Consider the following 72,089-nt stretch of genomic DNA (forward strand, 5'->3'; position numbering starts at 1 on the left):
CCCAGTTTGCTTAAATAGTTACCCATCGTAAAACAATTTGGCTGCTTCCAGTTTGAGGCTACTATAATTAAAGCTGCTGTGGAGAGCCATGTACAGGTTTTTTGTGTGAACCTAAGTTTTCATTTCTCTGAGGTAAATGCCTAGGAATGTGACTGCTGGGTCATATTTATTATTTTTAAAAAACTCTTACACCATCTTTCAGAGTGTCTATACATTTCCACAAACAATATATGAGAGATTTCATTCTGTGCATCCTTGTCAGCATTTGGTGTTTTTGATATTCTTTATTTTAGCTGTTCTCATGTGTATGTAGTGATAGCTCATTGTGATCTTAATTTGTATTTCCATAATAACTAGTGATGTTGAACACCTCTCTGTGTACTTATTTGCCATCTATATATCCTCTTCGGTGAAATGTTTCTTCACACCTTTTGCCCATTTTCTAGTTCGATTGTTTTGTTTTTAGTGTGGAGTTTTTAGAATTCTTTATATATTCTAAATATGAGTCCTTTGTCAGATATGTGACTTGCAAATATTTTCACCCAGTGTGTAGTTTGTCTTTTCATCCTTTTAAGAATGTCTTTTGCAGAGTAAAGGTTTATAATTTTGATGGTTTATAATTTACGAGTTTTTTCTTTTATGGATTGTTCTTTTAATGTCATTCCTGTGTACTCTTTACCAAGCCCTAGTTTCTGAAGATTTTCTCCTGTTTTTCTACCAAAGGATATATAGGTTATTTTTTTACCCTGTCATTCTTCTTTTATCTTGTGGTTTAAAAAAAATACGTAAATTCACCACCTTAACCATTTTTAAGTGTACAGCTTAGTGGTATTAGATATATTCACATTGTTGTTAAACAGATCTTCTGAACTTCTTCATCTTGCAGGACTAAAACTCTATACCCTCTAAATAACTCCTTTTTTCCCCTCCTCCCCAGGCCCTGGTAACCACCATTCTTCTTTGTTTCTGTGGATTTGACAACTTTAGATACCTCACAGAAGTGAAATCATACAGTGTTTGTCTTTTTTGTGATTGGTTTATTTCACTTAGCATAATTCCTCAAGGTTCATCTATGTTGTAGCAGGTAACAGGATTTCCTTCTCTTTTAAAGCTGAATAAATTCCATTGTATGACTCTACTGCATTTTGTTTATCCATTCATCTCAACAGATGTTTGCTTTGCTTCCACCTCTTGGCTGTTGTGAATAGTGCTGTATGAACATGGATGTGGAAGATTTAGCTTTAAGCCTTGTAATGAAACTTGTGATCCATTTTGAGATATTTTTTGCATAACATGTGACATTTAAGATGAGGGTCATCTTTTTGGATAACCAATTCCTCCAGCAACATTTGTTGAAAAGACTCTTTGGCAGTACTTGTGTGGGAGTATTTCTGAATTCTTTATTCTGTTCCATTGTTCTGTATGTCTGTCCTTCTGTCAGTACCACACAGTCTTGTGTAACAGTTGTATAATAAATCTTGAAATTGAATGAAGTGATTCCTCCTTTATTCTGATTTTTCAAAACTGTTTCAGCTATTCTATTTCTTTTTTCCTTTACAAATAAATTTTAGAATAATTTTGCTTTATTTATTTATTATTTAATAATTATCTTCAGGAAAAAACCTTACTGGATTATGATAATTAAATCTGTATATCACTCTGGGGAAAATTGACATCTCTACTTTGTTGAGTCTTCCAATTTACAAACACCAAATGTCTATTCATTTAGATCTTCTTTGGTTCCTTTCTGTTTTGTGGATTTCAGCATAGGAGTCCTGCGCATGTCTTGTTAGATTTATACATGTGTTTAATCTTTTTGATTTCTAGAGATTATACATGGTATCATATTCTTAACTTCAGTTTGAGTGGTCATTGCTTTTATATAGAAATATAATTAATCTTTGTATGTTTTACTTGGATCTTAAGACATTACTGAACTGTAAACTGTTAAATATCAGTTCTAGGAGTTTTTGGTATATTTCTTAGGATTTTTTATGTAGACCATCATGTCATCCGAAAATATGTACAGATTTATATCTTCCTTTCCTATCTGTGTGTCTTTTATTTCTTTTTCTTACCTTATTGAGCTTCCTGGAACTTCCTGTAATATGTAGACTAGCAGTGGGGATAGGAGACACCACTGCATTGTTCCCAAACTTAAAAAGAAAGCATTCCACTTTCACCATTAAGTATAATGTTAGTTATTGGATTGTGTAGATGTTCTTCATCAAGTTGAGGATGTTCCCCCTCTTCCTCGTTTTCTGAGTTTTTATAATGATTGGGTGTTGAATTTTGTCAAAGGCTTATTTTGCACCAATTGTTGATAATTGTGATTTATCTCCTTTACATTGATAATATGGTGGATTACAATGATTGATTTTAAAATATTGAGCCAGTTTACATCCCTGGAATAAATTTCACTCAGTCATGGTATATAACTCTTTTTATATATTGCTAAGTTCCATTTGGTAATATATTTTTAAGGATTTTTGCTCTATATTCACAAGGGGTATTGGTCTGTAGTTTTCTTTTGTACTATCTTTGGTTTTAGTGTAAGGGTAACACTGATTTCATAAAAATTATTGGGAAATGTTTGTTCCTCTTTTATTTTCTGAAACAAATTATGAAGAATTGGTGTTATTTTCTCTTTAAATGTTTGGTAGTATTCACCAGTAAAATCATCTGGGCCTGGAGATTTCCTTTTTGATAGTTTTTAAATTATCAGTTTAATTTCCCTAATAATTGTAGAGCTATTCTATTAACTTTTGTACATTGTGTGATTTGTGGTAGTTTGTGCGGTAATTATGTAGTTTGTTCCATCTAAATTGTCAAAATTTATGTAGGCAGAGTTGTTCATGCTATATCTTTATTATCTTTTTAATGTCTGCAGGTTCTCTAATGATATTGCCTTGTTTCCTTCCTGATATTGGTAATTTCTGTCTTTTTGCTTTGTCAGTCTTGCTGGAGGTTTGTCAATTTTATTGACCTTTTCAAAGAACCAGATTTTTGTTTCATTGATTTTGTCTATTATTTGAACTTTCAATTTCATTGATTTATGTTCTTATATATATTATTCTTTTCCTTCTGCTTGCTTTGGATTTATTTTTTCTTTTTCTAGTTTCTTGGGGTGAGAGCTTAGATTGATTTGAGACTTTTCCTCTTTTCTAATGTAAGAATTTAATGTTATAAATGTCCCTGTCAGCATTGCAATAGCTGTATCCCATAAATTTGATGTTGTGTTTTCATTTTCTTTCAGTTCAATGTATTTTTAAAATTTCCCTTGAGATTTCCTCTTTGAGGCATAAGTTATTTACAAATGTATTGTTTAACTTCCAAGTTTAGAGATTTCCTGTTTGCTTTCTGTTACTGATTTCTAGTTTGATTCCATTTGGATGAAAAAATACTGATATTAGTTTTTTTTTTTATTTTGTTGATGTTTGGGTTATGATCTAAGATATGATCTATCTTGGTATGTGTTCCATGGGCACATGTTCTGCTGTTTTGGGTTAGTGTTCCATATATGTAAATTAGATACTATTTGTTGATGGTGTTGTAATAGGAAAGAACAAATCTGACTCCATATTGGATCTGTTCCTTTTACTTTGACCTTGTGCTTTGTTGCCTGTGGTTAGTCATGCTGGCTCTGCAGCTTTTGTAAAAGAACGTTGCCTAAAAAAAACAAAACAAAAGATGTTTCCTATAGCCTGAAATATATAGGAGCCCTATTCACAGGGCTCAGACCTGTAAGAGTCCATTCATATAGAGATAAAAAGTTGCAAAACAGAGTATAGCATGTGTTGGAGCTTTACAGGAACATTTTGACCTGACCTTCCTGGACAGCTGCAAGAACAAAGGGTTTCAACACCAAGAAGTTTGTAGCAGCTAACCACTCTCCCCCCTTTCCCCCCACCTTGCCTTTAAAAGTGCTTTGCTGCAACCATTCAAGGAGTTCTGGGCTTTTTGGACGCAAGCCACCTGTCTCCTTGTATGGCTCTGTAATAAACATTTCTCTGCTCCAAACTCTAACGTTTTGTTTCAGTTTGTTTGTCCTCGCTGTGTGTGGGGAACAAGAACTTGTATTTGGAGACAATGTTGTTATTTTACATACTTGCTCTTTTTTCAGTCTAGTTGTTCTATCAGTTGAGGGAAGGATGTTGCAGTCTCCAACTGTAATTGTGGGTTTGTCTATTTCTTCTTTCAGTTCTATTAGTTTTGCATCACATATTTTGCAACTCTGTTGTTTGGTCTACATTTGCTTGGTAGGTTGATTCTTTTACCATTATGAATTGTCCTTTTCTGTTAATAGTAATTATCTTTGCTCTGACAACCACTTCATTGGATAGTAATAGTCTCCACTCTTATTTCCTTTAGATTAAAGTTTACATGGCATATATTTCCATCCTTTTACTTTACTGTTTTATCATTGTTTTCTTTTTCTTGCATTCCTGTGTTACTAGAACATTTTTTTACATTCCATTTTGATTTATCTATAATGGCTTTGTATATCTTTGTTAGTGGTTTCTCTAGGTATCATAATGCATAACTTACTACAATTTACTGATGTAGACATTTTACCAGTTTGAGTGTAGAAACTTTATCTTCTTTTATATCCCTTTACACTCCCATTTATTATGTAAGTATATTAAATATTTCCTTTATATTTACATTATATTGACAACCAGATCAATGTTGTAATTTTTGCTTTAACAGTCAAAAATAATAGAGAAAACCAAGAGAAGAAAGTCTATTGTATTCACTGATATTTTTATTCTTTTCCATTGTTATTTCTCTCTTCATGATGTTCCCAAATTTCTTCTTTTATAATTGCTTTCTCTCCAGAGAACTTTTTTTTTTTTTTTTTTGGTAATAAAACACTGAACCTTATAGAGAAGTTTCAAGCATCAAGAACTGAGGAAGTATTTTTTAGTTCAGTTTATCAAAATACTTCAGTTTTCCAGCTGGATCTGGGATTACTGTTTCACCACCAGGTTTCCAACCACCAGGTTTCCAACCACCAGGTTTCCAACCACCAGGGCAGACTTCTCCATGTTTATTGGTGTACAGGAATGCTTGAACCAAATGCAGTGTCTCATCCACAAATCTACTCCCAGGAAGGTCATTCAGAGTAATCTGTTTTAGGATTCCTTTGTCATCAGTAATGAAGAGACCTCTAAGAGTGTGGCCTGAGTATTCCAGATATACACTCTAGTCCTTTGAGATCTGATGGTTCAAATCTAAACAAGTGGAATCCTTATTGGCCCAAGTCCTCCTTGTCTTCGAGGGGTATTAATCCAGGCCAAATGGGTAAACTGTGAATCGACAGAGCATGCTACCACTTCAGTGTTTATGGATCTGAATTCCTCAATTCTATTACCAAAGAATAACTGATTTCAGTTGGACACACAAAGTGAAATCAAGTGGGTAGAAGAAAAAAACCAGGTATTTCCCACAATAATCAGTTAACTTCCAGCTGCTTAAATTCTCCATTTATCACAGCTGTTCCTTCCCAATAAGGTGCTGGCTTGGAAATCTTGGCTTTGCTGAGGTGCAGGCAACCGAAACCTGGGACACCTACCCACCAGGTACACTTGTCTACACACATAGAAGTGGCACTCCTCTTCGTGGGTTGGGGGCCTCTCCTCCACCTCCAAGCCCCACAGAGCTTTGGCCGGCAGCAGGAACAGCAGCAGCTGCAGCAGCAGTAGCTTTCGGCTCCAGCCAGGGGCCGGTAGCCACTGCAGCACCTCCATGACCACGTGAGGGCAGTTGCACGTCCCTTGGCTCGAGCGCCACTTCTCCCGCCACCAGGCAGCTACAACCATGCACCCAATGCCCATGTGAGCCGAAGCACGGTGTTGCGAGACCTGCCCCGCCTCCTCATTCCCCCATCCCCCGGGCTCCCCACCCGGCCACATAGGTGTGAGCCCCACCTGCTCACCCCCTGCAGAGAACTTTCTTTAGCCATTCTTTTAGGGTAGGTCTGATGGTGACAAAGTTCTTTAGTTGTCCCTCATTGAGAATGTCTTGATTTCTACTTCATTATTGAAGGATCATTTCACCAGATATAGAACTTTGGATTTACAGTACTTTGAGCATTTGAAAAATGCTGTGACTCTCCTTTCTGTCCTTCATCGTTTTTGATAAGAAACCCACTGTCATTCAGTTTGTTTTTGTCCCAACAGATAAGGTGTTTCTGTATTGCTGCTTTCAAGATTATTTATTTTAGTTTTGACAACATGGATTACAGTGTGTCTTGGCATAGATTTCTTTGGGTTTATGGTGTGTTATTTGCATAGCTTCTTGAATCTGTAGGTTTATGTCACTTGCCAAATTTGGGGAAAGTTTCAGCCATTACTTATTTCTCAGAGTACGTCTTCAGTGCTGCCATTTCCCTTCTCCTTCTGGGACTCCATTAACACAAATGTTTATCTTTTGTTGTTACCCCACAGGTCCCTAAGGCTCTGTCATGTTTTTTAGTCTAGATGATCTATGTTGTAGATTGGGCAATTTCTATTGTTGTCTTGAGTATGACTGATTTATTCTTCTATCATCTCCATCCTGCTGTTGAGCTTATCTACTGAGTTTTTTAAAAAATTTCAGTTATTGTATTTTTCAGTTCTAAAATTTCTATTTGGGTCTTCCTTATATCTTCTATTTATTTTCTGATACTTTCTATTTATTTGCTTTTTTTTTCATTTGTTCATAAAGCTCACTGAAGCATTTTGATAATGGTTGTTTTAAAATCATCATCAGATAATTCTGTTTTCATCATGGTATTGGCATCTGTTGATTGTTTTTTCTTATTCAGCGAGACATTTTCATGATTTATGGTAAAACGAGTGAGGTTTTTATTGAAACCTGGATACTTTAGGTATTGTGAGACACTTTGGTGGGAAAAGGGGTACTTCACCTGGTTACTGTCAGGTAGAGTTGGAAATCCAAGTTCTTTTGCCTCCATTGACATCCAGGGAAGGAGGGGTACCTTGTTCCTCTAGGATGGAAGTGGGAATTCAGCCTTCCACTAGGAGTGGGAGAGGCGCCTTACTACCACCAGGTGGGTTAAAAGTCTCAGCTCCCCAATCAACTTTTGCTGCTGGTCGTGCATGGGGGAGCCACAGTGGTGGTGTTTGGCTGGAGAAGAATAGTTATTATTTAAATGTCTTTCTGCCTCGCTAGATTTTTCCTTTCCTGGCTCTTTGGCTAAAGAGAGGGGGGCTTTCTGTACCTGAACCCATTGGTTTTTCCAGGCTGTTGGCTTCTCTAGCACCTAGAATCAGGAATCTCATTGGTGTGTCATAACTTGTTTCCCAAAGTTCCTAGTTGATCTGCATTCTTGTCCTCACTTTTCAGAATATTTTACTGTAAATATTAAATATTTACTTATTTAATAAGGCACAAGATTGTTAGCTATACTTGGATGGAGGAATAGAGGAAAATATGTCAACTTCATATTTCCAGACATGGATCTCCCCAATCATTTCTTTTTTTTTTAATCTAGTCACTGCCCAAATACAGTTACTCACTCCTTTTAAATTGGCTTCATATGCTTTACAACACAAACACTTCTTTATTAGCCATTCATCATTTTAATATATATATTTAATTATTTCAATTAAAGTAAGAGTCAAGTATAAATACATAGTGAAGTATGCTATTATTCTCCCTAATGTGTTTTTCTTTTTACCTTGACTGACTGGCAGGATCATTAAAATGCTCTGTTTGGAATATTGATTCTCTTTTGTAGCAGTAGACATAGAATACAAATTTTGAAATATTTTGTAACTGTTTTTGCTAAACCAATTGAAAATGACACTGCAATGTTGGGGAAAAAAATCACCCAGGACAACAAGCAAATATGTTCTATACATTAATTTCATTTTAAATGTCCATTTTTGTCAAGGCCACAGTTGTCTTTTAAATTTTCTAAATATATCTTGGTATGTTTTGAAAATTCCTTTCTAACTTCCTATTTGATGTGTCAAAATACAGAATCCCAGCTGTAGGCAGTTTTTTTTATTGGACTTGAGAAGCATGAATTGTTTTACAAAACTTGAATTTCCTGGGTGTATGATCAAAAATCAAAAATAAAAAAGTCAGTGTTTTCTATTATCTAGTGCCTTTAAATTCATATTTAAGTGATTATTAAAAATTTTAAATTTAAAATACATTTTATAATACTTAAATTTTTAATTCAGAGTACATTTTATTGAATTTAAATACATATTAGGCATATCCTTTGAGTTAATGAAACAAAGACATTTTTAAACATTCTAATACAGACATTTTCTGTGCTGTTTACATAATACAGAAAGGCATTAATGAGAATTTAGACACACATGCTAAAAAAGACATTATAACTACTAGGAAATATGTCATAATAAATCCATGGTCCTTGATTAAAAAAAAAAAAGTAAAGTTTATGGTCAAACTTCTATCTTAAGAGACACAAAAGCAGTTCATGTCATTGTATTTTGTGATATTTTTAAACCATTACATAGCATTATAGTTAATTATATATGTAATAAGTCTAATATTTTCATTTGTTTATCAAATAAACTAGAAAAATAAGAATTTGTGCTAATTATTTTCTGAAGTAAATTACAAATTAAATAGCAAAATCAATTTTTATAAGCAAAAGTTCTTAATAGATAACACACCAAAATAATATATAGACTTTAACCAATACCCTAAACAGGTTTCACTAGCATTCTCCCATTTGGGACATGAGAAATAATGAAATATAAATGTTACAGGTTAATCATGTGATTAAAAGTAATTTTGACAATGCTAGTCGTGAGTGATGTTCACTGATTTCATAAGTAAATTTTATTATAAGGGCATAATCAGGCATTCCTGATTTATTGAGAATTATATAGATATTATCATTATGACACATTAATCATGAAGGTAAGCAAGTCCAAAGAATTGTCTAGTTCATTTCACAGGCCATCAAAAACAGGACCTTCTTTCCCAGCTTCTCTTACAACTTGTGAATCACATTTTCAAATGCTGATACAGTTTAATCATACTACTTTTGAAAAGTAATAAATCTTTAAGCTTACTAAATTGTCTCATTATAGGCACATCTCTACAGTGAGACTTACCTGGCATTTGCTAAAGATAGGTCATTCCTTGGAGGTAAATTTCAAAGTGTTTATTACTCAAAATTGCAGATATTACTGCTGTGCCTAGGCTAGATCATCCATAAAGTACTTATCTCCTACGTACAGGCTAAAAATATGACTTACAGTCTGTTTTCTGTTTGTCCTGGTAAAATTACAAATAGCACTTTATTTCATTCTCAGTGTTTGGATGATACATTTTATGGTCACACTAGTTATTGAGAAAACAATGAAGAGTCTCAAACAGAAGTATACTGATTCCCCAGGACCACTGCAGGGACACAAGTATGCCACAGAATAGGTTCTATAAGCCTTAAGAATAAAATTATGGAACTTATTATTTAATTGACCATCGAAAGGAGTGAAATTTTTTTTAAAGAAAGACAGTTAATAGATAATAGCCTCATTTTTCTAAGAAGCACCTAAGTAGCAGGCCAAAGCTGTTCAACGTAGTTAAACCTAGACTCTTGAGGAGGACTCCTTGGATTTCAATCCCAGATCCAAATACCTAATCTCTCAAGCTTCAGTTTCCTCATCTATAAAAAAGTAGTTAATAGTTTCTATAGCATAAGGTGATGTGGAAATTAAATGAGATAACACATTTCAAAGTATTTAGCACAGTACCTGTCACATGCTAAGCACTCAACAAATGTGTTTATTACTATTTAATAATATGATATACCCTCAATAAAGAACTCAACTGATAAACTGAGCATGTAACTGACCTTTCAGGTATACTGCAAATACATTCCTAAATATCACGTGAAAGAAATGCACGTAGATAGTCCAGTTTTCTTTTTATCTATGCTAGAGAAGATAAATTCACAGTTAATTAATTAAAATCAAAGTAGATAGTATGTAAATATGTATAATTTAAGATTCCAAAATAATTGAGTCATTCATCTATTTTTCAGTCATTCAGTAAATATAAATTCAGAGAAAGCTATAATAGGTCAGTGTGCCTTTTAATTAATTCTGGAACACACACTTGAACTTGCTGCCACCTAAACATGCTAACGGGAAGTAAGTCCCTAATTCATTGCATAACTTGTTCAGTTAGAGAAGATTCATTTTCTATAAAGAAGTAGATATTCAGTAAATAATTTGCATAAATCTATTTAAATGCCTCAAAGATGAAAACCCAGGGAATAAGTGAGCAGAACTGACATTCTTTTTCTTTTGATGAATTTAATTAATGACAAACTTTCAGTGACCAAAACTAACCAACGAAAGCTTTCTAAAAAATATATTTAATACAGATTTTGAATTGGATTCTGAGATATTCTGAGGAACTCTTGAGGTACTCTGAGATATTCTTGAGGTATTGGCAGGGAGGAGGAAAGAGAAAGTTAGTGGAGTGGACACTAATATCTACAGTACCATGCAAAGAACTATAATTACTAAAATTCTTTATGTATATATAAAGTCAATACACTGTCTTATTAAAATAAAGGATAAAAATAAGGTTAACATTTGCACTGCCTATGAAAAATAAAGGACAATAGGAACTTTTTTTTTAAAGTTTTTTTGATGTGGACCATTTTTTAAGTCTTTATTGAATTTGTTATAATATTGCTTCTGTTTTATGTTTTGGTTTTTTGGCCGGGAGGCATATGGGATCTTAGCTTCCTGACCAGGGATCAAACCCGCACCCCCTCCATTGGAAGGTGAAGTCTTAACCACTGGACTGCCAGGGAAGTCCCAATAGGAATTTAGACAAGTTGAAAGCAACATACCCTGTATAATAGTTTAGGAATCAGAACTCCCTTTGCTCATTAGATTATTACACATTATTAAAATCTGACAGGACTTTTTGTTCTATTATTACTGTTTTTCAAAGAAGTAGAAGCAAACAATGAAGTTTTAAAGGCTTGTTTATCTCTGTTAAAATATTTTGTTTCAATTCTGATGTCATAATTTAGATTGTTCTTCTAAAAATAAGTATAAATGTATGAAATTTGATGTTTACCTATACATTTATCCATGCACCACACACTTCATGGCATCTCCAGTGTACCCTCTCTGTGGTAGGTACGGGATACAGAATTAAAAGCAGAATCCAGGAAGGAGACATATAAGTGCATATTTATAATACACGGTAATAAGCACAAAGAAACATGGAGTTATCTGAGCCCATAAGATGGCACATATTCAGCTGGGTATGAGGGATCTGCCAGGAAGTAACATCAGATTAAAGTCCTGAAAGCTGAACTTGAGTTCATCAAAAGGGGGGAGCACAGGGGGCAGCATTCTGGACAGACTCTCTCTATGTCAAGGCTAAATCAAGACAGTGGGAAAGGATTCACGGTTTGGAAAACTGCAATACTAAGATATGGCAAAGGTGAGCCTGTAGAGCTTTGTTATGGAAGCTGCCACATTAAGCTACATAGTGAGATTCATGGAAGCTGCCACATTAAGCTACATAGTGTTTCAGAAATATGGCCCAACAGCAATGCAAAAAATGATTAACTGAAGATGAGACTGAGGTAGGAAAATCAAGACCTTAGCTGTTGCAGCTGGCAAGCATGGAGTAGGGGAAGCAGTGGGTGGATTAATGAGCTATTAAAAAGGCCAAAGGAATAGAGATTCATGACTAATAAACATTAGTTAATAGAGAAGAAAATAGCACAATGAGCTCTAGGTTTTGGCCTGGGTAACTAGATGCTGAGAAAAAGGGGAAAGACTGCAAAGAGAAGATTTACATTACAGCATAAACTGAATATGAAAATATCTGGGAATTTTAAGACATCGTTAAATCTACTTATTATGCTGAAAAACTCTGTTAGCTAGAAAGATTGATAGAATTTCCCAAGGTGTCTAATATATAAACGTGGAGTAGTTTTCCTACTTCAGCCTTTCTGCTTGCTTAGTATTTTCAGTTGGTCATTTCAATTTACAATTGGTCATTTTTAGTTAATCCATTCATCTCCGTGAGGTTAGTTAATGGAAGTATTCCATTTTTAACCTAACAGTGGTGGAATAATTTTCTGGAAGTTCTCCAGAGAGACTCTGAAAAGCCAAAATTCAACTTTAATTTTCTGAGTACCTTTTCTGCTTAAAGTTACTGAAGTGAATTGTCTTTGCTAGGAAAATTAGCAAGCATTAACACTTAAAAATTCAATTTACTACATAAATATTTCATATTATTTTACATTGGGGCAGCAATTTTTCTTGCTTGAGAACCATTTTGTGGTGGCAAAAGAGAAGAATGCATACTGCATATGAGCTACAAATTGGGAATTTGTATATGTCCAGTCACAAATACATTGTTTTGAAATGGACTTAGTCAAATAGCAGGTCTGAATAATTTTTCACTGAATTCAACTTGTTTAGATTAATTAAGTGAACTGCTTGGTTGTCTGCCATCATATAGATACCACCCAAGATCATTTAATCAAATTAATAATTAATTAAACCAAAACAAATGCCTGGCTTATTGCTCTAAAACAAGAATAAGATGAAACCTCCCATTACTTAAATGATGTAGTCTAGTCAACAAAACTTGTGTCAACAGTTAACATGCTTTTACACAGAACACTGCTACAACAAAATGAGTAGCTTCCAAGTGACACTGTTTGTGTATTATTTATACTCGTAATATTTTCATCATTAGTTAAGATGCCATATAAAGTATAATTTTTCACTACCTGAATTTTATTATAATTTTCTCAGCCAGAACATCATATAAATGTCTAAAAAGTATTTTTTTCAAATAATTGAACACCTCTTTTTCAAGCTTTAATCCCCTAGTTACCAAGATCATGGGTTCTTTGCCCCCATCCCAAATCCTTCCCTCTTTGCCTATGATTGTTCTGAACCCTGCTGCACTGCGAGCAGGGGGACAGTGGACTCATCAGAACCAAGGGCCCCCCAGCAGGTTTCACATCACTGTCTTCAACCTAACCTAGTATCCTGCCATATGATGTTAATGTTACATTCAAAACCATTAACAACTTTTCATGTCTATTCAGATTTCATTGGACTTACATTGATTTTTATAAAATAGTTCAGTTATATATGAAATAGAAACAAAGTATTCTATTTTAAAGAAAAGTCTAAGTTACTGGCAGCAACACAGAACTGCTTTAGTACTTCTTGATTTCAGACAAAGGCATTAGTATTATAAACCAGTAATAATTCATTTTTAGATATTTAGCCAGCCATGGATACCAGGAAACCATGAAGCAAGGAAGCATGTCAGTAGCAGTGCTACATCCCGTCTGTGTGAACCTGTACCCTACAACATCAACACCAGCTGTCACTTAAGAAATCCAAAACCCATAGCTTTAAAAAACTGTTCTCCAGAAAGACTAAATATCACTTTAGCCTGGTGTGGGAAAACAGTGGCGATGAGTGGAATGAGATTGGGAAATCTGCTTCTGTGGTGATGGAGATTTGGGGCAAGTGTATGGTTTTATTTCCTTGCCTTAAACCAATATTTTTGTAGGAAAAGTATGTTTTTCTTACGGACATTGTACAGTAACCATCATTAACAAAGGTAGAAAGTGCTAATTTCCTCTTGAGGACACTTTTTTTCAATATGACTGAAGGATGAACTTTACATGAAAATTATTACAAATACCTCTACACCTAGTAAACATGATTGGGGAAAAAACCTTTTTAAGACAAATGGCAAAGAGTTTGTCTTTAATGAATTCTTTGGTTATAAACAGGTCTTGAGAGACATTTGCTCTGTGTACTATTTGGTTTTGCTGGTGTCTGTTCTGTGTGTCCCTTGAGGACTAGAATGAAATTAATTGTCCTGGGTTACAGCTCATAGAACATACTTAATACAATTTACCTTGCTTTAATGTAAAATAATAATAGAATGAAAATATATCTTTAGATCTGAAATAGCATGTATTATTTACAAAGCTACTGCTGAGCATCTTGCATAAACTTTTCATCCTTTTAAAAATAAAAATTCACATGTTCTTAACAGGAAGCAGAAACAAAGCTGAAATTCAAACTCTTTGACATCTTCCTGTCACTCTTGACATGATGTTTCTCATTCACTGGCCCACAGATTCCTGAGTTACATAAAGCATAATGAAACATAATTAGCATAACCTGGTTATTCTATAATAACTTACTATCACTTTAGCAAAGCAAAACTGTCTGGAAGAGGTGATCCAAACTACTGCCAAAACCAACAGTTCCTATTCTAAATACTCAAGGAAAAAAATGTTTATGAACTATGAAAATTTTGATTCTAATCAGTGAAGAAAATAAGCTAATATTGATTCATTCATAGCACCAAGTATATGGGAATATGTGACAATAAAATAGGAGAATCCAGAAAAACTGAGAAAGAAAAAAGACTACATAAAAAGTTGTAAAAGAAACTAGCCTGTAGTGACAAAAGAAACAATATATATCTGCAGTGTAATAGATTCACTTTTAGATTGGTTGTTATATGTTCTCTGGTGGAAAAAAGATGATTATTTTTGTGTAACTATGTATATTCTCCTATAATATTGTTTAAAAAAGCATATCCAAGCATATAGTGAATGACTAGGTCTTTTAAAAACTAAAAAATGTAGATGGATTAATAGCCTATGCATATTGAATTTTAGCTTTTATTTGGAATATCATTTTGAAGCAACTTACATTTTTTCTATGCCTGGGGGCATTATTTTCTATACCATTGCTATCATCTGATTTCCTGTAGAGAAAACAAGAAAGAAAGTTACTAGATGTTTACATTGCATAAAACTAAGGTCAGTACACCATCTATATCATGGCCATCGGGTTAAAATTTAAAAGGTCAATACAGACAGAATTTATTCTTCCTAAAAATGTTTTACTCATAGTGTTGATTTTATTTGTATGCCATTGCTTGGAGAGGAACTGTTGCCACAGATGACAGTGACAAAGGCCTGTTTCTTTTATGCAGAGGGAGAATTGCTTCTCCCCAAGCATGAGTGAAGGCTTGGGTATATAGCCTAACTTATATGTTGCTTTGACACATGCAAGATAATAGCCAATCAGGAGCTCAGCCAGTATGTGCAATACAGGTGCTGTAATTCAGTATGTCTATTACATTGAATTAGAGGTTAAACATGGTTCTTTATCTACCCAATGTGCATCAGAGTAAGACCACAATGTGGGCTCCAGATTCTTATGGAAAACTAAACTAGGTTACAAGGGTATATAATAAATACCCTTCTAGATGTTATTGGCAGGCTTGAGCTCATTAAACTAGTACCACCAGATAATAAATTCAACAACCTAATCAGCTGTCTAAAAATTGAGGGGATGGGGCAGGTAGGTTAAATATTGTGTGCGTTAAATATCTGGGTGGATCAGATAAATGCTGTTTGAAATGACTAGCTTGTTTTGATGTTATATGTTTATTTAGTAGTGTACTATTTTTAAAAGTCATTTTCACCAAGAAATTCTATGAATCACTGGTATCTAAACACACATATAAGCATCAAATATAAAATGTATTGATAAACAATATTCTCTGTAAAGAAAAATTTATCTGCTAAACTAAAAATTCTAAAAACAGCATTGGTGAAAAGTTGCTCTAAATGAGTACAAGTGCCCTTGATACTTAATTTAAATCTAAAGATACTGAAATAACCTAAAGATGAGAAATGTGACTGCAAGGGACTGGATAGAAACACCGGGGAGGCTGAGCTGGGAGAACAAAAGAATCCAGGCAAGACAGTAATTGTTTCAAATATCTGAATGACGGTCATGTTTTTTATATGACTCTGAGTATAAGAAAGGTAATCAATACATGGGAACCAGAAAGATAAAATGTTCAAATCAATACAAACAAGATGTCCAAGTTCTCCGGAAAGAGGTTCAGATTCCTTCCAACCATGAGAGTCTCTAAGACAACAGTTTTTTCCTATCTGGGGTTATGGACCTCCTGACCCATAAAATAATTATTTTATGCTCTTAATTATTATTTTATGCTCTTAATTTAGAAGTTCATATCCTGTCGATTTAAGTTACCTGCCATGTATGAACTGAGGAAAAAATAACTATTTAAATAATGTCGAATATCTGCATGACAGCTGTCCACCCCACTCCTGCTCTTTAACCGTGGCTATAGCACTCACACCTCAGAGTCCCTGTTGACTGAAAAAGATAAACTTCAGGTGTAATTTTGGGTTGGTAATGGTTGCTCAGCCCTCCCATTTCCTAGGTTTCTTTCGGCTCCTTTAATCTGGTCTCATTTTCTTGGTCCCCAGCCCTTGGCTGTGTTACTTGGACTTTAAGCACCTCTCTCACTGGACTCCACTGTCAGTTCTCTGGCTTGGTGGGTCCAGTAACTCCCACGTTCACCAAACCAAATGATATCCCTGGTAATTTTCTTCCTAGTTCTCCTCATGCTCAGCTCAACTCTAAACAAAGGAGACTGTAACAGAAATGTGGCACAATTTGTGTTCCTTCAAAAATAATGACACACAAGCCCAGTGATTTTCAACACTGAATTCTGAGAATCAGAATCAGTGATAGGCACTTTAAAGAAATACAGATGCCCAGGCACCAATTCCAGAGGTTCTGATCCGAGATATCCAGTTAGGTCTGAGTAGCTGTAATTTTAAGGAGCATCCTAAGTGATCAAAAATATAGCCAGGGTTGAGAATCATTGCTTTACACAAATAATACTTCCTTATGGTTCTTGAGTGCCTCCTGTGCATCAAAGCCTATGCTAAGGATTTTTACACATAGAAAGTCATTTAATCCAGAAACCTTATGTGGTAAGTAATATCATTAAACCCACTTTGTTGAAGAGAAAACTGAAGCACAGAGAGGTGAAAGTAAGTGGTGGAGGGGGATTCTATTGCATGCACGTAAATGCCAAATGCCATTCTTCACCACAACATGGACATCTACAGAAAATAACACACATTATATACTACGTTGTAAACTATGTTATATACTCTTGTACTTTTTTCCTCTAACTGCAAACATTTTATTTAATTTCATATTTATCTGTATTTTATGCATGTGAAAATTAATCTATAAAAAATAATACTTACAGCTGTTCAATTTGTTCAAATTCCTTCCCATCATCTGTGTAACAAAAGAAGAATTTAACTCTTAAGATTGGTTTATTAGTCTTACAAAGCATATATGCTCAATTCTACTTTCCCCTGAATTCAACATCTCTTGACTGCCTGTGCTGTTTTCCCTCTCTGGAATGAGAGAGATGGGCCCCATCAGACAGCTGCCCCTCCATCATGTCCACTCCTTCCCTGCTCTACCGACTTGCAAAATTGCCTGCAGTTTTGATCAAGCATAGTCTGGTGCCTGGGATCATCAAAAACAGAACTGACTGATTTGTAATTATTTAAGTTATGAAAAATTTAGTACAAAATCAGGAAAAAATACAGAATATAAGATAAATTTTCTTAGGGGACCATTGGTTTCTCAGTCTGTTATCCATCAGGCACAGGCTATGAAAACAGAAAGCTGGCAGGCAATGTCTTTTATGAGAATTTCAGAATGTTTGATTAAATGTTATAAAAAATGAGTTATCTAAATGAAATAATAATTGTTTGTCTTTGAGATCTTTTATATTAAGCTAATGCCGAATTTTCCAATATTCCAGTACCAATGCACATATCACTTAATTGGTGTGCTGGTCCCAGTAACACCAAAGAAAAGGGAAAAAAGGTATATTTTAACATTAAAATTTTATAGGAAGTTGATACAGAAGACCATCAATATAAGCTCATAGCTCACTGTCACCATTGTTATTAACATAAATACCACTACAAAAAACAAAAGTTAGATTTTTCTCTAAAGCCACCATAATGGATTGTCATAACATGAGAATTATCTAAAAAAAAGAAATCCTACCTGAGTGCTTCTTTTTCTTTTGGGTGTACATTTCACAAAGCAGAATAATAGCCACTAAAAGAACAACCTCAGCAGCTATTGCAAGAAATGCTTTGAGGGGCACCCAATAACTCAGCACGACAAGTTCAATGTGATCTTCACTCTCGCCTAATTGGAATATTGCATGGCACCAGTAAGATCCCTGATCTTCCTCTGAAAGTTGCATTATCTTGAGCCTTGTTTCATTAGCATTTTTTCCATTGATCACATACTTATTGTTCATTGGAACACCAACAGGAACCTAATAGAAGGAGACATTAAAATCCATTCCTATCATATTGCATAAAAGATACATGTCCTGAATGATCTAGTTTTGAGTGAAAGCTACAAGATAGTACCAAGAAAACTGCTTACCAGAAAAAGGGCATATTAGAGAATTCCCTGGTGGTGCAGTGGTTAAGAATCCGCCTGCCAATGCAGGGGACAGGGGTTCGGGCCCTGGGCCAGGGCAACTAAGCCTGTATGCCACAACTACTGAGCCTGTGCTCTAGAGCCCACTAGCCATACCTACTGAGCCCCCGTGCCACGACTGCTGAAGCCCGCGCACCTAGAGCCCATGCTCCACAACAAGAGAAGCCACCGCAATGAGAAGCCCGCGCACCTCAACGAAGAGTAGACCCCGCTTGCCGCAACTAGAGAAACCATGCGCGCAGCAACGAAGATCCAATGCAGCCAAAAATAAATAAATAAATTTATTAAAGAAGGGAGCACATTAAAGTATGTGAGAAGTTATACATACAGAGCTCAAGTCTTACCATAGTTTGATCTTTCAAAGGTAGCAAACAAAGGAAAAGTACACTTTGCTTTAACTACTTAGCACTGAATGTTTGAAACTACAGTGTGCAAGTCATTGTGGGTAAATATTCTATGAGAATTAGAAATACAGAAATTTTCCAGCCATCTGGGTTTCATGTTACAATCCCTGACTAGTTCAAAATACTTCCTCCTTCACAATTTCAGGCATACATTCATTAAATCAACTACTAAATTAATGAAGCTATTATATCTGATCATTCCTGTAAAGGAAGCTCACTGGCTCATGACATTGGGAGTTCCTCAAACTGGAACCGAAGACAAAATCTTCAGGCCTTTGAAGCTGATGTAGAAGAAATGGTAGAAATCCCTGTAAGCCTGGTATACATGGTGGTCTGCGCACCTTCTGTCTTCTCATAGCTGAATTTCTCTCTCTCTCTGACACGTTGGCTTCTGAGATTCACTGGGTTTTCCTCAGCCTTTTAAGATCCATACTAAGCTATTTGGTGGCTGATTTATTTAATCCATTAAATTAAATTTTATTCTCAGGCCATTTGATGCCTTCATTGCTCTATCACTCAACTGCACTGCTCAGTAAATGCTAATTTGCATACAAATATTCTTGGAGGTTATCTGATGAAGAACTGTCTGTGAGTTTATTATTTGCCAAAAAAATTATAGCAACCTGGCTCACTGTGTGCACAGCATTGCCTGTGATGCTTGTTACAAATGTACTCTCTCTAACTCAGAGCTGATAAATCAAAGTTCTGCATGTTTAATAGGTGCCCCAGGTGAGTCTGATGCAGATGGTTCGCCTACTTTTTGAAAAAACACTTGACCTAAAGTTTTGACTTGCACCATCTTCCCTGCACTTTTCTCATATCCTAATATAACCCATGCTTAGGGCCAAATTGAGAGAAACTTAGTATAGAAAATGGAGAGAAGCACAGACTACATTCTAAAAGTTTAATATAATTAGACAAGCTTTTTTTTGTCTATTATCACATATGCATAAATAAATTAGGCTATGTAATTCAAAAACTATGTCTGTTACTTGTTTTTACAAATTTACATGCTCTTTAAAAATATTTCCATACACAAAATGACTGCCTTTCCTAATCATCAATAACAAGATAGTACAAATAATGATAGTTTAAGTCTACTCCTAAGTGATTTGGAGCTATCTCTTTGACAACTCAAACCAATCACAGAATCAGTAACTCACCCTTTTAAGTCCTTCCCTCTGTCGTCGTCAGCAGTCTACAATAGCATCAGTATTGTCTAAGAAGGAATTTAATATTTCACTAAGATCTACACTGTCTCATACCGTTCCTTCTAGAATTGCCTTTACAAGACTTCAATTTCAATGCTCATTAGCAACAGGGCAATAAAAGGGTGTCCCCTAAAGGACAATGTCCTAAATTTCCCTGCTATTTGGGAGGAAGAAAACCAGAAATGATTTCTTAAGTACTCATGTTTTTCTTAATATCAGCTCTTTGAAAAGCCATTAATTCTTTTTTTTTTTTTTTTTTCTTTTTTTTGCCGTACGCGGGCCTCTCACTGTTGTGGCCTCTCCCGTTGAGGAGCACAGGCTCCAGACGCGCAGGCTCAGTGGCCACGGCTCACGTGCCCAGCCGCTCCGTGGCATGTGGGATCTTCCCAGACTGGGGCACGAACCCGTGTCCCCTGCATCAGCAGGCAGACTCTCAACCACTGCGCACCAGGGAAGCTCCATTAATTCTTTAATAGGAATTTAAAGTATTTGGTTTCCCTTAGGTCTCTGGAAGTCCAAAAGAGGTCAGTGACACTAAAAGAACCTAGAACCTGAGTTTAAGTTACCAAATTTTCATTCTTTTCTCAGATGCTGCCAGTGTATTGCATTCTATCACAAATGTTTCCAGAGACAGAAACAGGAAAAGAAAACTCCCTTTCTTTTTTCTAGTTACTCTCATGAAATGATAAGAAAAAAAAGATTCTTTTTTGTTGGGGTTATATCTAAACTTGTCAACTAAAAATGAATTGTAACTTCCTTTCATAGAATTTTAATAAATTCCTAAATCTAAAAAACAAAGTACCACTTAATGAAACATTAAGAGTATCTTCAGATGTATAATGTAATATGCTAAAAACACCAAATGACAGCTCCATTCATCACTGTTCTTTCTTCATGAACACATATTAAGGAACAAGATAACAGAAGTATAAAGTCCTAAGAACTGTGAGTGTATTATAATCTTATTATTTATCAAATAAAAGTTTTTATTTTGTTTTCTTCAAGTCAAAGAAATATGATCTTACCTGTACACTCCCATTACTACTGTACCAGGTCCAATTTAAAGGAAAACAGTTTTGACATTTACACATCAAGACAACTGAATCCCCTACATAAGTGATCAACGGTTTCTTTTTTTCATGAAGTTCAGGGACTAAGAAAAATGGAGAGAAATGTATGTTACTGAAAGAGTTTGAATAGGGGGAATGTATTCAAGTAGAATATAATTTCTCTTTTCATTTTTTCACTAATATATGATTTTATTTCTGTAGTTTTAGTTCTATATAAAATGAACTAATTTACAGTATAGTTATCTATAGTTAGGACATATAGTTGTAGTAGGTAGATGGTGCAATATAATTGTCAGTAATATAGAAACAGAAGGAAGGTCTTCTATTATTGGGCCAATAACAATTACAAGTATTGTAATAGACTGTTACATGCTTTGGATAAGAAAGAAACTTCATGTTTTCAAGACTATTCTTTCTTCCCACCTACTAAGTTACGTTAGAGCAAATATTTTTTCAAAGTTCACCCTTAAATGGCACTCGAGTGAGGAGACAAAATTTTCAGGATTTAAAATTTTTATTCGACACAGATTTATGAAAAGAGTTGGAGAAGATGGGAAGATGAGAAAGGAGCAAAGGAAATTTATGAGAAAGAGAAAAGAATAGGAAAGAAAATGAGATAAAAAATACTTTCATGCAGTTTTGTAGGAAAAAAATAAAAACTAATATTCATTGTGATAAATTTCTTAAAGTTTGAAGCAGATGCCATTAGTAACAATAAAAATGAGCATTGAATTTAGAAAAATTAAGTTTTAAGGCTATGGATAACTTGGTAAAGAAAATTAAAGCATAACAACATAAGCAAAGCAATAAAAAGCCAACCAGCAGCTTCCATGGTGAAATCAGTTCCTTCTGATTGACCTCAAAGGATGTATTATAAAATGTACACTTTTATGGGAGACAGACTTATCAACAAAGATGACTTTTGTTGATTTTTTTTTCTTTTACTAATTTTAGCAGGTTTTGTGTTTTGTTTTTCCTTTTTCTTTTTTTTTGGTTTTCTAGCAGAGAGACAATGTCTAAATTTTTAATACTGTGTTGACAAATTTTATAGACACTGTTTGCTACTCACTTGTTATCCTATTTTTAGATTTTATTTTGGGGAGGGTCAGGGTGGAAAATGGAAAGATCAATTTTAATTGCTAAAATTAAGTTTCCAGATTAAATACATTTTCTAAACACTCTTGGCTTTCTACTACCAGAAGAGTATTGGGCATTTGCTGGATGTATGAATTGTAAAGATGAGGAAGGGGGAAATAATTGGTAATAACTGGAAAAGAAATTCTGACTTCTATAACCACTTGTATAGGGGTAAAGATAGGGTTGGATTTCTTCACAGGTTCTGTCTTTAGGTGATAATGTTACAGTGATGAGTGTTGGAAGTCTTCAGTTTTCCTTATGGTTTAACGTGGGCCTAAATACAATTGCACATATCACCCCCTCCTTCAGCAGCAATGCTGACCAGCAGAGTGTTGAATGAGGCACTGCTAATAATAAAGAGATGCAAATAAGGAAGGTATATCACCACTGAAAGTGTAAATCATAAGATGACAGAGCAATCTATAAGTCAACGGTTCTCATACTTTTCATAACCAAGGAAGTATGTTTTGATAAAACTGAATGATCTACAATTTTACATTACCCAAAGATGTAAACTACCAATCAGAATTTATAATCACCCCACTAATAGTTTATGAGCACCTAGTAAGGTACCACTAGGGTACTCCTGAGGTAGGAGAGAAGTGAACACATGTGACTGGCATGACTGAAGTCATCCCAGCCAAAAGAAATTGGTGAGTTGATCTTGCCAGAGGATATTCTGAACACTCCTTTTGAATGGCTACTAGTGTCCCACACTCCTTATTGGTCACCATTAGGCTGAGGGACACTAAGGGAAATGTGGTTAATATGTGTCCATTTCAAAGATCAATGAGCGTTTGTAGTCAGCACAATGAGACAATGATGTGACAAACATATAAGATTTGGGTCCAGGAAATATTTGAATTAGAATTATAGCTTCAGTGTTACTAGTGTTGAGGACATAGGTTGGTCATACCCCTCTACAATGTTACTGTAAAGAATTAAGTACACAAACACAATATATGAAGGGCTGGTGTAGAGCAATACCACAAAATTCGAACTTCTGTTGTCATCATGTACTGGTACTGCTTTTCTTAATTGAGTTTTCGTACAATTTGTAATGCCCACGGCCTTCCTACATTAGCCAGCTTAATGGCATGGATTGTTGTCATGTGCAAGAATGATTTCTAGGCCAGTTGGCCATGTGGAACAGAGAAGAAATAAGACACAGAATAAAAGGAGAACTGGAAATTCACCCGAATTCATTCAGAACCATAGGAATGTATAAAAACACTCCCAAATGTGGAAAAGGGTCCAAACTGAGCCATTTACAGAACACTCAGCCCATCTGAGAAAGGCGATTAAAAGAGATTAAAATGATAAAAAATAAAAGATGAATTCACAGGAGACAAGGCCCAGAAGAATGAAGAAACGGTAGCTTTGAGATGCTGGAGGTGGCACCAATCCATCCTTTAATAACATATATTAAAAAACTTTTCAGTGAAGCTGTAAAACAAATTCTGCTGCTTGAAACACTTATGCAAGTCCTTGGCTAAAGCAGATGAATAAGAGTTTGTGGAGAGGAACCAAGATGGGAGAGTAGAAGGACGTGCTCTCACTCCCTCTTGCGAGAACACCAGAATCACAACTAGCTGCTGGACAATCATCAACAGGAAGACACTGGAACTCACCAAAAAAAGATACCCCACATCCAAAGACAAAGGAGAAGCCACAATGAGACGGTAGGAGGGACGCAAGGTTGCCCACTCTCACCACTCTTATTCAACATAGTTTTGGAAATTTTAGCCACAGCAGTCAGAGAAGAAAAGGAAATAAAAGGAATCCAAATCGGAAAAGAAGAAGTAAAGCTGTCACTGTTTGCAGATGACATGATACTATACATAGAGAATCCTAAAGATGCCACCAGAAAACTATTAGAGCTAATCAATGAATTTGGTAAAGTAGCAGGATACAAAATTAATGCACAGAAATCTCTGGCATTCCTATACACTAATGATGAAAAATCTGAAAGTGAAATTAAGAAAACACTCCCATTTATAATTGCAACAAAAAGAATAAAATATCTGGGAATAAACCTACCTAAGGAGACAAAAGACCTGTATGCAGAAAATTATAAGACACTGATGAAAGAAATTAAAGATGATACAAATAGATGTAGAGATATACCATGTTCTTGGATTGGAAGAATCAACATTGTGAAAATGACTCTACTACCCAAAGCAATCTACAGATTCAATGCAATCCCTATCAAACTACCACTGGCATTTTTCACAGAACCAGAACAAAAAATTTCACAATTTGTATGGAAACACAAAAGACCCCGAATAGCCAAAGCAATCTTGAGAACGAAAAACGGAGCTGGAGGAATCAGGCTCCCTGACTTCAGACTATACTACAAAGCTACAGTAATCAAGACAGTATGGTACGGGCACAAAAACAGAAATATAGATCAATGGAACAGGAGAGAAAGCCCAGAGATAAACCCACGCACATATGGTCACCTTATCTTTGTTAAAGGAGGCAGGAATGTACAGTGAAGAAAGGACAGCCTCTTCAATAACTGGTGCTGGGAAAACTGGACAGGGACATGTAAAAGTATGAGATTAGAACACTCCCCAACACCATACACAAAAATAAGCTCAAACTGGATTAAAGACCTAAATTTAAGGCCAGAAACTATCAAACTCTTAGAGGAAAACATAGGCAGAACACTCTATGACATAAATCACAGCAAGATCCTTTTTGACCCACCTCCTAGAGAAGTGGAAATAAAAACAAAAATAAACAAATGGGACCTAATGAAACTTAAAAGCTTTTGCACAGCAAAGGAAACCGTAAACAAGACGAAAAGACAACCCTCAGAATGGGAGAAAATATTTGCAAACAAATCAATGGACAAAGGATTAATCTCCAAAATATATAAACAGCTCATGCATCTCAATATTAAAGAAACAAACAACCCAATCCAAAAATGGGCAGAAGACCTAAATAGACATTTCTCCAAAGACATACAGATGGCCAAGAAGCACATGAAAAGCTGCTCAACATCTCTAGTGATTAGAGAAATGCAAATCAAAACTACAATGAGGTATCACCTCACATCAGTTAGAATGGGCATCATCAGAAAATCTACAAACAACAAATGCTGGAGAGGTTGTGGAGAAAAGGGAACCCTTTTGCACTGTTGGTGGGAATGTGAATTGATACAGCCACTGTGGAGAACAGTATGGAGGTTCCTTAACAAACTAAAAATAGAATTACCATATGATTCAGTAATCCCAATACTGGGCATATATCCAGAGAAAACCATAATTGAAAAAGACACATGCACTCCAATGTTCATTGCAGCACTGTTCCAGGTCATGGAAGCAACCGATGCCCATCAACAGACGAATGGATAAAGAAGTTGTGGTACATATATACAATGGAATATTACTCAGCCATAAAAAGGAACTAAATTGAGTCATTTGTTGAGACGTGGATGGATCTAGACACTGTCATACAGAGTGAAGTAAGTCAGAAAGAGAAAAACAAATATCGTATATTAACTCATATATGTGGAACCTAGAAAAATAGTACAGATGAACCAGTTTGCAGGACAGAAGTTGAGACACAGATGTAGAGAACAGACGTATGGACACCAAGTGGGGAAAACCACAGTGGGGTGGGGATGGTGGTGTGCTGAATTGGGCGATTGGGGTTGACATGTATACACTGATATGTATAAAATTGATGACTGATAACCTACAGTATAAAAAAACAAACAAAAAAACAACTAATACTAAACTTTCTTTGGGTTATTTGTATGGAAATATGTTAATATAAATGTTTCAGACATTACATGAAATTTCTAAAAATCTTATATGTTCTGGTATAATGTTATAAGTCATAATTCTAGTTATTACTTTAAAATGTATATCTCAGAAATAACTAAATTTCCTTGTCAATTGCATTATTATGAACTTTCATCAAATCTTTAACCGTGGTCATTTTTAAGTCTTTTGTCATTTACAGACAGTTCTGGGTGTACTCTGATGCTTTTCAAAAATGTTCCTATAAAAGGGTTTCATATTCAAGGAATTCATGGAAAAGACTGACAAGTACAGGTTTCTGGTAACTGACTATACTGCTGAACTGAATGAATAAGCATTTTCAGAACTCTAATGGAAAACTGATGAATTCATAAAAGTGCTAACAAAAGATCAAGATGAAAAAAAATTACATGGAACTGAGTGAACTGATGAGGATGATTATAATTTTTGTTACTTTCTGTTTGAATTAAAAAAAAATCCCACAAGGACTCAGAGGTAAAAAAAAATACAAATCAATTTTCACTGCAAAGTAAAGGAGCTGTTACAGTGGAGGATTACTGGACTGAATGTCAATATTATGACATAGTATTAGTGTGTTTCGTGTGTGATATTTGAAATCACTGTTGCTTTTGTGGTGGTCATCCATTTACAATGCTTGGTGTCAGTTTATTTATCTCTTGTAAAAATAAAATACAGTATGTATGTGTGAGTTGTGAGCAAAAAAAAAAAAGTTTGTATAAGGATTACAATTTAAGTATAAATTAGAACAATTTCAATCAGGGGACCTAATTACGGCTCCTTACCATAAAAAGAAATGAAATTGGTTAAAAGTTAAAAAGAAATTATTGTTTCCAGACCTATGTAGTATATGGAGCAGAAAGAACAAATGGAATAGTACTTTACATATTATTATAAAACCTAAGAATAAAAAGGAAACAGCCCATTCACCACATACTGGATTTAATAAGAAAAGGCAAGAATAAAGCAAGTAATAATTTGATACACCATGAGCTAAATTTTTAAATAATATACACATGTTTTTATGATAAAAGTTTTTTATAATAAAAATTAGTTTGGTTCAATTTCCTCAGTCTGCAGCTACCCCTTCAGGGCCATTTGTAGACCCAGACAGCACTCTAATGGAGGAACCAATATAAGAAAAGTGGAAGCAACTCTAGGATCAAAGAGAAAAGGTTGACCATACGTACTGAGATATTACCATAACAACTATATTTTAAGTTCCTGAAAAACAAGACAATAAGTTTAAATGTCAAAATGTTAAAGGCCTAAATTAGGCTGAGCCACAGAACATATTTTGTTTCATTTCTCTTATGGTAGAGCTAGTTTTCTCACTAGACACTGGAGGCAAAGGCAGCAGAAGTCTGGGCAGTGGTCTGGACAGAAGTCCTTGGTGATCTCGGTATTAAATTCCCTCCTCTCATTCAACCCTCCAGTTTTCCAGTCCTAGAGAGGAAGTTAGTCCTGGATTGGTCATATTCCAGGGCACAGATTGGGTCTTGTTTTCTAGGGCTGGGGATTTGGAGATATAAATAACTCAGCCTCATGCTCAGCATGTGTCTTCTGGTTCAGATGGGTATATCCTCCTATCTAGAGTAGTAAGTACCAAATTGAGCTTGGACTGTGAAAGAATAGATGACTCTGCTTTGGTTTAAGGTTAGTAAGACCTAACTGAGAAAAAAGGAAGCCATCTAAGGATTATAGCGAGGTTTGTGGCCAAGGCTGGCCAATAATAAGATGTTACTTTTCTTTGGTGTCTCTGTTTTGTGTATATTTACACATTTGAGATTTGTTGTGAAGAGGAATGATTGGACCAGGTGAGAATGGAGTTGTTCTTGGGTCTACTGACAAAACACTATTGGCTTAATAGCACTTTCTAATCATACTTCATTCCAATATTCCCAGCATCTGGTGTGGTTTTATTACTAAATGAAGTATGAGAACACAGAAGCACTTGAGGGATAAAGTCCCACTTGGAAAGATCAACCCTACTTTAGGAGAGGCCTCAACTAAAGGCCTGCAGATTAAGTAGAGATTTGAGCTTGGCTAAAACAGGGATTTTTTTCTGAAGCCACAAGTTTCCTTCCAAACCTCCAATGGAGCAGAGCCACCCTTCTTGAGTTCCACATGGAGAGATACAACATGTACATATTTGGCACTGCTTATTGATAGTGTGGCTCTGGTGCAGTACTTCTAGAGCCAGGCTAGGCTCACCTTAAAACAAACACTGCTTTGAAGGCAGACCGCAAAACTGGTTTTGTTGAGCACTAGTTAAGGGCAAGTTTCTGCTTTCCCAGCTTATGGATCTCCCAGATATCTATCCTGTTTCTCAATTTCAGCATGCTTCTTTCTGGAAATCATGCTTCAGCAGGGAAATATGTGTTGAAATATGATCAAAATATTGAAATCCACCCACAAGCTAAGAATCAAAAGTAGAAGAAAGGTAACATTTGAGGGGGGAAACATGCCAGAAGATACAATGGTCTGCAGTAAGCCTCTAAGAGGCACAGGCTTGGGAAGCATAACTGGTAGCTGAAGGGTGCTTTTCAAGAAAATCTTGGGTATTTTGAGGTTTGGGTGAGGAACACATGGGTATGCTATTAAACCATCCCAGTTAAATGTTAAGATTTGGGTACAGACAGCAGATAACTGACAGTGACTGAGGGATGCCACAGAGAAACAAAACCCACATTCTATTTTCTTTTCATCTCTTCTGTTTCCTTGACTATGCCGTAAACTAATGGCCAAGATGACATTAAACACTGCTCTATTATGCTTTATATGGCTGATAACAGTGGAACATTAATTTGTTCAAACTTCTCCAGAGGTAACAGTTGGTTCTGGGCTTCTGCTTATATTTAGAAATATTTATGAATAGGAGGACAGTGATAGAGCAGTCTAATGTGTCCTTTTGACCCTTTGGAACTCTGGATAAAGTAGGACACACAAAATCTTGGGGTTGAAAGAATTCAAGTTTAAAGATGGTGAAATTGCTAATTCAGACTCGTGTCTAGGAAGGTGAGGTTTAGGAACTACTCAGTGAAAGTGAAAACCCTATGGAGTTGTAAATCTTAGAGATTTATATTTGCATATTTATGGACTAGAAAACATTAGCCTGTGTCATTTTTGGCTCAAGGATGTTTAGGTGTTATCAAATTAGGAAAAAGATTCTTCCATATAGTCAAAGACAGCTAACTAGGTTTCAGCACTGGCGTTTGAAGCTTAAGTTCAAACTGATTCTATTACTATGCTCTTCCATTTGACTCCTTGGATGCTTCCCAGTGAGGACAGATGGCTGGGTCAAGGCAGGTTTCATAGCACTTGGTACTATCAGAATCTCACCATGTCTTCCAAGAAGTTCTACGTCCTATTCCTTATGCTTTACCAACTAAGTTTCTGCATCTTTTTACTAAGAGATTTTAACATTGATGGTTATTATAGAAATTTTCAGCATCTACCTCAGAATATTTGACCTACTACTAAAATACATTGCAGACCATCACCCATCTTTCTTGGTGAAAGGCAGTCAGTGACATTAGCAGTTGCAAGCTTCCAGTGTGACTTTTGCTTTCTCCCCTATACTGTCATCAACAGCCAAACACACAAAGTCAGCAGGGTTTTCCACACTGTACTAATCAGTGATGTTAAGGCCCTTTTATAATCTTGTAGTAATAAATCAACCAGTTCCCATAAAGGCAGAAGGAGGGACTTTGCTGATAAATTGTTCTGAGGACTCAGGCTCACGCACTTTAGTTGACTCGTGTGATCAATAGCAGAATTTTTTTTTTTTTGGCTCAATTTTAAAGGGAGGATAAAACAGGCTTTTCATCCACGCTCAGTTGAAAAGATAATCCTCTTCTTAGGAAAAGCCGTAAGCAATCCATGTGGAGAAAGAGTAAAATAGGATATTTGTAAAAAATATATATATACTATTCTAGAAGCCTTATAAGATCTAATTAAATAATAACTATAATATGAATTGTTCTGCAGATGCCTTTAAATTGTACTCAAATGAAATGATTCCTCCAAGCAATATTCAACTTAGATAAATTAAAGAGAATTATTATTTTACCAAAGAAAATCTGGAAGGGCCCAACTTATTAATTATATAAAAATCTTTAAGATATAGTACATACTTAAAAGTTACATTGTTAAGTGGGCATTTAAAACAAATAAACTGAACTAAACTGCTTTAAGAAAACTATAAAAAGCAAAAATGTAAATATTCAGTGGCTCTTTGCATTCCTCAAGCACTTGATTTCAAACCTAGACCTTGTGTAGGTGCTTCTGACACCAGCCAGCATCAACCTAGTTACTCAAAATAGATACAGATCAAGAGGCCTTCTTTAAGACTACTTGGCATTAAATTTATTAGTACACTGAAAACTAAAATGCTTCTGTTAATCTTCACATTAGAGACTAGAATGATGACTTCCAAGTAATAATTTAAGTAATTTATCATAACAGTGCTAATAAGAAAAAATGTAATATATTCGATATTTAAACTTTGAACTAGTACATATTTCTAGAAAACAGTGCTATTTAGAAGAGGGGAAAAAGCAATTTTTAAAGTTGAATCTCCTGGAGGCACTTTGAGCCTCAAGATTTGATGAGTATTTCCTCAAGACCTGTAGGCCTTCTTTACACATTTAAAGGAGACACATAAAATGCGTACTAGGATTGTGTGTTTGTGTGTGTGTATGTGTGTCCATGTGTTTAGTATCTGTTAGTTCATTAGGATGGCAAGGCGGGGGCAAGAGAAAAAGACTGAGGAAAGAAAAAGAAAAGGGAAGGTAAGAAAAGGAATAAGGGAAGGAAATGTATATGATATATCTATCCTTCACTAGGTTAAATTTGGCAAATGGAGGAAAGAAGGTTAAAAGAGAATGTACATGACCAAAATAATCAAAAGATGATAATAGTTTCTGCCTCTGCAGAGACCAAAGTGCATAAATACAAGGATTTATTATATTTACCCAGTAGGAATATTTATAAAACCACAGGAAGGAAATGAGTCTGAGTGCAGAGGGACTACAGGGAGGGATGAAGGAGGGGACCATCTGAAATCATGGCAACGATGAGTCAGGCCATTCTGCTATTGATGGGACTTTGGGGATAGAATTCGTATTTTGTCATAGCAGCTAGCTGGATTTCACAAATTTTAGGAAAAAGAACAATTTCTCATGTGTGCTGGTAAATTAATGTGAAGCAAAGCCCAAGATAGTTAATATGGCAACAGACTGCATTTCCCAAATACCAGCAGGGACAGTGATATTCACTTACCTATCAGAGAATATGGGTTTTTCATGAAGATAATTACCCAACTTGAACAACTAGTCTCTATTATGAGATTGAGACCTTTAAAGTTTTGGTTTAATGATGGTAAGAGTAAAATACTTTGAGTTTATTTTTTCCTGTGGGGGAGAACTGTGGATTACATTCTGGGGTTTGTCCTTACTTGATGAAATCAAAAGCAGGCAACCTCTGTGCATCTCCAAATTATTTTAAAATTTTATGGGTTCCTGAAATCCCAAGTCCTGGAGCCACGGATATGGAACACCAAAGCATATTCTCACAGTCTAGGAGTGCAATAACTCAGACACCTAGAGGAGTATTATAAAAGGTCTGAGTTTGGAGGGCTAAATAAATAAGTAAATTCAAGAGACTGCTACAAGAGAGGTACAAATAACGTGGCAGCCTGGTCTTTCAAACTAAAACCTGTGTTTTAAACTGGGGGAGGGAGCACTGGGAAGACACTGTGAAGCTCCATTTTCAAGGTCACCACTTATGATTCAATAGAAAGCACATGATTCCTTTTTTTTAGCTGTATTTTTAGTATTGTAATAATAATTTTAAAATTTGAGGATTTATTTGTTTATTTTTTACCACAACAATTATTTTGTGAACACAACAGGATTTTAGATGATGGCATAAGATCCAAGACCTTTACATAATGGTAAAGATTTATTTCAGCACAAAAACTAGATATTTTCTTCCCAACAAATTTGAGGATTTAGAATTCTAAGAATATAATGCTAAAGTTATTACTCTACAAATTATTAGTACTGACCTTTGAAATTAAATGTGCCCCTTTGTTCCTTTTTCTCCTCAAAGAAACAAGAATAACTTCCCATTTGTTCGCTATTAACGATGGTGAACCTAAAGATAATTTAAGTTATTAATACAGGCTTAGTTCTCAAAAAACTCTCCTTAATGAAAATGACTCAGCCATTAATCAAAATTTAAAGATGAAAAAAATTTTGTAAATGTGCAAATTAGAATATTAGCATAACATTCAAGTGACAGCAAAGGAAAGAATGCTCAGTCAGGAAAATATTTAGAATTTAATTTCATCTAGCCATACAGGTTAAAATTTTGTTTACTCACATGTATTGGGTATACAGGATGCTTCCTGTTGCATTGATGAGATAATTATTCTCAAGTAGTTCATCACCTTTTCTCCAAGTCACATTTACTGAATTCAAATCTCCAGATGTCATGAACTGGCATGTGAGTTCTATATTAGAAGGTCTTTCTAAAGTGATATTTTTTTCGACTGGCATATTGGAATGTTCTGTTAACCACAAAAGAAAACAAACAAACAAAAAGATGTTGTAAAAGTTACATTTAGGGGAAATCCAAGATATAAAGAAGTTTAAATAATCAACAATAGGGCTATATCAGCAGTTTCCTAATGTAACATTCCTTTGAAGAATTATTCCTCTGTAACATATATTTAGTTCCCTTTATTATTTTCTTTCATAGGCACAGCTGAAGAAAAGTTTTGTTACAATAGTAATGGACTCACAAAAGCCTAACGCTGTGATCTTAATCTGCTTAAACTCACTAGCTGACAAGGATATAGGGGGAAGAGTACTGTTTAAAGAAGTGCCATGTGCTCTGACAGTGTAGAAACAGTACAACTGTAGAAACAAACAGAAACTAGTAAGGAGAGATAGGAGTGACTGTTTCAACTCCTTTCAGTAATCATGTTATTGGTAGTTACTACAAGAAAGTGTGTAATGTGGGTTTGTGTGATATACTAATTCTATCATTCCCAGTCTTCTAACTCCTTAAGAATTTGTAGGGATGGGATAAAGATACAGTCGTGAGACAGAAGAATTTAAATAAACATCTTGCAGTTCTGAATTTTCACTGCATTTGAAATATCAGTACAAAGCCATTAGGTGATATATCTATATATAAATATGTAGATATAGATATTGATATATATATCCAACTTAGAGCCAGCTTTTTAAAATTTTGAACAGTGGTAAATAAAAAAATATCAAGTAAGCACACTGCTCTTCCTATACTAAATGTACAACTGGTAACCAAATAATAAAGGAAGATAACTTTCTCTTTATAGAATTGCAGCAAATAAATGAAGAAATCATAGAAATACAGTACAATGATGCAGGAAACCCCGGTGAATCATGAATCCAGTCATTTTGCATCAACTGCTGCAATCATCTCAAAAACAGAATTGTGTGTCTCCTGAGGAGGAACACCCCACTACCTAAGAAGTAATCTTGTCCAAAAAAAAAAAAAGTAAAGTGGAAGGGGGCAGAGCATGGGCTCTAGGCACTCAGGCTTCAGTAGTTGTGGCACGTGGGCTCAGTAGTTCTGGCTTGCGGGCTCTAGAGCACAGGCTCAGTAGTTGTGGCACACGGGCTTAGTTGCTCTGCAGCATGTGGGATCTTCCCAGACCAGGGCTCGAACCTGTGTCCCCTGCATTGGCAGGCGGATTCTTAACCACTGCGCCCCAGGAATGTACACCTATGTAATAAAACAATTTTAAAAAGCAAGGAAGTGACTATACAAAAATCAGAACAGTGATGGTTACTTTTAATGGGAAGGAAAGGGCTGTGTTTGGGAGAGGGCACTGCATTATATAAACACATTTCCCCATCTCACGCTCAACAGTATAGTATCATTAAAAGTAGAATGCAGAGCCAAAATGTAGAAAGAAAAAAAAATAGAACTTAAAATAGCATAACATCACTTTTAATTACATTTAAAACTTCACAAAAATGCTTCCTTAAGCAATGACTATGTGCAAAGTTTTGCCAACAGTGAAGTACAACTAGTGTGAAGTGCTTTGTGAGCACATGCTTGAAATAACTGCTCGTGTAATTCTAAAATTGCTGAATTGAATTTTATGCCCAAAAAGGAAAACAAAACAAAACAAAAACCCTAGCTATGGGAAGACCTTAACAAAATACAATTATACAGGGAAAAAAAATTGAGTCAGTAAAACTGAAGGGATTTATACATTTCAGCATATGTACATGCAGAAATTATACTAGGTACTAGTAATAGGAGAAAATGTTTCAAGATCTGCTGTATTTGGTTCTGAGCTTCTGTTTTCTATAAATTTTCCTCACTTCATCTTTAACTCTATGATAGCCTTAAAACTTCGTCCTGTCTGTCAAAGAAATTTACTTCGTTAGCCAATTTCTTAAGAGTTTTCTACACACAGTCTCTGTCCTCACCCATGTTCTCATTTCAATACAGCGTATTCTAGTATCTTACCACATTACAGAAAGTGCTTTCTCTTGGGTTAAAGATGGCGTATTTAACATGATGACCTCTTTTCAGAGCTCATGTTTTGTTTGATGTCTCTGAAATATCAGATGTTGCCAGAGACTACCTACTCCTAGAAATTCCCTTTATTTTGCTTCTATTTCATGATCCTAACATTCTGCTAGCCACACACCAATTCTTCCAACTACCCCTAAATGTTGGTCTCCCTTGGGACTTTGCTCTCTGGTCTCTTTACTTTTCTGTTTGACACTCCCATATTGGATTCAACTATTATTTCTAATATCCTTTATTTGTAAAACTCTTGGCTCCATTCAAGACTTCCTTCTTGATCCCCAGGCCCATAGCTCCAGTTGCCTACTGAGCATCTAAACCTCGATATCCCAGAGGTTCTTCAAACTCAAAATATCCGAGGGAGATGCATTAGCCTTCTCTTCTCCTGACCCCTAAGATTAAATCACATCCAGTAGAATTCAGTCGATTCTTACCTCTGAAATGTCAATCAGATTTGCTCAGTTGTCTCCAACTCTTCTCACTGTAGGGCTTTGATGGGGTTGAGAACATGCTACCCCCAAAATATGGCACCTTGGTATACTAAATGTCTTAAGCTGAAGGAGTTTGTGAAAATAGCAGAAGCAGAAAGGTCACTCTGACATTCCCCCTGCGCTTCTCCCCTGAAACAGGTCATAAAACCTTCATGGGAGAGGTGCCTTCCCTATACCTGGGGGAAAGGAGCATCCTTATCTCCACAGACAAAAGGGACACATAGAAGAATTCTAACAAATAGGATTTGCTAAATTTCCCCCAGTTTATTACACTTATCTCATACTCTCTGATCTATCATATTCTCCCACGACTCTCCACTCTTCATCAAGCCTAGCATAAAAATACTCAGATTTAACTGTTTCTTTGGGTCCTCCTCTCCTTATGAAGGATGCTGTGTCACATAAAACTTAAATTAATTTGTATGCTTTAATCCTGTTAAACTATGTTTGTCAGTTTAATTTTCAGACCCAGTTAGGGACCCTAAGAGGGTCAAGGAAAACTTTTTCCTCCCCTACACCTTCATTACCTTTCACCAGGATGAGAAAAATGACTTCCTAACTTCTCTTGGCTACAGTTTCTCCTCCTCTACATGTTTTTTTTAACACACCAAAGTTGTCCTTCTAAAGTAAAACTCAGATTATTATTCTACTCTGATTAGATACCTTTCATTTGCCAATAAAAAGGATACTTTTTTTGTTTTTAATTTGTGGTAGTAACACGAGACCTACCCTCTTATCTGTAGGCACAATGTTGTAGAGTAGATCTCTAGAACTTATTCACCTTGCTTAACTGAAACTTAGACATTTGACTAATACCTCCCCATTTCCCACCCCTCCCCAACCCCTGGCAACCACCACTCTATTCTTTGTTTCTGTGAATTTGACTGTTTTAGATACATCATGTTACAATAGCCAAGATGTGGAAACAACCCAAACGTCAATGGATGAATGGACAAAAACAATGTGGTATATACAAACAATGGAACATCCCTCATCCTTTAAAAAGGAGGAAATTCATTTGGCAATATGCCACAACATGGATGAACCCCAAGGACACCAGGCCCAATGAAATAAGGCAGCCAGAGAAGGACAAACACTGCACGATTCCATGCATGTGGAGGGGTCTGCATTTTTGCAGTCTCTGCTCATAGTAGTTAACAGCCTTTTTTTGGTACTGCATGGCTTCTTTGAAGACTGAACTGGTTTGGTTTATCTCCCTGCCTCGTGTATGAAAGGAAAGCTTAGCTTATAAAGAAAGAAGAGGCCTCAGGAGGTCAAAATGCCTAGGACACGTGGTAGATGGACCATCACTCAACTCTACAAAAGACTCTTTCACATCTGGCAAAACTCTGCTTCAGGAATAAAATCTTTGTAGACGTCTGTGAGTCTCCTCCCTAGGTCTGAGCTGCACTGATTCCTGCTGGATGCTGCTCAACCCAAGTCTAACTCGTGCAGGGTTCCCCTGCTCAGAATGAGAAGGCCCAGACCTCGTTCCAGGGCACGGAGCTGTAAGAGGCTCCAGCGGTCAGAGCACCCAGAAAAGGCTGTTTGACTCTGGCATTATTTCTTTGGCACCTCATGAGGCTGATGACAAACTTTCCTGGGGAGAACTGGCAGGGAGATGTAGCTGCATTATCACCCCTAGCAGGAAACAGTATAGAGATATTTACATTCCAGAAGGTGATTCCAGGGCACCGTGCTTTTCTTGGTGATGTGGTTCACTGGAGCCTCCTAAGTTAGAATATGAATTATTCCCCCATTTCACAAGAAAGCAGCCCAATGTCAGGGGCTCTGTGCCTGAGGTTACTTACAGGGCAAAACAAAGTATATTTATATTGGACATCTCAGTTTCCCCATTTATGAAATGGGACAATACATATTTCGTAAGATAGTAGAAAGGATTAAATGAACTATCATAAGAAAAGTATTAGTAATATAGTAATTGCTGAATAATTACACACTTCCTCCCTCACAATTTATCTCATTTGGGTAGTATAACAAAAGTTATCATGTATGTTGCTAAAAGTTATACATTGATTATATCATTTAATCTTCACAGCAGTTCTAAGGGGTAAGTACCATTATTCTCATCACTATTTCATAGATGAGAAAATTGAGGCAAAGAGAGGTCGACTATCTTGCCCAAAATCATGCATCAAGATAATAACAGCAGAGAATCTCAAATTTAGGTGTGACTGAGTCCAGATTCTCACAACCAACTCTCAAAGATATGAAACGCTCATGACAGTGAAATTAACTTCATCACTTTCAAACTACTGAACCAAGATTTTAAATGAAAGAAAACATTAAAAGAAGATGAAACAAATTTATAATTTAGCAATGTGATGATAGATGATGTGATCATTTTTTTAATTTAAATTTTTTTTCTCTTCCAGTTTAATTGAGATATAAGTGACATACAGCCCTATATAAGTTTAAGGTGTACAGAATAATGTTGTGATTTACATACCTTGTGAAATGATTACCACAGTAAGTTTAGGGACCATCCATCACTTCATAGAGATACAAAATAAATGAAAAAGAAAAAATATTTTTTCCTTGATCAACATATTTTAAACATTCATACTTTCAACTAAATGCTTCTATTAAAACTGCAATGTAACCTTTCCTCTTGCCAAGCCATCCTCCAAGCCCTAATTGTTATCTCACTGTTTTTTATACTTTGCTGGTGCTTCTGCAGCCTGATTTCCTTCCTGTCAGGAAATCACAAGCATCAAAAATACGTAGAAAGTTTTATCCCTAATACTAAAATATTTTTTGGTTAGCCAGAAAACTAAGGTGTCCATTTAACTCAATGGACAATGTTTCAACTTCCCCAAAACTCCACAACTGCAATGCATTTCTGCTGTTTTACAGTGTTAAAAAACATCCATGACATCTACATTTCCAAGACCATACCCATTTGCTCGGTTTCTGAACTATACTTCTAAAAAGAATGTTCTGGGCTTCCCTGGTGGCGCAGTGGTTGAGAATCTGCCTGCCAATGCAAGGGACACGGGTTCAAGCCCTAGTCCGGGAGGATCCCACATGCCGCGGAGCAACTGGGCCCGTGAGCCACAGCTACTGAGCCTGCGCGTCTGGAGCCTCTGCTCCGCAACAAGAGAGGCCGCGATAGTGAGAGGCCTGCACACTGCGATGAGGAGTGGCCCCCACTTGCCGCAACTAGAGAAAGCCCTCGCGCAGAAACGAAGACTCAACACAGCCATAAATTAATTAATTAATTAAAAAATATATATGCTACCTTGTGAGTAAGGAGGAAAAATAAGAATTTAAAAAAAAATGTTCTTTAAATCATACAGTAATTTACCTCTGTCTAAATACTCTCTTAAAACTTTAAGGGTAAGCTGGGACAAAGAGAGTGGCATGGACATATATACACTACCAAATGTAAAATAGATAGCTAGTGGGAAGCAGCCGCATAGCACAGGGAGATCAGCTCGGTGCTTTGTGACCACCTAGAGGGGTGGGGTAGGGAGGGTGGGAGGGAGGGAGATGCAAGGGGGAAGAGATATGGGGATATATGTATATGTATAACTGATTCACTTTGTTATAAAGCAGAAACTAACACAGCATCGTAAAGCAGTTATACTCCAATAAAGATGTTAAAAAAAAATGTATATGGACCTTTCTTAACATCAAAAACACAAACAGGGGCTTCCCTGGTGGTGCAGTGGTTGAGAATCTGCCTGCTAATGCAGGGGACACGGGTTCAAGCCCTGGTTGGTGAGGATCCCACATGCCGCGGAGCAACTAGGCCCGTGAGCCATAACTACGGAGCCTGTGCGTCTGGAGCCTGTGCTCGGCAACAAGAGAGGCCGCGATAGTGAGAGGCCCACGCACCGCTATGAAGAGTGGCCCCTGCTTGCCACAACTAGAGAAAGCTCTCGCACAGAAACGAAGACGCAACACAGCAAAAATAAATTAATTAATAAACTCCTACCCCCAGCATCTTCTAAAAAAAAAAAAAGAAAAAACACAAACAACCTGATTAAAAAATGGGCAGAGGATCTGAACAGACATTCTTCCAAAGAGACATACAGATGGCCAAAAAGCATGTGAAAAGATGCTCAACATCAGGGAAATGTAAATCAAAAGCACAATGAGATAGCACCTCACACCTGTCACAATGGCTATTGCCACAAAGACAATAAGTAGCAAGTACTGGTGAGGATGTGGAGAAAAGGGAACCCTTGTGCACTATTGGTGGGAATGTGAATTGGTGCACCCCTTAGAGAAAACACTATGGAAGTTTCTAAAAAAATTATATATAGAATTACCATATGATCCAGCAATTCCACTCCTGGGTATCTATCCGAAGAAAACAAAAACACTAATTCAAAAACATATGTGCACCCCTGTGTCCACTGCAGCATTATTTACAATTGCCAAGATATGGAAGTAACATAAGTGCCCATTAATAGATGAATGGATGAAGAAGATGTGGTGTATACACATACATACATACACACACACATACATACATACACACACACATACATACACATACACACACACACACACACACAAATGGAATATTACTCAGCCATAAAAAAAGAATGAAATCTTGCCATTTACAAGAACATGAATGACCTAGAGGGTATTATGCAAACTGAAATAAGTCAGACAGAGAAAGATAATTACTGTATGATTTCACTTATATGTGGAATCTAAAAAACAAATGAACAAACATAAGCAAACAGAAACAGAGTCACAGATACAGAGAACAAACAGGTGGCTGCCAGAGGGGAGGTGAGTATAGGGTTGAGAGAAATAGGTGAGGGAGATTAGGAGGTATAAACTTCTAGTTACAAAATGAATAAGTCACAAATATGAAATGTACAGCGTTGGGAATATAGCCAATAATAATGTAACATATTTGTCTGGTGACAGATGGTATAGATTTAACTATACTTATACTGGTGATCATTTTGAAATATATAGCAATATCTAATCACTATAATGTGCTCCAGGAACTAACATAGTGTTGTGGACTCAATTATACTTCAAAAACAAACAAACTCATAGAAAAAGAGATCAGATCTGTGGTTACCAGAGGCAGGGGTGAGGGGAAGGGAAACTGGATGGTGGCCAAAAGGTACAAACTTCCAGTTACAAGATAAATAAGTACTAGGGATGTAATGTACAATATGATAAATATGATTAACACCTGCTGTATGTTATGTTAATACTGTATTGAACACTGGAAATATGCTAAGACAGTAGATTTCAAGTGTTTTCTTCACATACAAAAAATGATAACTGTGAGAAGATATGTTAATTAGTTTGCTTGACTGTAGTAATATATATATATCCATATAGTCATGTTGTACATCTTAATTATATACAATGATTAAAAATTATATATATATGGAAAATTTTAACTATAATAGATACCCTAAGTCAAATGAGATCTAGATCATCACAGGTGACAATAGAGTATCATAAAAATACTAATTCTCCCCCAAATTAATCTATAGATTCAGTGAAAAATCAGTCAAAATCCAAAAAATATTTTTTATGGAACTTAATTACAAACAAAAAACCCACATGAAAGGGTAAAAGTCCAGGAAATAGGAAAAGTTACCTTTAAAAAAAGAAGAAAAGTATAAAGTATAATGTTTCAAAAATTAATATTAATTTGTTAGTGCTGCTAGAAAACACCTAGAAAATTAATGGAATAAATAAGCAGAATTTTTCAGAAGCAAGTTAGAAACTATTAGTGGATCAGGAAATAAATTTAGTAGTTACCACCAGATTTGTTTTTTAATGGGTTGTAAGAAAAGAGAAATTATCGAAGTGTAACACATCTATTAGGTGTGGGTGTTGCTTGACGTGTGGGTGCATGCATGGTAGTGCATCAGTTTACAAGGTAAGTTGTTCCTTACTTTGTGTAGCACTATAAAAAGTTTGAAAAACATTGAAACAGTAGAGAGACAGAATAGCATATGGGAATTTGGAATACGATTAGTGTGCTATTTCACAGCAGTAGGAAAAAGAACTGTTCAGTAAAGGATGTTGGGACATTAGCTATCTATGTAAAATAGTAATAAAGTTAGTGCTCTGTCGCACACAATACGTAAAACCGTATTTTAAATGGTTTAAAAACTGAAGGTTAAAAACTCCTATTAAGAACTCCTATGAAAATATTAGGAGAAATGTGTAAATGAAATTTCTACACAATAAAAAACACCATGTAAAATTTTAAAGACAAGAAAGAACATTTGCAACTTTTATAAAAAGTACAGATTAGTACTCAAAATGTATAGCTGTCTCATTTACATAAATTGAAGAATTTATAAGCCCAATAGGAAAATGAATAAAGGGTATTAACAGATAAACATACACAGATATAAGTATGCCTAACTCCAGGATGCAAATTAAAACAATAATAGTACAGTTTTTCACACTCAGAAAAGTGAAGAGTTTAATACTACCAAGGTTAGTCAGGATCTAGAGAAAATTATACTCAAATATACAGATAGGGGGAAGGGGTGAATTGTCAGGCTACTTTGGAGGGCAGTTTGCAAGTATGTATTAAAATTAAAATGTGCATAGTTTCTAATTCAGCAATTCTACTTGTGGCAATTATCCTAGAGGAACACACACAACCATGCCCAGAAAGAGATATGTAGAAGTGTTCATTGCTCATGGTTTACAATAGAAAAAAATTTAAACAAACTCAGATCTAGTGGGTAGAGGCCAAGGATGCTGCTGGACATCCTACAATGCCCTGAACATGCTCCCCTCAACTCCAGCAACAAAGAGTTATCCAACCCAAAATGTCAATATTTACGCTAATGAGAAACCCTAGTGTAAAACAAAAGTTGCTAACCGCCACTACCAATTGTGTTACTATGGGCAATCCCTCTTCTACCTTCTCTTTCACTCTCCGTGTATATTAGGATTCACATTTTTTTTCCCTGTACATCTACAGTCTACATAAGATTTGATAACTGGTGGTCTGCTTCTGAGAAACATCCTAAACATGTGCACCTCATTGGAGTCATTCTGGGATCTTCCCTGCAACAAGGTGTCTGAGCAGCCAAATGTAAGGGACTCTCGCTTCTTTTCTTTTTTCAATCTGATTGACCAGGCACCTGAACCAGGAATCTGAATGGTCCTAACACAACTTCTTGTCTAGCTGGTCTAAGCAACATGGCTGCCATTCCTGACCTTGACTAATCTTCCCAAATTTTACTCCATGCCTTAATATATGTATCTGTAGCTCCAATGCCTGCTTTGTCTACCTCCCTGTCTCATGAGGTCCTTACCAGGCCAGCTTCTCACATCTCAAAATGATAAATAAAGTGTGCCAGTGGGGAGAGCCTATGCCAACATTACCAGGGTAGTCAAGAAAACTGCCAGCTGATGCTTTGGTTTTAACCTCTTGGGTTAAACTATAACACACTAATGGAGGCACCAAACACTATAATATGCACAGAGAAAGAAAACAATAAAACAATAAAGAAATTCTCTAATTGCTATAATACAATGACTTCTGAATATTGACATTGGGAAACCTAACACAGTCATGTTAAAATAGTCCATTATTAAAAGATCAATTTTTGAAAGACAGTGACATCAGACAACTGGAAAAAAAAAACACTTCATGCTTAGTGAAGTCAATTATACTTTTACAAAGATATCCATTATCTCAGCAAATGCAATTTCCAAGACAAACCTATTTAGCAAAGGGCAATCAAAATACCTATGTTTTCATTGTTTTTGAAACTTCTTTCCATAGTCTCATAGCGAATCTAAGTTTCCTTAAAATAGGTATAATTGTATTAATAACACTGCTGAAAGAAATGAGTAACTGGGCATTAAGAAAGGCTGCATAGTATGATGGTTAATAGCGTGGCGCCTGGTGCCAGACAGTCTGGGTTCAAAATCAAACTCCCAACTTACCACCTGTGACCATGGTTAGTTCACTTGATCTCTTTGTGCCTCTTTTTCCTCATCTGCAAACTGCAAATAGTAATAGTACCCATTGCTTAGGGTTCATATGAGGTTTAAACTAAGTTATATGTAGAAATACATACATGGTACATACTCAATACCATATGTCTGTTAAGTAAATGATTAGCAGTATTTTAAAAACGTAAAACAAGTAAACAATTAGGCTTTCATGAATCAAAGGTCATGTTTTTCACTCTCCAAGGCACAGGACCTGTTTCCCAGTCTCAAGCATCTTTGAGTAAATGTGCTATGAACTGGGCCAAAAGTTGTCATGCTGGTCCAAAATCTGCAACTAATGTACTACATTTGCATCTCTGTACAAAAAATTTTCTCCCAACAGAGAGATCAACTTCTAAAATGGCCAGAGGGAAAGAGAAAATAAGTAACAACACAGAAATGTTAAGCACACTTCAAATAAACAATGATATGACAAAATATGAAAACATTCTATTTATGAAGTAGATTAAAAATCCTTGGTGGTAACAGTAAGTAGAAAGCCAATGGTTCCTAATAAGCATAAGTACGTCTTCAGATTTAAATTCTATATTTCAATAAAGGCAGTTCCTAAGAACAAACTTCTTGATGGGAAGGCAAACAGAACAACAAGGGTCACAGTTCAGAGATCCTGTGTTTCGAAATTAATGTCACATCTTTTCTTTTGTCAAATAAAAACAAACCTAGACTTAAATAAGGCGAGACTTTATTCCAAAAGTCTATTGCAATAGGGAAAAATGTTCCAAGCTTTGGATCTACAAGTATCTCACCGTCAAATAGAAAAAGACTTTTATAGGTAGGGGTAAGCAGGCTAGCAGGAACTTTTGAGAAGAAATGAGGCAACTGGTGGGTAGAAGCAGACAGCACGATTGGGCTGTGGTCATGCATTTACTGCTTGCTCAGACTTGGGGCATGCCAAGTTCAGGGGTCTGGGAGGAAGAGAAAAGCCTGACTAAAGTTTGATCAGGCCAGAGCTGAAGGTGAGTGACGGACAATTGTGAACACCTGCTCTCATGAATACTGTAGGAATACTGGTACCAGAATAAAAGAGTGGTTAGGAGTGAAACCCTCCAAATGGGTTAAGTAAATAACCAACCTGACATCAACTAAAAAGTCCAATTTTTGCTCTCCCTTTGGGCACCTGACCCTTTTTTTCCCGGGGCTCCAGCTACACAGGATAAGTGACGTGTGTGCTGCTGCCAGCATTACCAGGCCAATCCAAGGATTTGCAAACTTACGTTTTCACATAAATCTCTCTTAAAGAAACATTCCATCCTAAAAAAGGAAACCAACGACTAGAACGTGCAAAAAGTAAAAGAAGAAGTAGCAACACAGGAGTGTTGTAATTACTTTTTACAAGTAGGAATAAGCCCCAAATACTAGGATGGGGACATCTGGGAACAAAGAGGGGTTGCACAAAGTCATAAAAATGTTCTCCTACCAGAAAACTCACTGCAAATATTCCACTGGTATCAGATTGGGGGGAGGGGCACACCTTTAATTCATATTAAACAGAAATAGAGAAACCGTTCTTAAACTAGAGGACAGTTAAAGCCTGGACATATAATTGGATGAAACTTATTAGTGACTTAATAAATAGGATTAAAATTCTAATTATACTTTTAATATTGTTGCTAAAACAGATAACTACTCTTGCTCATTTAAAGAACTCTGAGATTACTTTTAAAATACTGGAATCCAAAACTGTGAAAAGAGAAAGCAGACTTGAGTTTTATGTCAGGATTCTTCGCTTGATTTTCCATAGCAGTCATAGATGACATCTTTAATTGTTTTGCCTAAAGGCCTTCCAGCAGATACATAAATTCTCCTCTCAGTGAACAGTGGTTTGAACAGATGTACCAGCAAGGTGTGATGAAAACCGAAGAGCATCTGCACATCAAAATGAGCCCTCCTCTCGTCCCAGGCTCCCTCCTTCTAGAGAGCATTTAACCCCCATGCCTGGAAAGGCTGCCTCCTCCCTCACACAGGGCATGCCGGCCTGGTCGCACGGGACCCCATCATACTGTGTTATGACTGTATAAGGTACTGGTGTGTCTCTCCCGCCAGACTGGCACCAGGCTTTAGTACTTCATAATTCATACAGTAACTTAATTAAAAAAGAAAAATTATCTGGCATTATATTATTTGAAACACAATATACTTACCAGTCAGTGATATGTTATGACTCTCCAAGGAAAGGTTAGAGTATTTTGCCATCATTTCTTCCCGGACAGGTAGGCTTGTGAAAGGTGCAGCTGTAAGAATAAGAACATGTGATTACATATTATTATCAAGGTTAAGTGACTGTCTAAAAGCTAGTTCACAACAGCTAAAATGGTATATTGTATACTATTAATGAAAAATAATGTTTTCAGGAAGCTCTGATTCACTAGGTCTTACATGCTCCACAGACATTCAGAAACACACTGAGCTATTAAATATAACAAAACTTCCAATTTTTCTATGTTCTTTTCTTACTGAAGAATCCCTATTGATTACATCAAATGGCTTTAAAAAAAAAAAAAACCTTCCTTATCCTAAAATTTGTAGTTTCTTTATAAAACATAAATGAAGATACGGAGAAATTAGATAAGAGTGCCAGGGGGAAAAAAGGACATAGAAAGGCAGAGAGAAGATGAGAGCACAAAAAGGGACAGAGAGACCAAAATAAAGGGCATAAAAAAGGACTAAGAGAGAGTGCACCGGGCGCTACAGGACAGAGGACATAAATGGATGGACAGGGAAATTCTGTGCTGCTCTGTTTTCCAGCTACGGTGACAGTCCAGTGTGTCCTCTACCAAACCAACTTTCCGTTTTTCTCTGTCACTTATCTCTTCTTTCAAAAACCTTCATCGAAGAAACAAGGTTTCCATTTCCACCTGTCCCACTCTCCTCAAAGATTCTTTTTTTTTTTTTTTAACACTAGATACTGTTTCTTTGACTTTAAGACACAGACCTTACCTCCCACGAAAACTACCCCAACTTTACCAAACAAGTCAGAGGAGAAAGGCTCATCATTGTAAACTTGGCTGCATTCTTAAGACCCTTCATTCACTTTAAATTAAAGCTGGGCCTTTTTTACACCACATTTTTAACACTCTGCTCAGAAAGTTATTCCTAGTGCAAGATTAGATTTCTAGTTCTTTACTTTTCTTATATGTATGAAACATGTTATCAAAGGAAGTGATCATTTTTGTTGCTTCAGCTTACACACAGCTTTTCAATATTGCCTAATAAAAAAATCTACCTCACAGAACCTAGCTCTCCAATTAAGCCATGTTCCAGAGCTTTGATCACTTCTAATACAGTCTTGGAAGGTGGGATGCACTTTCCCATAAAATAATCCTTTAACAAATAACATACCTAAATCATACTACCCTCTGACAGTGATTATTTAGGAAAATATGCCCTGAGTTTCTCACTAGGCTGTCGGGAATACAAAACTTCTCCTCCACCCACACCTAATATTCATTCATTCCTATTCTCTCTCTCTGTCACTCTCTCTCAAGCGCACACACACACATTGCCAAAAAGTCACCTATCAATATGAAAATACTTTTTTTCTATTATTGGGCATAGCTCACTTACAGGTTGCATTAAAGAGAAAATACCTCAGGAAGATCAAGGCAGATGCTGTTCCCTTCTGGACAGGAAGCCAGGAGGGAGCAGCATCTGGGAACGGCAGATGGGAAAGAAAGACCTGTTCTACTCTATCATCTGTTCTGTGAAGCTTGCAAACATAAGCTTTGATATCTTTGCTTCCTTTGCTTGGGAGACCTTTTTTCTTGGCCTAGCCTATTGCAGGGCAGAATGCCGTCATGAAGATCTTCACCACGCTTTTTATCCCTGAAATAAGCTCATAACCCTTTTGAGATGGTCTGACATTTATTATCATTATCATTATTCTTAATCACAGTATCGGCAACAGTAAGGATGACATAAGCTGAAAAAAATGCTGTCATTCTGATTCTCATTTCACTTAAATAAGTGAACATATACAGCATACATGCTTGATGCCAATAAGGAATATGAAGCTGAGTAAACTTGGTTCCTGGAGGGCTACATGGATCATAATAATGTTGGTTTAGGCCCACAATTTGTGATTGAGAGTCATTAAAATTTCAGAGTAGCACCCATTTATAATCTTGACTGTAACTAGCCTATGTGGTGTATACAAGTTGGTATGTGAGCTACAGAGTATGAAGTGTGATCTACATCTTTGAAGGACTCTGGAGGTAGAACAGAGCTGGAGATAATGCCAAGGACATGAGCTCTGAGGCTGGGGTTATCTTCCCATTTTGCATCAACAGGATGTGGATGGATGGGTCCCCCTAGGACCTACATTAGAACAAGGAGAGAAAAGGGGGGTCTAGGCTTGGCTTGGGCAAAATATAAGCTTATGAAAGTTGAAGGAATAGGAGGAAAAGGAAAAACCAAGCTTCAAGAGGAGGAAAATTTGGATAGTTCCAGAATATACTAACTGTTGTGACCACTTCCAATTGCCAACTCGTGTATTAAAAATACAAACAGACATCTATAATCCAGCCACCACCTGTATCCTAACTTGCTATTGCCTTTAAAGCATTCATGATCAGGCTCCAGACTCCACTGAAGAAGCCCCAAGTGCAAAAGGGCATGTATAACTGTTGTGATTTTTGTCTTGGGAAAAGTTCCTTTAAGAGTCTTGAGTACAAGAGCAGGGCAGTCTGCAGAAGGTGTTAGAATAGTAAAGTGAGAAGTTCATTGTTTAGCCAAGATATTTTTTAATCAAAAAAGTGAGAATGTAAACCTTATTGCTTTCAGTAGGAGGACAGCTGGCAGGAGGCTGATGCAGCTGATGTTAGTGTTTAAAGGAAACTGGCAGGAGATTCAGGCAGATGTGGTTTGAATACTTCCCTGAAAGGATTAGGCTGAGTCACAAAAAGAAGTACAGAATGGAGAGTCAGGGATTTGTATCCTGGTCCAAGTTCTGCCACTGACTTGTTACTTGGGGTTTCATTTCATAGAGAAGGGAGGATCAGAAAAGCTGGATATTGAGTGATGGTGCCAAGATCATAACACGCATTCCTTAAGTTATCATACTCACTCTATTAATCATTGCTGGAAATTTTCCACTCGGCATTCCTTTACAGGTAGTGGCCAAAATGCCAACATAAAAGAGTAGCTTTTAGTAGTTGTGACAGAGATTAAAAGATTTTTCTCCCTCTACTTGGGCTATGGGGCATGAGGGTGTTGCATCAAAGAACTGTGTAACATCCTAATTTTCACCTATATTGTTTCATGGGAAATCGCAAAATGATCTCCACTTAGATATCTTTAACATATTACATTTTAAAATAGACATTCCTAGAAGGGTTTATAATTATGCTATTAACATTTTAAATGAAATAAACATGCTATAATTTATATTTAATATTAAGGTAACATTTTCACTAGTTTAAATGGGGCCCTATTTAATTGAAGTAAATTGGGAAGAAAAAAAAAGATAAACACTAAAAAAATGCACTGGGTTTTAAGATTTGCTTTTAAGTCAGAAAATCAGTTCAACTATACCTCTATTTAAGAATAAGCATTTTCTCTAACATCCGCCCCGCAAATCTCTTATATTTTAAAATCTTGGAAAGGTCTGGACATCATTTGAAGAAAGGTATAAGAAACAGCTATTAGGATAAATACCATTCCGTCTTTCTCTCTCTCATCCACATAATGTATTGACTGCTATCAACATGTATAATTAAAATTATTTTAATAAGTCTTAGTTTTAGTGTTCTGATAAATAGCAATATAAATGTGCAACCCAATTACAGAAACACAACCTAGGAATGGATAACATATACTATTTATAAAACAGAGGTTTCAAACTCAGAATATATTTCCCCATGGAAGCAGCACTATCAATATACATAACCATGAGATCCCACACCAAATTGTAAAAGCCATTTAAGCCATGATATAGCTGAACTATAGCATTAAAATATCTAATTACCAATACTGCTTGTAAACAATACATTTAAGAGTTCTACCGCTGGGCTCTAGGAATATAGGATCCCTATCCCCTGTTCTAGCGGCAGGAGTAAAAGAAGAGAAGGGGAATATGGCTACCTTGATTCCTAGACACTATACTCCAGAGTGAGTTTGTCAAGAAAAGAAGAGGAAAGAAGTTTTGGCAAGAAAATAAATTCCTGATGGGAACATTTATAAGTCAGACTTTCTAAGTCAGGGACAGGTAACAGTCTAGATAGGGAACTCATATTTTTTTATATACATGGGAACTATTGGACAAGAAGGTCATTTTTAGATTAGTTTAAAAAAAATTAAAGAACAATTAAAAAGCCTAATGACAAAAGCAATGTGTACTTTTACACAGCCTTGTAAAACTATTTTTAAAACTTGGTCACATAGCAATGCAAATAAATTGACCTTTTCTTTAAAATATGATTTTTGCAATAAAATATATTTTGAAGGGCAGTGTGGAAACTAATGTTTCAAACTAGCGCCACCTGGGTCATTAAGATATTTTAACAGTGAAACTTATGCCAAATAAAACTAGGATTTCTGCTCTTTCTAGAGACTGTGGGTTTTTTAAATGTTTCACCCACTAGGTTATTCTTTGATGGGACTTAGATTTTGTTTAATGGTTCTCAACTAGAGGTGATTTCTTCCTTGCACCCTGCCCAGGGGATATTTAACAATGTCTGGAGACATTCAGGTTATTACAACTTGGAGGTTACTACTTGTACCTGGTAGGTTATATTAGTTTTGTGGTGTTGCCATACCAAATTACTGCAAATACGGTGACTTAAAACAACAAAAGTTTATTCTCTCAGAGTTCTAGAGGCTAGAAGCCTGAAATCAAGGTGCAGGGCCTTGCTCCCTCTAAAGGTGCTCCGTAAGATTTGTTCCTGCCTCTTCCTAGCTTCTGGTGGTTGCCAGCAATCCTTGGCATTCCCTGGTTTGTAGATGCATCACTCCGATCTCTGGCTCCATCTTTACACATCCATCTTCCCTCTGTGTGTCTGTGTCTCTAGATCCAAATCTCCCTCTCACTTCTTTCATAAAGACACAGTCATTGGGTTAAGGGTCTATCCTAATGTAACATGTCCTCATGTAACATGACCTCATGTAACATGACCTCATTTTACCTTGATTACATCTGCAAAGACCCTACTCTCAAATAAGGTCACTTTCACAGATACCAAGGGTCAGGACTTGAACATCTTTTGGGGGGGTGACACAACTCACCCACTACAAAGGTAGAGGCCAGTGAGGCTGCTAAGCATTCTACAGCACAGCCCCCATAGCAGAGAATTATCCAGCCCAAAATGTCAATAATGCCAAAGTTGAGAAATCCTGATTTCAAAACAGGTACATCTTCAACCCTCATTCCTCAAAGTGATGATTTTTAAAAATCTTCAAATGGCCCTATAGCCCTGAGGTCCTGTTTTACGTGGTTTAGGTGCAGATATTTTAAAGCATGAACATTTGCAGCCCTTCCTATTTTGAGGACCTTTTCCAAAGAGGCACCAAGTGCTGGAGTTTTAAAATGCAAACTAGGAAACCAGTTACAGGTGTTAGCTAGCTCCAGGCTCTTGGCTACATCACAAAAGCACTCTGGGCTTCAAGATCAATCAGATGAGACATCTAAATTCCCTTTCAGGGTCTCTCTCAGAACTATATAATTATAAGGCAATAGTAAAAAAGATTCTATCTTGAGAGTAGGGATACATTAGTAATGATATGACCACAATAACTTTAAAAATACCAGAAAAATATTATTTTCAGTTAAAAGAGATACACCATTTTTAAAGATAACATCTATTATTTCTATACTAACAATATATTATTTGAGATATTTTGTTGTGCATGAATAGTGACTATGTTTTATTAGGAGAGTTTATTTTTAGTAAACCTTTGTGAGGTTTTTTTCCTTCTATGTCAATGTGTGTGTCCTAAGTTGTTTATTTCCGAGGTTCACCTAATATTGTGAAATATGTGAGGCCAGCTATACAAAAGTAACTTGAAAAGATTACAATCTAGGACAGAAAGCCTCAACACTTACAGTCTGTCTCTGTTTGAGGGCAAATACTCCTTTGGAAAACCGTACCTAATTACATAAACTGATGACTATTTCTCAGCTATCCTTGTGGTTTGTCTGTTAATTCAAGCTTTCTCAGAGTTGAAATTCTTTTTGCTTTTCAAGCAGTCTCAAACTAACAGAACAGGTTTACGTACAGGGTAAAGAATGTTTCCCCTGAACCACTGGGGAACAAGTTGTTCACCTGATGACCCATTCGACCTCAGAAACATTACAACATTATTTCCTACAAAGGACATAGCCCACTTCACCCCAGTACTGCTGTTAAAATCAGGAAATTAGCATTTATGCACTATCATCTCATCCCACGTCTTATCTAAGTTTCAACAAAAGTCTTTATAGTGTACTTTTTTAGTCAAAGGTTTCAGCTCAGGATCACATGAGCTGCCATGAGCCATGTCCCTCTATTCTCTTCACTCTAAACAGCTTTAGTCTCTCCTGACTTTTATGACCTTGATGCTTATGAAAGTTCCAGGATAGTTTAGTTGTAATACGATTAGATTCAGAGTAGGCATCTTTGGCAGGAAAATCACAGAGGAGATGTTGTGTTCTTCTCACTGCATCCTATCAGATGACACACAATTTTATTTCTTTCTTTACTGATTTACACTCTGATCATTTGATTAAAGTGGTGTCTGCCAGGCTTCTCCACTTAAAAGTTATTCTTTCTCCCTTTTCATTAATGCCAATTTTGTGGGAAGTTACTTTGAAACTATATAATATTTTGTGCCTCATCAAACTTTCAATTGACTCATTTAATTAATTAAGTTCAGTATGTACTCATGAATACCTACATAATTCAGTGGACACTATTCAGTGCATATGGATACTAGTCCATTAGTATTATTATTTACTTTCATACTCTGTTTGTCCATTCGTACCCCCTTCACTTTGGCTTCTGTATCCTTTTGACATTACCCATTATTCTTTGAACACTTCACTGCTTTCTGGCATAAGATGTTCCAGGCTTATCCTATCCTTTCCCCACTCCAGTCCTGATATCAGCCATTTCTATAAAAATCCAAGTTATTATTAGTAAAAAAAAAAAAAAAAAAAAAATGTATTTAGAATCAAGATTTGGGTGCTAAGTATGTTCATCACTGCTCCATCACAGTGGGCAGACCTAAGAATACATGTGTACATATTCATATACACACACAACATATATATAATGGGTATAATATACATACATATATACAGTTGGCCCTTGAACAATGAGGGTTTGAACTTCAAGGGTCCACTTATACGCATATTTCTTCAAGAGTAAATACTACGTTACTGCATGGTCCATGGTTGGTTCAATTCTCAGATGCACTGATACAGAAGGCTGACTATAAATTATACATAGATTAACCTTTGTGTTCAGGGATCACCTGTAAATATATATGACACATATATGCATTCTACATATATTTACACATACATGTTTATATTTATGCATCTATTTATATAGATATATATAGACATGAGACATGGATAGAGATAGATAGATATTTAAAGTCATGAATTCACGCTAATGCTGCCAATTGCAGTCCAACACCACAAGGTTCATTTGTTTTCCCTGTTTATTTCCTTCTTCTCTAGAGAAAAACCTAGATTCTATTATCCTCACCAGCTTTACTTATTTGATCAATCCCCCCATATATAACTAATCTCCCATTGGCCCCAAAGAGATGTCTTCCTCACCCACTTAGGCTCCAGCATCCTGCACTGTCTGCTCCCGCATGCTTTACCTCCATCCTGTGATCAGGATCAGACCTGCATGCCATAGCTGCGTAGAAGCCCTTGTCATTCTGCTCAGCGCTGAGGCCTCTCGCCAGACCACCCTTCTGCAGAAACGGCCACCTCATGTGCCTTCGGCTCTAACACTCTACACGGGGCTGCCCTCCTACCTGGATGCCATCCTGACTGGGCTCAGCTTCTAATTACCTGATCTGAAACCATCTGGGTCCCTTCAACAGGGGAGACGCTTCCGCATTTCCCCACCTAATGACTACAGGACTCATTCCCAGAAGGAAGGGAAGGAGATGGGGATGAGAGGTGGGGATAAAAGACCAGGATGAGGAAGAGCCAGTTGAACTAATTCTTAACAAATGTGTATATAATGTAATTTCAAATGTGATGGTAATTTAGGGTCAAAATTTTGATGCCTCAGATACAACCCTATTAAAGACAGGCTTATATCCAATCTGTTCCTTTAAAGTTTAAATGCCATGAAAGGTAAAAACTGCTGAAGTTTTCTGCTTAGATATAGACTAACAATGTAAGGCATATATAGGTGCTCGAATATTTGTTCCAACAAATATTTACTACCGGGCAGTTGCTCTGTGTGTCTCTAGAAAGGAAGGGGGCATTGATCAAGGAAGCATATAAGCAACATCCTTTAGAAGTTAAAAATGATCATTTCAAACGACTCCCCTGCAAACATTTTTCAAAAGATAAGCATGACCCTTTCCTTCGATTTGTTCCCCCATAAGAGTAATAATAATGATTTTTAAATATTCCCATTTATGTAATATTTCTCCTTCATAAAGATATTCTACGTTTCTTATTTAATTAAAACAGCCTCAAAGAGTTAAGGTGAGTCCTTGTGCCAACTTTATTCCAGGACTCAAACTGAGTCAGCAAGCCCTACAGCCCAAATCTACCATTTGTATCCACACACTCTGCTCTCTGTCAGTGATTCCAAACTTTCATAAACATACCGACTCCTCTCAGAGAGACAACTGAGTTTAAGAACACAGTATTTGGAATCAAACTGAACAATGCTAAATTTCCTGCTCTACTGCTTAATTATTTGTACTTAGGCAACTATTTAGCCTCTCTAAATTCCAATTTCCTCATCTGAAAGTCAGGGATAATAAAAACTAACCCATAGAGCTATAAACTATATGGTGCAATGCCTGGCACACAGTTGTTACATAGTAAATATGATACATTTATGATAAAAAATAATAAGCATTTTTATTTTTAAAATTTGGCCCCAAATCTTAGGTTTATAGAACACCTACTTCCAAGTAGTTCAAGAGCACCTAGGTAAAAAATAGCCAGTAAACTTCACAATGGTCTTTAGCAAGGAGGAAACTGAACCTCACCGAGATCGATACCGTATCTATAAAGTGAGATGAGGCTGCCTCACAGAATTCAAGGTTTTAATTCTGCCTTGAAATGTTAACTTCACGCCTTTTATATGTCACATTCTTCCATAATTTTAGCTTAAGTGGAGCTTAAAGGACAGGACTTGTGCTACATACACACAGAGACATCTGCCGTACATATACACATCATTCTATTTATTTAAAACTTTATTTGTTAATTTATTCCACCTTCATTTGTTTCCTACTTTTCTCTTTGGAAGTCTGCTCTAAGTGTCAATTTAAACCTGACTCCCTGATACCAATGGAATACCTATCCAGCAGTGCACTCTCTAGGCCATATCATTTCAAAGCAGTGGTTTTCAACCTGCTTAGGATCATATGATTAAAATCATATGGGAGGGCTTCCCTGGTGGCGCAGTGGTTGAGAGTCTGCCTGCCGATGCAGGAGACGCGGGTTTGTGCCCCGGTCCGTCAGGATCCCACATGCCGCGGAGCGGCTGGGCCCGTGAGCCATGGCCGCTGGGCCTGTGCGTCTGGAGCCTGTGCTCCGCAGCGGGAGAGGCCGCAGCGGTGAGAGGCCCGCGTACCGAAGGGAAAAAAAAAAAAAATCACATGGGAGCTTTTAAAACTCCTCACGTGTAGGCTGAATCCCAGGCCAACTGAATCAGAACTTTTGAGGGCAGGATCCAGTATCAGCATTTTTAATGCTCGCTGGTAATTCCAACATACAGCCAAGTCGAGAACCAAAGTTCTAGGACACACCTAGAATGCGTTGGTCCTCAGAAGTGCAGTACCCTCAGGTGAATGATAGGTGAATCAGGGACAGCCCAGGGTGTAGAAAACGTCCCTGACCATTCTTTATAAGTGGTGTGAATGAAAAAGAGAAAGGTGGCTGCAAAGCGGGGTGAGGAAATTTAGAAACTGAGGCAACCCAAAATGTTTTGTCCAAGTTGTTAACAGGCCTGTTAAGGGACATTTATTAAAAAATGAGTAATCTTATTATTTGATTATCTTTCCATCTTCAAAGTATGTTACAAAAAATCTACATGCTATAAGCTCATAAAAAATGAATTCCTATTAAAGGTTCGAAACCTTGTGTAGAATAATATCCTGATTTTAGTCACTGATGGGCAATATTTGCAAACTTGGAGGTGGTCTGTTATCCTAATTAGCCGCTAATACTTTGAAATTTATAACACAGGAACTTGCATTAGAAAGTACGTTAGATGGAATACTTTGACCATAAAATGTAATTATAAACAGGTGAAGCTAAAATGGCAAATCTGGTGTTGGTTTCCCTGATGCTTTGCACCAAAATCCCTCTTTCAGTGTCTTAATAATACAACCACAAATACAAACAAAGAAAAACCCATGGTCTTTGTTTTCAAAGACCAAGGTAGAAAAGAAGATACACACATTATCCTTAAGTCGTGGGGCTTTGTTTTGTTGTTGTGTTATTTCAGCTCAGCTCTAAAAAACATCATCAAAGCCAACCCACCTGCCAGGAAGGGAGGAGGGGATATTTAAGACTCACCATCGATTTAAGTGAAGGGCCTTGGGAAATGTGGCTTTCAGAAATCCTGCCACTTTAGCCGAGGCCAAGTCGCTGCCTTGTTCCTGCCCGCACCCTCACGCCCTTTTCCTAGGAACCCCCAGACACTGCCCTACTACCCACGACCCCGTCTCGTAGGGCGCTGTTCGTTCCAGCGGAGAAGCCCGAACCGCACCGGCCTCTCGGCCAGTTTAGATAACCCTAGCGTGGCAAGCGGGCGGAAGAGGACGCCGTTCCCCACCCGCGGTCGCCGGCATCCCCGCGCGCTCTCCGCCCCCTCCTTGGCCCAGCAACCATCACACCTGGGGTACGGCCGTCCTCCGAGCTCCGACGCACCGGGGCGAGGAGGCACAGGAGGAGCAGCGGCAGGGGCGGCGTCCGGGGCCCCCGCAGACTGGGGAGGGAGCGCATGGCGCCAGCAGGTCCGCCGCGGTCCTCGCGTACCCACCGCCGTCGGTGCCCGGAGTCGCTGCGCACACTCGCCGGCGGCCCGCTGCCCGCTGCCAGGCCCGGGGGCAGGACACTCGAGAAAAGGCGGAGTGGGAGGGGCCGGCCGCCCTGTCCTCCTCCCCTTAGACACTCTCACTGCGCTAGCAGCACACCCAGAACTGCGCCCGGCCCTCCATCAATTATGCAGCCCGCGGCCGGCTGCAGGAGCGCCCGGATGTGCGGTGGCCACCCCCGCGCCGCATCCTCCCCCGCCTCCTCTCCGCCCCAGCAGGTCAGGGAGGGAGATAGCTAAAGACGCTGGCGGGTGGCGCCTAGCCCATCTCCTGGGAGAGAGGTCGAAACTCCTAATATCTATAGATATATCTGCAGACTATCCTTTGCAGTTCATCTGAAGCAGGGTTCACTTATTTACTTTAGTGGGACAGAGGATGGGAACGCGTTTCAGCTCCCCCGGCCATTCTGGGTTAAGAAGGCTTATGTGTGCGCTAGTGGAAGGCGCTCTCCAGCTGCCCCGCATCCTGGACTAATCTGTCTTTGCTCTGCCTACCAATCGCACACAGCCTCCTCTCCGTTCTCTGAAGGCTTAACCGGTTCGCTCTAGATTACAGTTTCAGAGTCTCAAGAGTCCCGCAGTCTGTTTTCCTTTTTCTTTTGTTTGCTTAACCTAGCAGTTTCCGAGAAGCCACTTAGAGCTCAAGAAACAAAACTATGGAAAGTAGATAACTGTGTAAAATGCACAAGCCTGTAGACCTTTGTCAAACTCCAACACCGTTTAAGATAATGTTATCCCTTACTTACTGTAGCTTGGAATTTTTCAGTGCTCCCGACCAAACAAAATAAAACAGCTAAAAGCTACTGCTTTATCGGAGAGGGCAGGAGGAATCTAATTACCACATAAAGGAGTAGTAAGATGTGATAATTCTCCAGGCTGTTACAACACATTAAAAGATATATTTTTAAAGTATTTCTCATGAGTTTGTTCCCTCTGCCTTTGTCTTTGCAATGTCAGGTTTGATAGTCATTAAATTCAAAATATATCAGTGTCAAAAAAAAGGATTGAAAGAAAATGTTAGATACGAATTTTGAAAATTGAAGTGCAAGACAAGAGCTATGCTCACCTCATACAGGAATGATTTTTAATTGGTGTGTATTTTTAAAATATTCCTGTTTCCAGTTTAATATTACATAGGCAAGACTTTGAGGGAAAATGTAGATTATTTAAATTTGTATCGAGAGAACGTGAATAATACAGTTCGTTAAGCAATATTAAATTTCCACCAAGTGCCAGGCACTGTGTTCATTTCTTGTACTGCAAGGAGTGCCTGCATGCACGCGCGCACGTACATACACACACACACACACACATACATCTAGAGAGCTATTTATCTATGAACTACAAATCTAAGGAAAGCCTCGTCTCAGTCAGAAAATTATGGCTATAATGATTAAACCTTTCTGAACAAAGCCTTATGAGAGACCCTGAAGGACTAAACATTTTACGTCATGACCCTCTTAAGACCTTGAGCGGACTTGCTAAACCCAAACTGCCTGATCACTGGTCGCTAAGTCACACCCCTGTCTTGCTGCCCTGCATCCTGTCTCAAGACTAACTACAAGCATTTCCCTATGTCTTTGGAGAGTTTTAACAGTTAAGCACTTCTCAAAACAAACTGGACTCTGACTGACCTTCCCCAATTACTCCAATAAAATCCTTAAGCTCAAATTCACCTTTCTTCAAATAAGCTGACCTCATTTAAGGAAAAATTATCTTCCCAGTCAGATCAACGTGTTTATGAACAGGAAAAAGTGACTTGCCAGGTTGAGGCTAGTTTCCACTTCTCTTTTTGCTGTTAGAGCAAAATAAATTGAGGAAGAAATATAATTCTTGTTTTGCTAAGCATTTTGAAAGTTGTCCCCATTAGTACTGGTTTATATTTATATATTTAATATTTTTTAGCCTTATCCCCAGTCCAGTTTTTTCAAATGATCCGTATCCTTTAAAACCAATTTATATACTACCTTCCATGTACAGCTTTTTCTGATCTTTCTGGTCCAGATTGACCTTTCCCTCCATGGTGAATTAAATATGGCCACATCTGCTTTGACACTGTCCTCATCATGAGGTATGTTGAAGAAGAAAGAGAGTCCTGTATTTCCTCCCCTTGAGCTGGGTGACTCCTGTTGACATATTGAATATGGCTGAAGTAACACTGTGTGAATTTCCGGATCCAGATGACAAGCGCGTCCATTTCCTTCCTTCTTGTTCTTACAAGACAGCTGCCAGGAAAGAAGTATGACTACCTTGAGATCACCGTGCTGTGAGAAGCCCAGACTACATGGGGGGGCCTAGAAGGATGAGGTGCCATGTAGAAGGAGGGGCTGAGGGGCAGTAAGGTGTGCTAGTTTTGTGAGGGACCCTTCTTGGAGCCTCAGACAAGGCCTGCTGAGTGCCACGTGATGCTCCTTGAAGCAGAAGAATTGCCCAGCTGAGCCCTGCCTGTACTCCTGGCCCACACAATTGTGAGATGTAAGAACACTATTGTTTTAAGACACTAAAGTTAAGGGTAGCTTGTGTCACCACAATAAATTATCCAACGGCTTCCCTGGTGGCGTGGTGGTTGAGAGTCCGCCTGCCGATTCAGGGGACACGGGTTCATGCCCCGGTCCGGGAAGATCGCACATGCCGCGGAGCGGCTGGGCCTGTGAGCCATGGCCGCTGAGCCTGCGCATCCGGAGCCTGTGCTCCGCAATGGGAGAGGCCACAACAGTGAGAGGACCACGTATCGCACACAAAAAAAAATAAAATAAAATTATCCAACCACTCTCCTCTGAATCTCCCTAGGATTAATTTGACAGTTAACAATTTATAGCCTTGTGACTTGACCTTCATTGTTGGTTTCAACCCCCATTTAAATGTTTTATTGGTATTCAACTTATGTGATTATATCTTCTTTCCTGACTACATTACAACTCTTTTCAGTATAGGCAAAGCATCTCTTTTCTTCTTCTGTTTTTCCTAAAACTCTGTTTTCCCTTTTTCTATAGTAAAATAATGCTATAAAATCTTTCTTTTTTTTTTTTTCCTTAAGCTATTATTGAGTGAAAAGTGTATGACATGATCCTAGGAAACTGTGAAAATGAGAATGGGAATGTGGAGTGGGTTAGTTCCTACTGAAAATAATATTTAATTTTAAAATTTTATTAGAAAAAAGCATTATATCAGACAGTAATATGTAAAGTACTAAAAAAAAAGGTGAGAATTTTCTACTGCCCATTAGTAGAATACAAATCCAAGTCATGAGATAATGGTAGGCAAAATTCTTCAGTGGCCCTCCCAAGATTCTTCACACCTGGTCACATGGGGTGATACTGGAATGTGGGCAGGTTTGTGAATATGTTGGGGTAGTCACTATTTTGATTAGGTTACATTTGATAAGACTCTATTTCAGCAGGCTGGAGGGAGACATTCCTAGTGAGGCAGATACCCTCATGCTTGTCTGGAAAAAGCAAACAGCCGCATTGTGAACTAACTGCCCGTGGAGAGGGGCATCCTCCAGGAGCTGAGCATATCAGTCCTACAACCCCAGGGAACTGAATTCTGCCAACAACCAGTGAGCTTGGAAGAAGCCCCAAGCCTCAGATGACATCACAGCCCCAGTCAACACTTTGCAGCCTGGTGAGACCCTGAGCATAGGATGCAATTAACTGTGCCTGTCTGTTCTGACCCATGGAAATTATGAGATCATAAATTTGTGTTAAATCACTAAGTTGGTGGTAATAAACTAATACAGGGCAGCCCATCAGATGTGATTCTAGTTACATTGTAAAAAAATGATCCTATACTTGAACGAGGTCAGGAATGGATATGGAAGGAAAAAGAAACCACTTTAGTTGTCTCTGGATATTAAGAATTAGATGAAAAAGTTCCAAAGCTACTCAGAAGTTTATACCATTTCTAAATTGGGACCTATGACCATCTGACAGTCATTTGCTCTCCTTCTCTGGAAGGAAGAAAAAGAAAATATAGATATATTGATATATAGGTGTGTGTATATATATATATATATATATATATATGCACATACATGTGTGTATATATACATGGGTATTACATGTATAGACGTGCATGTATATATATACTATATACACATATGTATATATATTTAATAATTGCTAAATTATTTAAGCAATATATGGAGATCCTTTGATCTCAGGGATGGAAGTCCTCTACTACATGCTAGGAGATAAATCATAATTGGTCTAAAACCATGAGTAAGATCTCATTCCCCTTAGCAATGGTGTGTCTAAGGGGAACATAGCTGATGAAATACAAGAGCAAGTCTGCTGTGAATGGCTTCCCTCATCAAAGAGAGAAAAGCTTTAAGTAGAGAAGGCTTTTTGCCCCATCCCTTTGCCTCTTTCTTCCTGCCTTGAATATAACCATGATACCGGTATCAGCGGTGGCAACTTTGCAATGATGTGGTGACCAGGCAACTTTACCAAGAATAGCAGAGAAGAAAGAAGAAAGAAACCTGGGTCCTTGGTACATCTCTGAGTTACTGCACCAGCCCTGAGATGCCTCCCTCCAGACCTGTATCAAATAATAACTACTGGTTACAGCACTCTTTGGTTCATAGAAGTTGAATGCATTCCTATCTGTTCCAGTACTTCCTTAGTTTAAATTAAAAGCCTTGCACTTTGCCTTGGAACTCCCATTCTGTCTCCACACAGGATTCTCCTTCCACCTCCTAGCTTTAGTTACTCACCTTTTCTGTGAGGATAATATCCAATATCTAAGGACCTTAAATAATTATTCAATTTACCTTTTGACATCTTCCCCCACCCAAACTATACTCATCCTGAAATACTTAGAATTCCCCCAAAGTTGACTGTTTCGTGTGCCTCACTGACTTTACCTCTGATTATTTTCTTTTTTTTTTTTAATGCTTGGAATAGCTTTGCCTATAGCTCCACTGCCAATTCTCACTTCAATTTCTGCGTACCCTTTTCTCCAGAAAGTTCTCTTTGTGCCACTTCAAGAGCTTCTTCTCTGGCTTCCACAGCATCTTGTGTACACACCTATCCCAGCTCTTAATGCATTATGCTAAAATCATCTGTGTAGTTATGTCATTTAGCTCCCTAAATGCTGAAACAGTGTCTGATTTACCTTCATGTCCCAGGCCCATGTGCCAGAGTAAGCAGCACACAGTTGTCACAGAGATGAATTAAAGAATGAAACTCAAAATCTACAGATACTCTCTGAAAAGTAACCATCTCTTGGCATGTCCCTCACCCAGACTCCCTCCCCAGAGATGATAGTTATCTGTGCTGCCTTCTTCAGGGATATTCCAAATCTATGCAAAATGTTTCTGTGCGCCTATGCCTTTTCACATGGATGGTGGCATCCCGTGCCTAACTTTTCTACTTTGACAATATATCTATTTCCTCTGTATAGAGCTTTCCCCTTTCAACAGCTAAATATTATTCCATTCTGTGAATGTCCAACTATGTATTTACCAGGTCTCACTTGACTGCATTTATATTGTTTTAAATACTTCCATTTACAAGCAGCTTAAAAATTAATATCATTGTACATTTCTTTAGTGGTTCCTACAAGGGTATACATGTAGAATACAATCATGGAAATAATATTTCCTCATCAAAAGATATTTGTGTTTTAAACTTTGATAGATACTGTACCATTGTTTTTCTTCAAAATTATTAGTTTACATTCTCACCAACAATGAAAGGGCCTGTTTCCCTGTATTAATGCCAAGAAATCAAATCCTTGATCTTTGCCAATCTGACAGTTGAAAAACGGCAAGTATTTACAATTTAATTTGTACTTCTTTATAAGAAGTTGTGAAAGATGGCAGAAGAGTAAGACGCGGAGATCACCTTCCTCCCCACGGATACGCCAGAAATACAGCTACACGTGGAACAACTCCTACAGAACACCTACTGAACGCTGGCAGAAGACCCCAGACCTCCCAAAAGGCAAGAAACTCCCCACATACCTGGGTAGGGCAAAGCGGAGAGATCCCCACACAGAGGATCGGTGCCGAGCGGCACTCACCAGCCCGAGAGGCTTGTCTGCTCGCCCGCCGGGGCGCGCAGCACTGGAAGCTGAGGCTCGGGCTTCGGTCAGAGCGCAGGGAGAGGACTGGGGCAGGCGGCGAGAACTCAGCCTGAAGGGGGCTAATGTGCCACAGCTAGCCGGGAGGGAGTCCGGGAAAACTCTGCAGCTGCCGAAGAGGCAAGAGACTTTTTCTTCCCTCTTGGTTTCCCGGTGCGCGAGGAGAGGGGATTAAGAGCGCTGCTTAAAGGGGCTCCACAGACGTGCGCGAGTCGCGACTGAAAGCGCGGAGCCCAGTGACGGGCGTGGGACGCTGGGGCTGCTGCTGCCGCCGCCAAGAAGCCTGTGTGCGAGCGCAGGTCACTGTCCACACCGCCCTTCCGGGAGCCTCTGCAGCCCGCCACTACCGGGGTCCCGGGATCCAGGGGCGGCTTCCCTGGGAGAACGCACGGCGCGCCTCGGGCTGGTGCAACGTCACGCCGACCTCTGCCGCTGCAGGCTCGCCCCGCACTCCGTGCCCCTCCCTCCCGCCCGGCCTGAGTGAGCCAGAGTCCCCGAAGAGGCTGCTCCTTTAACCCTGTCCTGTCTGAGCGAAGAACAGATGCCCTCCGGCGACCTACACGCAGAGGCGGGGCCAAATCCAAAGCTGAGACCCAGGAGCTGTGAGAACAAAGAAGAGAAAGGGAAACCTCTCCCAGCAGCCTCAGAAGCAGCGGATTAAAACTCCACAATCAACTTGATGTACCCTGCATCTGTGGAATACATGAATAGACAACACATCATCCCAAATTGAGGAGCCCGGAGTCAGTGCTGTGCCTCTGAGGTGGGAGAGCCAACTTCAGGACACTGGTCCACAAGAGACCTCCCAGCTCCACATAATATCAAACGGCGAAAATCTTCCAGAGATCTCCATCTCAACACCACAACCCAGCTTCACTCAACGACCAGCAAGCTACAGTGCTGGACACCCTAAGCCAAACAACTAGCAAGACAGGAACACAACGCCACCCATTAGCAGAGAGGTGGCCTAAAATCATAAAAAGTCCGCAGACACCCCAAAACACACCACCAGACGTGGACCTGCCCACCAGAAAGACAAGATCCAGCCTCATCCACCAGAACACAGGCACTAGTCCCCTCCACCAGGAAGCCTACACAACCCACTAAACCAACCTTAGCCACTGGGGACAGACACCAAAAACAACGGGAACTACGAACCTGCAGCCTGCAAAAAGGAGACCCCAAACACAGTAACATAAGCAAAATGAGAAGACAGAAAAACACACAGCAGGAGAAGGAGCAAGATAAAAACCCACCAGATCTAACAAATGAAGAGGTAATAGGCAGTCTACCTGAAAAAGAATTCAGAATAATGATGGTAAAGATGATCCAAGATTCTATTTCCCAGATCCAAAATCTTGGAAATAGAATAGACAAAATGCAAGGAACAGTTAACAAGGACCTAGAAGAACTAAAGATGAATCAAGCATCGATTAAAAACACAATACATGAAATAAAAAATACTCTAGATGGGATCAATAGCAGAATAACTGAGGCAGAAGAACGGATAAGTGAGGTGGAAGATAAAATAGTGGAAATAACTGCTGCAGAGCAAAATAAAAAAGAATGAAAAGAACAGAGGACAGTCTCAGAGACCTCTGGGACAACATTAAACGCACCAACATTCGAATTATAGGGGTTCCAGAAGAAGAAGAGAAAAAGAAAGGGACTGAGAAAATATTTGAAGAGATTATAGTTGAAAACTTCCCTAATATGGGAAAGGAAATAGTTAATCAAGTCCAGGAGGCACAGAGAGTCCCATACAGAATAAATCCAAGGAGAAATATGCCAAGAAACATATTAATCAAACTGTCAAAAATTAAACACAAAGAAATCCTATTAAAAGCAGCAAGGCAAAAACAACAAATAACACACAAGGGAATCCCCATCAGGATAACAGCTGATCTCTCAGCAGAAACTCTACAAGCCAGAAGGGAGTGGCAGGACATAATTAAAGTGATGAAGGAGAAAAATCTGCAACCAAGATTACTCTATCCAGCAAGGATCTCATTCAGATTTGATGGAGAAATTAAAACGTTTACAGACAAGCAAAAGCTGAGAGAGTTCAGCACCACCAAACCAGCTTTACAACAAATGCTAAAGGAACTTCTCTAGGCAAGAAACACAACAGAAGGAAAAGACCTACAATAACGAACCCAAAACAATTAAGAAAATGGGAATAGGAACATACATATCGATAATTACCTTAAATGTAAATGGACTAAATGCTCCCACCAAAAGGTACAGATAGGCTGAATGGATACAAAAACAAGACCCATATATATGCTGTCTACAAGAGACCCACTTCAGACCTAGAGACACATACAGACTGAAAGTAAGGGGATGGAAAAAGATATTCCATGCAAATGGAAACCAAAAGAAAGCTGGAGTAGCAATTCTCATATCAGACAAAATAGACTTTAAAATAAAGACTACTAGAAGAGACAAAGAAGGACACTACATAATGATCAAGGGATCGATCCAAGAAGAAGATATAACAATTGTAAATATTTATGCACCAAACATAGGAGCACCTCAATACATAAGGCAAATACTAACAGCCATAAAAGGAGAAATCGACAGTAACACACTCATAGTAGGGGACTTTAACACCCCACTTTCACCAAAGGACAGATCATCCAAAATGAAAATAAATAAGGAAACACAAGCTTTAAATGATACATTAAACAAGATGGACTTAATTGATATTTATAGGACATTCCATCCAAAAACAACAGAATACACATTTTTCTCAAGTGCTCATGGAACATTCTCCAGGATAGATCATATCTTGGGTCACAAATCAAGCCTTGGTAAATTTAAGAAAATTGAAACTGTATCAAGTATCTTTTCTGACCACAATGCTATGAGACTAGATATCAATTACAGGAAAAGAGCTGTAAAAAATACAAACACATGGAGGCTAAACAATACACTACTTAATAACGAAGTGATCACTGAAGAAATCAAAGAGGAAATTAAAAAATACCTAGAAACAAATGACAATGGAGACACGACGACCCAAAACCTATGGGATGCAGCAAAAGCAGTTCTAAGAGGGAAGTTTATAGCAATACAATCCCACCTTAAGAAACAGGAAACATCTCGAATAAACAACCTAACCTTGCACCTAAAGCAATTAGAGAAAGAAGAACAAAAACATCCCAAAGTTAGCAGAAGGAAAGAAATCATAAAACTCAGATCAGAAATAAATGAAAAAGAAATGAAGGAAACGATAGCAAAGATCAATAAAACTAAAAGCTGGTTCTTTGAGAAGATAAACAAAATTGATAAACCATTAGCCAGACTCATCAAGAAAAAAAGGGAGAAGACTCAAATCAATAGAATTAGAAATGAAAAAGGAGACGTAACAACTGACACTGCAGAAATACAAAAGATCATGAGAGATTACTATAAGCAACTCTATGCCAATAAAATGGACAACCTGGAAGAAATGGACAAATTCTTAGAAATGCACAACCTGCCAAGACTGAATCAGGAAGAAATAGAAAATATGAACAGACCAATCACAAGCACTGAAATTGAAACTGTGATAAAAAATCTTCCAACAAACAAAAGCCCAGGACCAGATGGCTTCACAGGCGAATTCTATCAAGCATTTAGAGAAGAGCTAACACCTATCCTTCTGAAACTCTTCCAAAATTTGGCAGAGGGAGGAACACTCCCAAACTCATTCTACGAGGCCACCATCACCCTGATACCAAAACCAGATAAGGATGTCACAAAGAAAGAAAACTACAGGCCAATATCACTGATGAACATAGATGCAAAAATCCTCAACAGAATACTAGCAAACAGAATCCAACAGCACATTAAAAGGATCATACACCATGATCAAGTGGGGTTTATTCCAGGAATGCAAGGATTCTTCAATATACGCAAATCAATCAACGTGATACACCATATTAACAAATTGAAGGAGAAAAACCATATGATCATCTCAATAGATGCAGAGAAAGCTTTTGACAAAATTCAACACCCATTTATGATAAAAACCCTGCAGAAAGTATGCATAGAGGGAACTTTCCTCAACATAATAAAGGCCATATATGACAAACCCACAGCCAGCATCGTCCTCAATGGTGAAAAACTGAAACCATTTCCACTAAGATCAGGAACAAGACAAGGTTGCCCACTCTCACCACTCTTATTCAACCTAGTTTTGGAAGTTTTAGCCACAGCAATCAGAGAAGAAAAGGAAATAAAAGGAATCCAAATTGGAAAAGAAGAAGTAAAGCTGTCACTGTTTGCAGATGACATGATACTATACATAGAGAATCCTAAAGATGCTACCAGAAAACTACTAGAGTTAATCAATGAATTTGGTAAAGTTTCAGGATACAAAATTAATGCACAGAAATCTCTGGCATTCCTATATACTAATGATGAAAAATCTGAAAGTGAAATCAAGGAAACACTCCCATTTACCATTGCAACAAAAAGAATAAAATATCTAGGAATAAACCTACCTAAGGAGACAAAAGACCTGTATGCAGAAAATTATAAGACACTGATGAAAGAAATTAAAGATGATACAAATAGATGGAGAGATGTACCATGTTCTTGGATTGGAAGAATCAACATTGTGAAAATGACTCTACTACCCAAAGCAATCTACAGATTCAATGCAATCCCTATCAAACTACCACTGGCATTTTTCACAGAACTAGAACAAAAAATTTCACAATTTGTATGGAAACACAAAAGACCCCGAATAGCCAAAGCAATCCTGAGAACGAAAAACGGAGCTGGAGGAAGCAGGCTCCCTGACTTCAGACTATACTACAAAGCTACAGTAATCAAGACAGTGTGGTACTGGCACAAAAACAGAAAGATAGATCAGTGGAACAGGATAGAAAGCCCAGAGTTAAACCCACGGACATATGGTCACCTTATCTTTGATAAAGGAGGCAGGAATGTACAGTGGAGAAAGGACAGTCTCTTCAATAAGTGGTGCTGGAAAAACTGGATAGGGACATGTAAAAGTATGAGATTAGATCACTCCCTAACACCATACACAAAAATAAGCTCAAAATGGATTAAAGACCTAAATGTAAGGCCAGACACTATCAAACTCTTAGAGGAAAACATAGGCAGAACACTCTATGACATAAATCACAGCAAGATCCTTTTTGACCCACCTCCTAGAGAAATGGAAATAAAGACAAAAATAAACACATGGGACCTAATGAAACTTAAAAGCTTTTGCACAGCAAAGGAAACCATAAACAAGACCAAAAGACAACCCTCAGAATGGGAGAAAATATTTGCAAATGAAGCAACTGACAAAGGATTAATCTCCAAAATTTATAAGCAGCTCAGGCAGCTCAATAACATAAAAACAAACAACCCAATCCAAAAATGGGCAGAAGACCTAAATAGACATTTCTCCACAGAAGATATACAGACTGCCAACAAACACATGAAAGGATGCTCAACATCTTTACTCATTAGAGAAATGCAAATCAAAACTACAATGAGATATCATCTCACACCAGTCAGAATGGCCATCATCAAAAAATCTAGAGACAATAAATGCTGGAGAGGGTGTGGAAAAAAGGGAACACTCTTGCACTGCTGGTGGGAATGTGAATTGGTACAGCCACTATGGAGAACGGTATGGAGGTTCCTTAAAAAACTACAAATAGAACTACCATATGACCCAGCAATCCCACTACTGGGCATATATCCTGAGAAAACCATAATTCAAAAAGAGACATGTACCAAAATGTTCATAGCAGCCCTATTTACAATAGCCCGGAGATGGAAACAACCTAAGTGTCCATCATCGGATGAATGGATAAAGAAGATGTGGCACATATATACAATGGAATATTACTCAGCCATAAAAAGAAATGAAATTGAGCTATTTGTAATGAGGTGGATAGACCTAGAGTCTGTCATACAGAGTGAAGTAAGTCAGAAAGAGAAAGACAAATACTGTATGCTAACACATATATATGGAATTTAAGAAAAAAAAAATGTCATGAAGAACATAGGGGTAAGACAGGAATAAAGACACAGACCTACTCGAGAATGGACTTGAGGATATGGGGAGGGGGAAGGGTAAGCTGTGAGAAAGTGAAAGAGCGGCATGGACATATATACACTACCAAACGTAAGGTAGATAGCTAGTGGGAAGCAGCCGCATAGCACAGGGGGATCAGCTCGGTGCTTTGTGACCGCCTGGAGGGGTGGGATAGGGAGGGTGGGAGGGAGACGCAAAAGGGAGGGGATATGGAAACATATGTATATGTATAACTGATTAAATTTGTTATAAAGAAGAAAAAAAACAAGAAGTTGTAGGTCCGTATGCGTTTTTTTTGTTTGTTTTGTTTTGTTTTTGCGGTACACGGGCCTCTCACTGCTGTGGCCTCTCCCGTTGCACAACACAGGCTCCGGACGTGCAGGCTCAGCAGCCATGGCTCACTGGCCCAGCCACTCCACAGCATGTGGGATCCTCCCGGACCGGGGCACGAACCCGTGTCCCCTGCATCGGCAGGCGGACTCTCAACCACTGAGCCACCAGGGAAGCCCATGGGATGTGTATTTTTTATATGTTAAAACGTGATGTACAAACATTGCAAACAACAAATTCAGTCTGGCTTGTTTAACCAGAAGAATAACCTCTTAAAGTTTATTAGGTCCTACTTGGGGCTGTTGAAGAAACAAACTCAAGGATAAACTTCCAGGAACACCAAGATCCATGCAGTATACTGGTCTGATATGGATACCACTGATGCCTCCTCCATCAAACATGAAATGCCAGAGACTCAGCGCCCCACATCCACTACTGCCTCCATCACTGATTCTGCCTGTGTGTCAGGAACTTGCTCTTGCAGTTCCTGCTGCCACCTACACCGGCCAAATGGGAGAGCTACCCTGCATAAACAGGAGTGCCGCCAGGCTCATCTCTGATTGGTCTCACTCACCTGGGTGTGTGAAGGGCTAGGGCACATGCCTGAGTGCTAGCTGCAAGAGAGGCTAGTATTTGAGTTCTGATCTCAGTGGGGGGAGGTAGGATTCATAATGTGAAAATTTCCCCAAATACAGAAGCATTTTCAGAATATAAGAAGTCCTGAATATGTCAAATATTCGCTCCAGTCCTATTCACTGTTGACAGGCAACCCTTCTTCATACTTATTCTCTGAAACCAAAGCAGATACTCCTTCAACTTAATATACCTTCTACTCATATCAGATGCAGACACTCCATCCAACTCCAGAAATAGGCAAGTCTTGTTAGAAGGGGAAGTCAAATCCATGACTTGTACAGATGCATTCTAAGGCTCTGGGACAGAAACTAGTAATATGTTCACTTTCCATATGATTTTTTCTAAAATTTGCTAAAGTAAGCTATTTTAACTGGAACTACTCAATATGACCATTTATTTCTACTCCAATTTCTCTTGCGTCATACTTTCCCACATGTCAGATGGCATGCTGTGACTGTTTTGGGGGTCCTGCTAAAAGGAAGTTGAGTTAAGGATATACTTGGTAGAGATTTATTCTAATATAATTTTGTGTTTTGCAGTCCCTTTGGTATAGAGACAAGTTATTGCTAGCCACCTAGTCTAGAAATGACTTAAAGGTATACAGACCTTTTGCTGTGGGACTCACTCAGCACTGTGACTGAGGAGATTCTGGGCATCCCAACATAAAGGTGAAGAGTGGAAGACCAAAGCCTGATACCCTATGATCACTTGGCACAAGGTGTTATTGTCTGAACTGTGTTCCCCCAAAATTCATATGTTGAAGTGCTAACCCCCCAGTACCCTAGAATGTGAGTGTACTTGGAGATAGGCCTTTAAAGGGGTGATTAAGGTTAAATAAGGTCATATGAGTAGGCTCAGAATCTAATATGACTAATCTTGGACATAATCCAAGATTATAGAAGAGACACCAAGGATGTGCATACAGAGAAAAGGTCATGTGAGGACACAGAGAGAAGGTGGCCACCTACAGGTCAAGGTAAGAGGCCTCAGGAGAAACCAAGCCTCCTTGGGTCACTTGTCACTGTCTATTTCACTTTTGGTGGTAACTTTTCCCAGTATGCCTTTTGTCTTCTGGCATTATCACCAAAAATTATGTATTATGCAGTCAGATTAACCAGTCTTTAGAAAAAAAGAAAAATGACTTCTGCTTTTGTCATAGCTAGAAAAAGCCTTCATTATTTTAAGAAAAATATAAAAGTATCTATGATTTCTTCTAGTATTTTTTGCTTTCTCTTTTTATGTTTGATTTTTTTGATGCATTTATAAACAACAGTTGTGACTCATCTTCCTGTCATATCCAGTCATCTTTTATTTTAGAATTTCATTTTGCTTCTGTGTTTGGGCCAATAAAGTAATCCACTCATTTAAATGAATTATTCATTTATTATTTGTTTAATATTCCTAACTGTTTCTTGTATTTCATGCTAGCTCAAGGAAGTGACAATGTCTAATTAAAACTATGGGGAAGAGGGCTAACCGAACATATGAATGAGAAAGGAAAATTAAATAACCTGAATATACCCAGTTATTTGATTATTTAGACTGATGGAAGTGAAGATTTCATAGCTGGACTGATTCTCAAGAGATCCTGTTCATGTTCACATTTTAGAGATAAAGCAATTTACAAAAAGCAAAATCAAAGATGTCAAGCCTGATCCATAAAATTTTATTTCAACCTTTACAATAGGAGTGAGGGGTGAAGGAGGGGATGGTGAGGAAGGACATTTTCCACTATAACTGCTTTCAAATTCTCAATTTTTATCCAAATGTTTGACTTTATGCAGAGAGTTTTATCTCAAAATAGAGCCAATATATTATTTCCCATGACATTTCAACTGTTAAAATTTTTAAAAAATAAGATTGACAAGTTAAATAAAACTGATTGATCTCAGCAACTAGATATTTGGCTGTTTGTAGTGATATCCTCTTGTTTTTCATTAAACTGTTGCCAATAAAACATATTCTTAGTTTTTACAACGTGTTAGGTGCTCTATAAATTTCTTTTTGAAGATGTGGCATAAGAAATCAATCGATCGATCTATCATTCGTAACCCTGATTTGCGTTCTGATACAAAGCAGCTTTGTAGTCTTTCTGGAAGATTAATAGTTGCTAAGGAAAGTGTTTAGTTAATAAACTTAGGTATTATTTAAGGAGCTCTTGACAAAGAGGGGAAGACAAGAAGATTAGCTTTCCTCAATGAAAAAATTAGCAAAAATGGAGATGCCATATACAAAAGGAGAAAACTCAGCCTGTGGATGAGACAGCCTTGCATGTTCGCACTGATTAAGAAGATATTTGGAGACAGCAGTTTTGAGACTGAGCAGTACCACTTAATCTTTTTGTAAATTTGGGAATATCACTTAACCACTCCAAGACTCAGTTTCTTTTCCCATAACATAGGAAAATAATACGTATCTGCCAGTGTTGTAAAGGTGAAAATAACAGTTTTGGCAGTATTGCAAATGATAAAATATGTGAACGTTTGTTGTTGTTACTATTATTATTGTAGATTTCACAAAAGTTATATTTTTTTCTAGTTTTGTGGTGTCAGGGAGGAAAAAAACATTTTTCTCTACCTCTCTACGTTTTTCTAGCTGGTCTAAGAATGAAATTGACATGAGATAGATAGATTAACAGGAGAAAACCAAACAAAATATTAAGAACATCT

General features: G+C 37.6%; 1 protein-coding gene and 1 pseudogene across 3 annotated transcripts; both read right to left on the bottom strand.

The window, feature by feature from the left end:
• Positions 1–4,893: 4,893 nt before the first annotated feature.
• Positions 4,894–5,915, bottom strand: LOC308615627 (peroxiredoxin-4-like; annotated as a pseudogene). The gene has a single exon. The product of its transcript is annotated as a peroxiredoxin-4-like (transcript).
• Positions 5,916–13,752: 7,837 nt separating this feature from the next.
• On the bottom strand, positions 13,753–56,316 carry EMB (embigin). Of its 2 annotated transcripts, none has more exons than XM_081233896.1 (9): positions 56,122–56,316; positions 45,240–45,329; positions 32,399–32,585; positions 32,082–32,170; positions 21,039–21,166; positions 17,949–18,228; positions 17,126–17,159; positions 14,733–14,787; positions 13,753–14,152 (listed from the first exon to the last, which is right to left on the bottom strand). In XM_081233896.1, exons 1-9 carry the CDS (start codon positions 56,228–56,230, stop codon positions 14,135–14,137), a joined length of 990 nt encoding a protein of 329 aa, XP_081090022.1. In that variant the 5' UTR covers positions 56,231–56,316; the 3' UTR covers positions 13,753–14,134. The 2 variants fall into 2 exon arrangements, with proteins under 2 accessions (XP_081090022.1, XP_081090023.1); XM_081233897.1 differs by lacking the exon at positions 56,122–56,316 and adding an exon at positions 43,030–43,089 and having other exon boundaries at positions 45,240–45,262.
• Between the last annotated feature and the right edge of the window lie 15,773 nt (positions 56,317–72,089).

This window comes from Mesoplodon bidens (assembly GCF_964165515.1).
Source record: "Mesoplodon bidens genome assembly, chromosome: 4".
Taxonomy (NCBI): domain Eukaryota; kingdom Metazoa; phylum Chordata; class Mammalia; order Artiodactyla; family Ziphiidae; genus Mesoplodon; species Mesoplodon bidens.

Bases quoted from the DNA above. Each gene is read 5' to 3' on its own strand.
- EMB (XM_081233896.1), bottom strand. From the start codon at position 56,230: ATGCGCTCCCTCCCCAGTCTGCGGGGGCCCCGGACGCCGCCCCTGCCG. The intron at 45,330-56,121 runs GTGTGATGGTTG...TTATTCTTACAG, and splicing joins GGAGGACGGCCGTACCCCAG to CTGCACCTTTCACAAGCCTA. The intron at 32,171-32,398 runs GTGAGTAAACAA...AATTATCTTTAG, and splicing joins ATCCTGTATACCCAATACAT to GTTCACCATCGTTAATAGCG.